We start from the raw sequence: 70,709 nt of genomic DNA on the forward strand, positions 1-70,709 counted from the left end.
GGCTCGTCACACTTGGCAGCAAGCCTGCGTCTCTACCTGCTGAGCCATTCCCGCTAAGCCAGTGTCTGACCTTGTCACAGCTCAGTTTGTACCTACATGCTCATGGCCTCCCTGCACTGAGGTCAGAGCTACAGTGGGGAAAGCAAATGGTAGGATTTGGCTCCGAATAAACCCACTAGAACATTGTGCTTCCATTTCCTTCCATCCCTTTGTCTTTTCAAGTGGCTAAGAACAACCTGGAAATAATCACCTCCCACACCAAGCACCAGGCAGCGTGGGTGCGGTAATTGGTGTCAGATGACAGGAGGTGACAGTTTTAAACAGTCACCTTAAAGTCATCACCTGATTCATCTTTAATCCTGTAGGTATCTTTAGGTATCACTTTAGACGTTTTATGAGATGGTCTTGTGTAGCCCAGGCTGGCCTCAAACTCACGATGTAGTTAAACATGACCTTGAACTTCTGACCCTCCTGTCTGTACCTCCCCTGCCATTGAGAGCTGGGATTATAGGCCTGTGTTACCACACTCAGTCCATGAGGTGCTGGGGGATCCAGCTGTGAACCCCACCCCCCGGCTTTTACCAATAGTGCTGCATGCCCAGCTTGCAAAGTCTAGATTTTAATCTAGAGTAGTAAATATGAACATGGAAGATGGCCCAACAGTCTCTCTCTCTCTCTCTCTCTCTCTCTCTCTCTCTCTCTCTCTCTCTCTCAATCTCTGTGTGTGTGTGTGTGTGTGTGTGTGTGTGTGTGTGTGTGTGTAAAATGGAGAGTCATTTATACAGTGGAGATCCAAAAAGTGGTCTGTGTAATTATCAAAGTAACATCCCCGGGCTGGGGAGATGCTCTGTGGTTAGATGCTTGCTGCGTAATCAAGAGGACCTGAGCTCAGATCCCCAGAAGCCATCGAAATAGAGTGGGTGTGTCTACCCACATGGAGTTTCAGTCTCAGAAGACACAGGCAGCTGTCTGAACAGAAGCCAGACTGGCAAGCTGTGGGTTTCATTAGAGACCCTGGCTCAGTGATAAGAAAAATGCATCAACCCTGCTTCTCCACACACACGCACACACAAAGCACACAGGCACACACACACGCACACACAAAGCACACAGGCACACAGAAAGGGGGGAAACTTCCTGAACAATGTGGGTGAAATTCTGAGGATGTAGAGTTCTGAGGATGGATCTAAATGAAGATGAATAGTTCTTCCCTTTATGCAGAAGTGCACCATCCATCATTCAAGGCACCTTGGAAACGTGACAACGTACATGACAAGGAATGAATTCCAGCCACTCACATACTGCTTCTTATGAAGTTCATCATTCTGAAAGACCCCAAGGCATTTGTTTGGTTTAATCTCGTACATGAAGCCCTTATACATGTCAGCTTTGGCTACAGTGTCATAAAAAGTGTGAAGCTGGCTGTTTCTGTCTGTTCCTTAACCCGACACAACCCAAAACTGAGGGTCTCAAGCCAGAGGAAATATCAGCCTTGCTCCTGTGGTGTGGTGTGGTGTGGTGTGGTGTGGTGTGGTGTGGTGTGGTGTGGTGTGGTGTGGTGTGGTGTGGCAGCTGTTAGGGGCAGGTGTGGCATGGAGGGACAGCTGTAGGGGGTGTGTGGAGGGACAGCTGTGGGGCAGCTGTGTTGTGTGGAAGGGCAGCTGTAGAGGGCAGCTGCGGTGTGAAGGGACAGCTGTGGGGGCAGCTGCAGTGTGGAGGGGCAGCTATAGGGGCAGCTGTAGGGGGTGTGGAAGGGCAGCTGTAGGGACAGCTGTGGTGTGGAGGGGCAGCTGTGGGGGCAGCTGTGGCATGGAGGGGCAGCTGTAGGGCCCACCTCTGTTTTCATATGTTGTTGTTTTGGGACATTTGTTTGCTTTCTGAGACAAGGCCTCAAGAGGCCAGGCTGGCCTTGAACTTGCTATATCAATAAGGATGACCTGGTACTTATAATCCTGCCTTTGCCTCCCCAGTGCTGAGATTACAAACATGGAGCACTACATTGAGTTTATGCAGTGCTGAGGATCAACTCATGGCTTACGTGTGCTAGGCAAGCACCCTAGCAAATGAACTGCCTCCCCATCCTGCTTGTTTCCTGTCTGAGCTGTGCTTTATAACTCTCCAAGATATAAACAGCGCTATTTCAGGCACTTGCACCTGTAGACTGAGCTTCAACACCCACCAGGTATTTCTATCTGTGACAGATTATGTCCCTTGAAACCGTGAGCCAAGACAAATCTCTGTCTTAAGTTATCTTAAGGCCATTTTGTGAGCGTCGGGGAAGTATGTAATCTTCAGAGCCGACCTGGCTGCACCTCCGTGCAATAGGAAAGACGGCAAAGTGAGTACACCACGATGGTCCTTGTGAGGAGAGTTTTATTCCTGAGGATAAATGAAGGTCAACACAAAAGCAAAGGCACACACTGAGACAAAATCAGTGCCTGAGGCTGAAGAGATGGCTCAGTGGAAACACATGCCGTCAAGTGTTCTCTCACATGTTCTCGCAGAGCACCCGAGTTCAGTTCCCTGCACACATGCTGGACAACTCACACTGCCTGTAGTTACAGTGCCAGGAGTTCAGAGACCCACACCCTCCACATACATATTCACACAAATAAAACTAAAATCATGTCAGTAAAAGTTGTCTCATAGCAACTGTGTTCTTGGATAGCTGAAAAGAAGGTGCTCTACATCACATCAGTTTTGGTTGGGAGCAGCAGCCGCATCCTGCTGCTCTCCCTCTATCTCTTCCTACACATAGCCTGACAGCAACCTGATGTCAACACTCCACACTGATGCTGTACCTCAGATAACCTGCTTGTACTTTCCAGAGCTCATCGCTACCAGGGTGACCTTGCTCAGGCTCTGGAATGAACCACCCTCAGTGGATCTTTTCCCAGATGGAGCTTCAGAGTGACTAGATGAGGTGATGCCAAGACATCTCACATGGGTGCCACTCCTGTGCAGGAAAGAGAGTGCTTTCCTGTCTTTGCATTTGAGGGTGGATGCCAATGCTTGTTAAGGGTCTGGAAGCTGTCATCGTCACCTTCTTTCGTAGCTCTGGATTTTCAGTTACACAGACAACACGTATGTGCAGTAATCTGCAGATGACACACAGCCCAAAGGGAGGCGGGGATGACTTACTTAAATGGAGTGTTAAAAGGAAAACATTTTCCTCCTTGAGAGTCGCAGGAAACTCACATTATGAGATAGCAATGAAATAAATTTGGAATCAAAGACTTGAAAGGGAGAAAGAAGAGGGAAGGGAAGAAGAAGAGGGGGAAAGAGGAGGAGGAGGGAAGACAGAGAAAGGAGAAGGAGAATGAGGAGGAGGGAGAGGAGGAGGGGAGAAAAACTAGGCATGGTGGTTATAAACCCCTTCACTGAGGAACTGGAGGCAGGAGAATCAAGAGTCCATAGCAAGCTTGAGACCATCCTGTGCTATGTAAGAGCTAGCTCCAAAAGCGAAGAAGAAAATAGGAAGGCAGTATGTGAGGAGGAAGCCCTGAGTGGTGAGTTCTGAGTGAATGTGCTAACATGAGCCAGAATGTGACCCTCAGACCCATGAGAAAATGACAAAGCCCCTCCTCTGCATGGGGTTGAGGTCTCAGAGAGATGTCAAAGCCTTCCTCTGGTCCATGAGCTGCTGTTGAGACTGTGTGCAGAGTGTCCACCATGGAGTTCCACCACTGGGTACTTACAGCCCTAAGACTGCTCCCCTACAGATCAGACCCTACTGACATTAGGTAAACATGCTCCCTGATCAGCTGTGTATCATACACCATGCCTCCTTGTTTATCTGTATGTAATAGCTGTGCCCCTCCTGTTTGCAATAACCCTGCCTCTCTGTTCAATTCTAGATAACAAACATGCTAAGCTTCCTGTGCAGGGTTGGGGGTGATTGTTAAGCCATTGACTTCCCCCAGTTCAAGGATCCAAGAAAACTCCAGCCAAAAACGCCAACAGGCATTGTGTAGACCCACCTGGGCTGAATCTAAAACTTATATGGAAAGGCAAGAGGCAATAGCAGTTAAAAAGAGCCAAGTCAGTGGGTCCTAACAAGTTCTATTCTCTTGTGAAGACAGAACGAGCTGCGTTGGAGCAGCCTGAGAAGGCCATATAACAGCTAAAACAGACACCCAGATACGGGGAATGGGACTTTAACTAAGCAGTCCCTTTCCTGTGATGTAATTCCTGAGCCCGAGGGAGCTAACAGAGGGAAGCCACTCCTTTGGCTCCCAGCTTCAGAGGCTCCTGCCCACAGTCCCTTGCTACGAGTAGGTGTGAGTCCAGGGGAAGGCTGAGGCAAAGCCGCTCTTCACAAGGGAGGCAGTATTCTAAGCACAAGGTTTGCCCTTCAAAGGCATTCCTCTGGCGACCCTCTTCTCCACTTAGGCCAGCTAAAGCTTCCACCACCTCCTAGGAATGCTGCCCAGTTATAAATCTGTCAGGAGGTCAACCCACTGATCAGGTCAAAGTCCTTATCCCACCAGTTCCCCAAAAGCCCTGCCCATGGTTAGGGATCACAACTAGAACACAAAAGCCTTTGGAGAAGACCCTGCACCTCCTGATACAACCATAGCAAGACTGTTTGACCCAGGGACAGCAGGGGGTGGGGGGGGGCACAGGCACGGTCATTCTATAAAACAGGAATGGAACTAAATTTGCATTTGAGGACAAGGAAGACCAGGCCGGACCTCACCACACACAAAAATGAGCAACACTTGACCTCAGCCAAAGGCTAAAAAACAACTCAAAGTTAACCCACACTATGTCAGAAAGGCTAAGGGAGTAAGCTGCTTGCTAGCCAAGCAGGAAGACTTGATTGAGTTGTCTATGTATGTAAAAGTCAGCCATGGGGCTGGAGAAATGTCTCAGCAGTTAAGAGTGCTTGTTGTGCCTGCAGGGGACAGAGTTTGGTATCCAGCTCTAACATCAGGTGGCCCATAACTGTCGCTCCACGTGTTCTAACACCCTTCTGGTCTTTAGAGGCCTACATGTGTGGCACACACTCACTCATAGACACATAAACATAAATAAAAATAAATCTTCAAGCCCCTAAAAAGTATAAAAACTGTTTGTAATAACCATTCGGGGTCACCTTCTTTGTCACTCACCTAGAGGGTCTGATTGAGGATTGACCCCAATGTGCCAGAAAATAAACCTCTTGCTTTTGCATGGAAAAATAAAAAAATAAATCTTCCAAAGTCAGGCATGGCTGTGTACATCTGTTCCTCCAGCACCGAGGGTAGAGAAAGATCTCAGAGAGCCAAAATCCTGACTTCTGGGAAAGAAAGAAAAGAGGGTAGACAAACCACTGGGATGTCACCATGTGTAACAGAACTTGCTGCAGAAGCCAGTAAGCCCGATGTACAGTCCCCTGAACCACCCAAAGGCAGGAGAGAACCAAATCCACGGACTTGTCCTCTGACCTCTGCACAAGTGCTGTGCTGCACACACACACACATCGTACATACACACTAGGAAGTAAAGTCACATTTTAATGTGTACGGTGGAGACGTGGTTGAAGATGTCTGATATTTACCTGTTGCTTTCATGGGTAAGTACAGCTCCACACACAAACACACACACATATCAAAGACCTAAAGATAAAGCTAGAATGATAACAAAATACAGGATAATAGGAAAATACAGGAGAAATTTTGTAACATGTTTTTTTTATCTTATCTGGTGGATTTAGAGTTGTGGTTGGATCTCATGCATGTTAAAATGGCATCCTTCTTCTGAGCTACTCACTCCAGCCCAGGTGTTTCTGCATGAGGACACAAAAAGAAGGAAACACCAAGGAAGAACAGCTTTCAACTAGACTTCCTCAAAAGGCACCACTAAGCAAGTGAAAAAGTAGTGGACAGAGATAGCTCAGGGGGTAAATTGCTTACTGGGCATGCCAAAGGTCAAGTATGGATCCTAGCACACAAGCATACACACACATACATGCACATACACATGCATACACACATGTGCACACACACATCACACACACATGAATACACATACATTCATACACAAAATGCAAGATCTGGAAAAATATTCATAATACATATACCTTACAAAACCTGCACCCACAATATACAAAGAACATGTATGATTCAATATGATGACAAGTCATGAATATGGGCAAAAATATGAATATGGCTCAGTGGTTAAGAGCACCGACTGCTCTTCCAAAGGTCCTGAGTTCAATTCCCAGCAACCACATCACAACCATCTGTAATGGAATCTGATGCCCTCTTCTGGTGTGTCTGAAGACAGCGACAGTGTACTCATATACATAAAATAAATAAATAAATCTAAAAAAAAGATATATACATGACTAACAAACACAGGAAAGAGCATTTAACTCAATTTCACTGATCTTCAGGATAATAAAAATTAAAAGAATACAATATACTACCACCTGACCACTAGGCTAGCTAGCTAATTGTGAAGACAGGTTGGGGCACCTTATCTACTGGAACTATAAAACAGCAAACATCACTTGATCCATGTCCCTTACTCTTGACTCCCTGAACCCGACAATTCATAAGTACCTTTGAGATGCCTAGCCTCAGAAAAACACCAAGAAGGGAGCTGCTCTCCACCCACTTGGGTCTGGAATCTAAGCTGTCCATTACTCTCAATGCTGACCACGAGTCCAGGAGCAGCACAAAGCGATGTAGGTACTTAGGGTAATGGGGAAAGCCCATTGCCATCAAGTGGCCTAAACTTGGAGGCCTGCAGTTTCCCCCACTCCACACGCAAGCAAACAGATTTTTCCAAGAATCCTATAAGCCACTTGGAGCGGCTCTCCAAGCAAGGTGCTGAGCCAGCAGCAAGAGAGTCTCCTAGGAGGGTATCAGTGTAGATCCCAGAGAAGCCACAAGTCGGTCGGTCAAGCCTTTAGCAAGGTTTAAGGGAGGGACTGCGCAGTATCAAGCAAGGCTTAGCCCAGCCACTGTAGTGAGCATCCCCACAGCCTTTGACAGACCCTTGGTGCCATCCTAGTTCAATGGGGCTAAGGATGGAGGTTCAAAGAACCCGGTTGAAGGAGCAGACTGAAAAATGTGTCCTCCGCAGAGACATTATAAACATGGAGTCGTGGTAAGTCTTCATGGTAGACAGCGCATCTAGCACCTACACATAGCACCCATGCTCACCACCATAAGCCACAGAAGAAGGGAGACTCCCTGCACTGCCAGGGTATATTCTGCAGCCTCATCGGGCAGGGCACGGTCCATGGCAGAGCTTTTGTCTAGAATAGCCACAGCCACGCCTCCACTTTTTTTTTTAACTTTTTTTTTTTTTTTAGGGTTTCTCTGTGTAGCCCTGGCTGTCCTGGAACTCACTCTGTAGACCAGGCTGGCCTCGAACTCAGAAATCTGCCTGACTCTGCCTCCCAAGTGCTGGGATTAAAGTGCACCACCACGCCCGGCCACAGCTCCACTTTTAACACTGTAAAATAAAGTAACACATTTCCAGAACTGTGTCTGTGTGTGTGCCACTCTCACACACACCCCACTCCACACACAGACACACAGACACACACACACACAGACTCGTCTGTAAGTAGACGACCACAGAGGCCAAAAGAGGCATTGGGCTCCTTGGAGCTGGATTTAGGTGATTAGAAGTGTCCAACATAGGTGCTGGGATCATGACCCAGCATCAAGCAACTGTGACCACTGAGACATCTCTTCAGCCCCATAAGTAAAGACAAACAAAAAAGAAAAAACAAAACGAAACAAACAAAAACCTACTTTGGAGATAGGCACTGGGACAGAAGTACAGGAAGAAAACAAAATCATGTATAGTGAAATGTAGAAGCTTAAAAATTGTTCAGACTTTAGCAACTCAACCACACAGATGAAACAAGACATTCTCTGGTGCCACATGGCTAGAGAGAGAGAAAGAGAAAGGGAGGTGGAGGGAGGGAGGGAGGGAGGGAGGGAGGGAGGGAGGGAGGGAGGGAGGGAGGGAGAGACAGACAGAAAAGAGAGAAAAGAGAAGAGAGGGGGAGGGAAGGAGAGAGAAAAAGGAGAGAGGGAGAAGAGAGGGGAGGGAGAGAGAGAAAGAGAAGAAAGAGAAGAGTGAAGAGAGAGGGGAGGAAGTGAGAAAGAGAGGAGAGAGGGAGGAGGGAGAGACAGAGAGGAGAGAGGAGAGAAAGAAAAGATGGGGAGGAAGAAAGAGAGGAGGGGAGGGGAGGGGAGGGGAGGGGAGGGGAGGGGAGGGGAGGGGAGGAGAGGAGAGGAGAGGAGAGGGGAGGGGAGAGGAGGAGACCTTGTCTCACAACAGCAGGAAACAAAGGCAGCAGAGGAGGTTTTCCAAGAGCATTTGGGAAGCCTTCTTTTCCTCCTGCCCTCAGACTCCTCTAAACCAGAGACAAAAAAAAAAAAAAAAAAAAAAAAAAAAAAAAAAAAATCAGATGAGTTCTTTCAGTAGACTAGAACAGTAGACTGAGAAGGGGCATGCTCTGAGTGGCCACCAGAGGGGTTGCTGGCAGCTCAGCATTGGTGAACTTACCTGGAACTCAGAAGGTGGCTAGGACCTCGTACTGTGCTAACTGAGGACCTACTCTGCAGGCTGTTCTCTAAACTGTAAGGTAGGACAGACTTGCCACTACACAGGTGTCCACTTTTCTGGCGCTGGCAGTACAGGCTTATGAATATTCTAACATTTTCATTTTAATTTTTAAATGTTGGGTATTTTCCCATGCCTTCCTACGCCCTTGCCCAAATGCTTTCCTCAGAACAATGTGATAAATTTTGGTCTTGGTGTTTGTTTTCTTGTGACAAGGTCTCAATTTTGTAGCCCAGGCCTGGAACTCACTATGTATCTTAGACTGGATTCCAACTCAGGCATTCCTCCTGCCTCAACCTCTCAAGGGCTGGGATGACAGACATAAACCATCCTGACTTCTTAAATTAAGGTTCTGGTACTTGCCTCTGCTACACAGGCTGGGCTGTGGATACTCCTAACATATGGCCCTACTATCTGACTGCATAATACTGGCTCGAGCTGCTGTAGAGACACATGTAGCAGGTCCTACTGGCAGAAAAAAATAAAAATAAAAATAAAAAGGCACAGGCCCCCTAATAGCTAACTCCCAGTCACAGATTCAGTCAACCGCGTGAAAACAGAAAACATTCAGTGGGGAAAGGCAGCTTTTAATAAGACATATGAAAAAGCCCATCCGTGCACAACAATGTTGTGGTACTTGTTTAACACACACGATTCACTCAGTAGTAATGTGCAGTATGCTAATGAGCGGTAGACATTTGTATTTTCCAAACCATAGGCTAGCAATAATTGCGGTAATTATAGTCTCATCTATTACAAGACACCGAATAAGGCAAAGTGCAGTGCAACTTACAGAAAAATAAAGACCTTTGAATACATTAACAGTCTAAACCTCTGTAGTTCAGACACGGGCATATAAGAGTCCTTTGTAGGCGATGTAAACTCAAACGGAGCAACCGCAGCACAAATCGCATTTCTAGCAAATATTTCTGATATTGATACTGATATCCAAGATAGTCCCTACGCCAGACAGAAGCAGTCTAAGAGCTAGTTGGGTCTTATTTAGCAAAATCGACACACCAATTCACAACACTGAGCCAGGCAGTCGAGGTCGCACTAATGAACTAGCCACCATATCTCTGTTTCCTTTGGGGAGGGAGAAAAAGCACTCCTCCAAAGGGGAAACTGAGGCTAAGAGAACGACTGCGCAAGTGAACGAGCCCACTGACGGAGCTGGGATTCGAACTACGGAAACAGAGACGCCAGGCAAGCTCCGCTCGGGATCTGCGGACCCGCCTCCGCGCCTGCCCACGGGAACTCCAAGCGGCGCCGGCAACTGGCGCTCGAGCTACGAGGAGCCGGGCGGTTGCACTCGGCTCAGGCGCGCACTCGCGCCCGTCAGGCGAGCTCATGGGAGTGGCGCCAGCATAGAAGCTCGCGCGGCCGCCACCTCAACGCAGGCGCGGTGGCCAAGTGGTAAGGCGTCGGTCTCGTAAACCGAAGATCACGGGTTCGAACCCCGTCCGTGCCTGCCCTCTTTCCGTGTGGATTTAAGAATTTTTTAGGTGAGACCCTTTTCAAGAGTGACCATGAAAGGTCCCTCGTCTTGAGCTTTGAGTTGCAATTTTTTCCCAGCACAGCTGTCTGGATAGATTGTTTTCTTTCAGCTTGATTCAAACGAACTCCTTTTCCGCTCCTCTCTCGCTCAAGGTGACGGTGGGTGGTGTAGCCACTGCACCCCGTCGGTCATGGGAGCTTCCACTTCAGGGAGAAGTTTGTGGAATGCACGGGTTGGACAGAGGTCGCAATCTGGAAGGATCACCTGCACATTTGCGGTAAGAGCTTCGCAGCTAAATGGAACCTGGCTGGCTTCAGGGCACTTCACGTTTTTCTGATTGTTAAAATCCAAGGTTACCCGCCGTAAAGAAAGAACCGCTGTTGCCCCACACCGACTCCACACCCGGAGTCAGCTGGAGTCCTTCTAGTTTGCGATTTTTAAAAGGAAATCCGTAGAAGTGGGCATCGCCTTCGAGAAGAGAGGAAACCCTGCCCGGACCTGGAACGATTCTGGTTTGAAAATGTAAGCCTCTGGCGCGGAGCCTCCTTTCGCCCCTAGCTAAAATGGGTCACGTGGTCCAGAGGCAGCGTTGGCGAGAATGCAGCCAGATACTGGCTGCAGAGGTGGCCTCTCCATATGGAGAGGCATGACATGCCTGTCACATTACATCACAGAAGTTTGGTTTGCATTCTCAAAAGAATGCACCAGATGGTGCTCAAAGTGCCTTTGCAGAGGTCACTGTCTGACTCCAACTCCAAGACCAGCGTCTTGTGGAATATGACAAACACCTCGCTCTCGTTTGTGGAAACCTGTCTGAGACTGAAGCAAACCCCGGTGGAGTAACACTCCTGAGAGAACTCGACTCTGCGGGGGTCGGGGTGGGGGACCAATCAAACCAAAGCAGACTCTCCTAACTGGAAGGGAGGAGGGAAGAAAAGAGTTGTGGGCTGGGATGATTGGTCAGATTCCTGGCTGGACAGCAGTGAGTCTCAGGAGTGTGACTTTGGAGGGGTTACAGCACAGCTACTGCACCCCCATCCTCTGGGACAAGGCCTTGTCATTTGGGTTTCTAACAAGCTTCAGGAATAAGGTGTTTCAAGTTCCCAGGCCACATTCTGAAAATCGCTGCCCTGCTGAAAGTCATAGCACAAAGTCATATTGCCAACCCGGGAAGAGAATATGCTATACAAACATGGAAGGTAGTCCTTCTTGCAAAGTAATGACTGGAGGTGCTGGGAACCTGCCTCAGCCAGAAAGTTCTTGCTGGGCAAGTATGAAGACCTGAGTTCAGACTCCCAGCACCTACATTTTCAAGGGAGGGGTTACAGGAGAGGGGGGGCATGATAGTGCAGGTCTGCAATCCTAAAGATAGACTGAGAGAAGGGAGACAAGAGGATCCTTCATCTACCAGTCTAGCTGAATTAAGGAGCTTGTCTCAAACAATAGGCTGTAAGACTGGTAGTGTTGGCCCCAGCATTCAGGAGGCAGAGACAAGTAGATCCCTGAGTTCAAGGCCAGCCTAGTCTACAAATCGAGTTCCAGGACAGCCAGAACTACACAGAAACCCTGTCTCAAAAATAAGTAAGTAAATAAATAAATAAATAACGTTATTAAGGAGACAGGCACCCATGGGGAAGCTGTCGGAAGGGCTGTTTCCATTCGTATCCTGCACACTGTTTGTATTTTCTATAAGATGATGGTGTTGACATGTGAAGTTTATTTTCACGGAATCATACCCACAAAAGGAAGAAGCAGGGTGAGAGAGGAAAGAGAGAAAGGCTGCAAAGATGGCTTCTTAGAACACAGGCAGATGACAGCAGCAGGGTGTAGATTGTCTGAGCATGGAGTTCTCCAGCAGTGTGTGCACTCCTTTTGTTGTATTTGATGCTGTTCTGCTATTCATTTCTTTCTGAAGAGCTACAAAAGAGCAAGTCTCCCATCTTAAAAAAAAAAATGTTTCCACGGCAGGTGTGGTGGTATTTGCCTGTAAAACCAGCACTTTGGGGAGGCTGAGGCAGGAGGATGGGAGTTCAGAGTAAGCCTGGGCTACATGTAAGACCCTATTTTTAAAAAACAATACCATCACAACAAAAACAAACCAGGCCTTCACAAAGCCCCCAAGGTTTCATCACCAACACATACGCACACACATGCACATACACACACAAACACACACACAGAGCGAGAGGAGGAGGAGAATATAAGAGTACAGATTCACTTATGAGGTGTTTTCTGTTTTTAAAACCCTCTTGTGTCTGTGTCTGTACATATGTGTGTGCGCACAAGGGTGAGTGTCAGGTGGCCACCTCTCCTGCTTTCCACTTTATCTGAGGCATGTCTCTCAGTGAACCCGGAGCTCCCTGGCTGTGCTCCACTCTCTTGCCAGCAGTCTTTTGGGACTCACCTGTCCCCCCCACACCGATGCAAGGGTTACCGCCATGCAGTGCATCTCCTCGTACAGAATTTCCCCTGATGCTGGGGATCTGACCTCAGGCCCCTGTCAGCGCAAGCCCTTTACCAACTGAGCCATCTCCCAGAGCTGCTTGTTTGCTTGTTTGCTTGCTTGCTTGTTTGCTTGTTTGTTTGTTTGTTTGTTTGTTTGTTTAGAAGCTTTAAGATTACACAGGAATCAGGTTGAGACTAGTGTGTGGGAGGAGAGTATCATGGAACTGTGAAACCAGTGTGCTATGTGCTATCGGATTGGAAACTAGCGACCCAAAGCCTGAATTCAGTTTGTTTACACTTTGGTGAGTAAAGCTGGCCATGCCGGTGATAACCCAGGCACTTTCTGTTGGTTTATTCCACTTGTGTTCATGCACATATGAAGCCATGTTTGGAGCTAGAGCTCTTACATGGATTTCACGTCGGCAGGTCCCCCTGGAAGCTGCTGCCTTTGTGAAGAATCGCACACAGTTCTTCTTCGGATATGGGGAGGGGAGGGAAGAAGGTGGCTGATACTGGGGCTGGGGGAAGGGTTTGAACTGGACCCCAACATGGGAAATGACCACCAGGGAGAAGATAATTTACATGGCGAGTCTGTGACTTTCTGATAAGAAGAAACTAAATGCTTCTCATAAGCCTCTCTGTTCTTGAATAAACAGTGGTAGCAAAGGGCTTAAAAGGCTTCCTCGAGAAGAAGAAAATGCCTAAGTTCTGGGACAGGAACTAGCAATCTCCTAAGATCAAAGGAAGAACTGTTTGTCAACAGAGACTGCACAGGCACAGCTGCAACAGTGCCACCTCATGGCCGCATAAAGCTAAAGCAATCATGCATTCGACCCTGCCCCATTGGAAAGAGCCTGGATGGACCTGGCCATTTAACTCACTGTGCCTTGGTCTCCTCCTCTGCTGTAAAATCAGAAGGACACACAGTAACTTACTTCCCTCCAGTCTTGGGGGCGGGGATGATTGCAGGGCCTTCGGGGTGCTACGGAAAAATTCTACCATGGAATTACAGACCCCCCTTTTTTATTTATTTTGAGACAGGATCTCAGTAAGTTACCCAGGCCAGATTCTTGATTCTCCTGCCTCAGTGATGGCAGGTTTGCTCCATCACATTTGTCTCTGTCATGGACGACAGTTCTACAAAAGATACTTCATGCCATCACAACTGGTCACAGAAGAAACTACTCAATATCTGGAGAGGTGACAATAGCCACGGTTGGCTCAGGGAAAGTTTTGTTCTGGATTGCTTTAAGATATAGTCTGATGCTATTGTTATAGGGCCTTGGAGATGTGAGTGCCCACTTATTTTTGCTAAACAAGTCCCCCTGAGGTCCAGTGGAGACAGAATTCCACCAAGTTTCACTCTGGGGAACCAACGAGTTTATTGGGTTCCCTTACAGAGCACAGGAGAAGGGTGTGGGTGATCTTCCTTCAAAGTGCTGCACTGCAAAGTCTTTACTCAGCAGAGATAATGGCTTCCCTTAGCCACACAGATGGAGAACCCAGTTATAGGACACTCTTGTATACAACAAGTGGTAGAAAGCAGCTGGAAACTCAGATGAAGTCACTGGGCCTCGCGTTCCTCTGTAAGGGGCTGTACCAGCCAATAAGACCAGGTGATGCGTGTGCCCCAGTACATGGGTGCCCCAGTACTCATACCTACTGGCACACTTGTTTTCACAAGAACAGATCAACTAAAGTTCTAGTATAGTTCCAATTATTCAAGAGCAACTAATGTTAGAGGTTAGCGGGTATAAGTGAACACTCCAAGATGGCTGTTGTTTTGGAAGACACTCTCACAAACAAATACAAATCTCTCTCTCTTTCTCTCTCTCTCTCTCTCTCTCTCTCTCTCTCTCTCTCTCTCTCTCACAGACACACACACACACACACACACACACACACATTAATGCACTGGGGTGTAGCCTCATGCTAGAGTGCTGCTTAGCATAAAGCCCTGGGTTCCACTCCCAGCACCATGTACACATATACACAAACTAACTACACAAATTTAATTAACAATTTGATAACATGGGAATGAAGGAGCGTGCATATACACATTGCCCCCAAACGCTCCCTTGTGCCTCTTTGACATCTACTTACTTGTTTGAGTGTGGCAAGTACTTACCGCATGAAACCCTCCCCCTGGAAGCTCACGGCACACACTGGCTGCTAGGCGTTATGTTGATAGCAGAGCCCCGGCATTAGTTGCTCTTGCTGGAACTTTAGTTGATGCTCTTTCATGTGCGTGTGAAGAACTGTGTCAGTAGGCATGAGTATCAGTGCACACACGGGATTGGGTCTATGGACATCATCGAGTTTGTTTTTGTCTCTGCGACTGTGGAACTGAGGCTGTTTGGGACTCATGTTCCTGCTGCCTGAGCTCCCCAAGGGCTAGGATTACAGAGGTCCATCACCACAGCCAGCATTGGCTCCTCACAAGGTAAAGAAGTCCTTTCTCCACACAAGACACTCTCGTGAATCTGGCTTGTTGATAAGGATAGACCTCCAGGTTGGCGTGAGTGGTGAAGAGAAGCCAACAAAGAGAGGCTGCCGGTCAGGCTCACAGTTTCCTCAAAAAAACCATGTAAAGGGAAAGCACAAAGAGCAAACAGGCGAGGACCCTGGAGAGCAGGTCGCACTCAACCTGCACTCCCATGGACGAGATGCCAATGAAGAAGCTGTGTCCCTGACTCTGACCTTCTAAAAAGGGCAGGCCTGGCCGGTCCCCACCTCCCCACACCCTACCTGGGCTAACATCGATGCTTAGAAAGTGACATTAAAGAATAAAAAAGAAATATGGACGCTTTCATAAGAAAGTGAACAGTCGTACACATTCCTCCCTTCAAGCCAGGAGAGTGTTTCGGCATGAGCAACACTTAAAAGAAGTGTGACAGAGCTTGGAGTGTGCACTAGGGGGCCTTCTGCTGAGTTCACTGCGCTGTGGCTCTTGTGTTTCCCTGACCAGGAGCCCCCTCAGTCAGGGGAGTGTAGATGGGTGACTCAGTGTGGGCAAAACTGAACCAATGAGTCTGGAAGCCTCACTACATGCAAGATCTGCAAGAGACCTCTTTTCTCCTTTCTTTTCCCCTCTTTCTCCTCTGTTTTCCCTCTTCCTCCTCTTCCTCCTCCTGTTCTTCCTCCTCCTCCACCTTCTTTTTATTTTGGTGCAGGATAGTCTCATGTAGCCCAGGCTGGCCTAGAATTCTCTATGTAGAACAGCCACAAACGTCTGGTCGCCCTGCCTCCATCTCTCATGCTGAGGCACTTACAATCATGTATCACCATGCTGGTTTATGTGGCGCTGGGGATGGATCCCAGGGCTTTATACATGCTTGGCAAGCACTCTACCCACAGCCTCAACATGCTCTGCTCCAAATGCCTCTTGCCCAGTGAGGCTGTGGCCCTTTAACTATCAAACCCTTTAGCCAGCTATTAAAAAAAAGAAAGAAAGAAAGAAAGAAAGAAAGAAAGAAAGAAAGAAAGAAAGAAAGAAAGAAAGAGAATAGAAAAGAAATAAAAACAAAAAACCACAAAACTGGACTTTGAAGAAAATATGAAATTTCCTGATTTAAAAATGTTGGCCTCTGAACCAAATGTATTGCTATTATTTTAGATGCTATTTGGGCCAAATGAATACATCCAGGTCATGTGGACCTGTGGGCAAGCTCTAGGCGAAGAAAAACAACAACAAAAACTTCTGAATCTAGCAGGCATTTATTTTTAAGTTGCTGTCTGTGTAAGAGTCAGGCGATGGCTCCAGTGGATTTCAAAGAAGAGTTCTGTTCCCATGGCAAAGTAGACCTTTCATTTCCATTTAGTCCAGACCTTCTTGTATCTTGCTTCCTTGCTCCTCTCCCTGCTCTTCCACTTCTTCCTCTTCCTCTTCCTCAGCTCCTCCTCCTCCTGTTCCTCCCCCTCCTCCACCACCTCCTCCTCCTTTGACTCCTGCTCCTTCTCCTGCTCTTCCACCTCCTCCTTCTCCTCTTCCTCCTCCTCCTGCTCCTGCTCCTTTAGCTCCTCCTACTGCTCCTCCTGCCCCTCCTTGTCCTCCTCCTCCTCCTGTTTTATCTTTTAGACAGGGTCTCACTATCTACCCTGACTAGCCTGGAGCTGGCATGTAGACTAGGCTTGCCTCAAGCTCATAGAGGTCCACCATGCTAAGTCAAACAGCTGGAGCTGCCACAACCACTCCCAGCTCAGTTTCTCGTCTTCCTTCCTTGTTTATTTTTTGTTGTTGTATGTGATGTTCTTTGTGGGTGTGTGGTGGTCTCTGTGTGTGTTCATGTGGGTGCACATGTGTTCATGTAGAGGCTACAGATCACTGCCAGTGTCTTCCTCAATGGCTTCTCACCTTGTATTGAGCCACATCTCTCACTGAAACTGGAGCATGCCCATTAAGTTAGTCTGAAAGGCAAGCCCCAAGGATTCTCTCACCTCTGCCTCCAGAGGTGTTACCTGCCACGCCCTGCTTTCCATGTAGGTGCTGAGGCAAACTAAGGCCTCCATATTGCATAGCAAACACTTTACCAACTGAACCACCTCTTCAGCCCTTGTATGTTTTTGATAGACACGGCATCCTTTGAGAAGAGGTCCTCACAGTGTAGCCAAGGTTAGTCTTGACTCTCCATGCTTCTGTTTCTGCTCCTCACACATTGGGATTACAGGTATATACCAACAAGCCTAGCTTCCTCTAGTGTGTTGACAGACGTTGGCACCGTGTCTAAAACTGTTAAGCATTCAATCTTCTTCCTCCTGGTGTCTCGGGGCAGGTCAGTCAGGTCACTCTTGTTCACCCACCCACATGCAAATGCTGCCTCTGCTTTGGCTCCAGTGGGTTTGGAAGTTGTCTTCATTAGGGTTCTACTGCTGTGAACAGACATCTTGACCAAGGCAACTCCTATAAGGGCCAACATTTATTTGGGGCTGGCTTACAGGTTCAGTCAATTAATATCAGGGCAGGAACATGGCAGCTTCCAGGCAGATGTGGGGCTGGAGGAGCTGAGAATTCCACATCTTGTTCCAAAGGTAAGTAGAAGACTGGCTTCCAGGAGGCTAGGATGAGGGTCTTAAAGCCCAAGCCCACAGTGATACACCTACTCCAACAAGGTCACACTTCCTAATAGTGCCACTCTCTGGGCCATGCATATTCAAACCACCACAGAAGTGGAATGCTGTGGATGCCAGGGACAGCTAACCACCCCTTACTTACTTAGGAAGGGAGCCTCCGTCACACTTTACAGCATACACTGGCATACCTGTTCCATATCACATGTGGCTGCTCACGACAATTGCTATAATTTATTGAGCACTTACTTTGTGCTTGATCTCTGCAAGGCTCCATGGAGATCATGCAATTTGATCCTTTCACAGCCCCAACATTGCCACTATGGGAACTGAAACTCAAGAGGACCAGAGCTCTGTACTCAGTTGTAGCTGGATCTCTGGTTTCTTTTATTGTAAAGCCATGCTCTCTGCCAGTTCTCTTAGCTTGCAGCATCACCCCCTAACAGGTGTCAATCATTGCCTCAGCCACCGGAAGCCTCAGGCCTCAGGCCAGAATCTCACCTGTCTGTCTGTCTGTCTGTCTGTCTGTCTGTCTGTCTACATGGGACCTCGAGTTCTAACCTCCTGGAAACTTTGACATTGCCACAAATGAAAGATCACCTTGATCTCACCCAGTCAGTCTCTCTCTCTTCCAGTGCCTTCCTCCCTTCTGCTCATTTTCCTAAACAAAGATAGCTGGAGCTCCATTGTGTGCCAGTGGGGCCTGGTGCCAGGGCTCCAGAGCTGGAGAGAATGGATGGCTGCCCCGAGGCTCACAGATGAATGGGGCGGGGGTGCTGATACAAGGATACAATGTAATGAGAGAAGAACACGAGCTCAAGGCTGAAGCAGAGAGAGAAGGCTGGACTTGGAAGCAAAGAGTATGTACCCGGTCAGAAGCTAGGGAAGGTGGTCCAGTGGACTGAGCATCCCCAACCTGGAGGAGTTGGTGCTAAACCTCATCCCCCACCCCCAGATCACACACACAGATCGTTTACTTGCATTCATAGGTCTCCTTGTCTCTACATACAGCCTGTGAACTACATATTGAACTCCCCAGAGGCTCTCTGGGCCTCAGTCTCCCCATCTGTAAAGTGGGAGTTAAGCCAATGGCGGTGATGCATGCATAGAAGAAAGAAGCCACTTTGTAGACCTTTGGGGGGCAGATTTAAAAGAGGCTTTCTATTAGGAGTACTTAACAAAACCACTACCTAGGAGTACTACTAGGAGTACTTAACAAAACCACTACTCATTACTTGTCCTAGGTTGCATTGCCTGGAGAAGACTGAGCTGAAATCAGGAAGAGAGAAGGTACCAGGTCAGTAGGAAAGAGAAATCGGGCAATGTGTGTGTGGCATGGGGGAGGCCCCAGTCTGCTCTGTAGCTGAGCGACTCTCCTGCCATGCAGTGCCAGCTCAGGGTCTTGTTAAGGATGACCATGTTCTCTGTCTGTGGATGATGCTCAATATTCAACTCCAATTCAGGCTCTGCCGGAAACCAAGGGGTTAGCTGGTTAGATTGGTTAGATGCAGGAGGCAAAATAGACTCTGGTGGGGCAAGCAGGCTTCACCACTGAACGGGAAGGCCTGGCTTTTCTCAATCAGGCTTACAGTCTAAATGGCAGAGCGGTACCACTAAAGCAAAGGGAGAGGGGGCTACACGCGCGCGCGCGCACACACACACACACACACCTTGCACTCTCCCACTTCCCGTGGAATCAAGACTCTGGATTGGTGGATGTGCTCTTCTGAATGTGACAACAGTTGGCCAACAGAGGACAGCAGATACATTTTTTATGATCCCGGGAAGCTCAGTCCGGTCACGTTTTCACGCATAGAGCATAGGCTCTGGAGAGGAACAAGGCATGTCTTAGTTATTCGGATCCTCTTTGGCCAAGAAGAGTGATGGCATCTCTGACGATTCTGGGGGTCCTTGGAGAGGAGTGTGGAATGGTGATTTCAGGAGCCAGTTGAGTTAGGGAAAGCTCCCTTATGTTGAAACCAAAAGTACATTTTGGGGGACAGGGTGACAGAACCAGAGGCCATGACCTTCCTTTCCAGTGGAAAGTGTCCCCTTCCTGCCCCAGCCCTATTTCCAGAGCCTGGGGCTGCAAGAGTACCGGTGGACTCGGAAGGAGAAAGCTCAACCTTATGTTTAGGTGTGAAGGCGGGTGGGTTTGGGAGTAACTCTCCGGAACTGAGTGGAGCGGGTCCCTGACATTTAGATTGGGGGTCTTCCAAGGGACTTCGGTCGCCCCATGAAGAGATTTAAGACAGACAAGGAATGGGCGGAAGAGCTGGGGGCGCGGCTAGCTGCCTCTCCTGCTTGTGTGTGTGCGTGTGTGTGTGTGTGTGTGTGTGTGTGTGTGTGTGTGTGTGTGTTGGAGGAAAGTTGGGGGAAGGGCCCAAGGCGATCCCTGCGGCAGGCACCGGGAGTTCCCAAAAGAAGGGGGCAGACCGGAAGACGAGTCTGAATCTTAAGTGGATGCTCCCCCATTTCGGGCACCCCGGCTGCTTCCACCTCCAGCTCACCGATCCCTGGAATCCTGCCTGCTCCCTACTTCACCACCCCCAATCTCCCAGAGGGAGGCACAGTGGCAGTTTCGTCTCTTGGCACATTAAAAGTGGAGAGTCTTCTCCCTCCCCTAGTATGGGGAACCCTAGGATCTGTTGTGTCCCTCTCCGCAGCCCCTCGCAACGGTCGCAAGTGACATGGCCGGGCCGCATTTCTAGGAATGCGAGTGACCGCAACTGTATCTGGAGAGGGTTTCTAGGAAGGTATTCCCCACCCACCCACCCAGCCACCCCCACCCACCCAGTCACTGGGGCGGGCGAGCTCCGCTGGAAAGCTCTAGCCTTCTCCACGGCCGGCCTGAGGAGCCGCCTCCCTAGCACGGCCAACCCTCGGCCGTCCCTGCCCCCGCCCCCGGCCGGCCACTGGACTGGGGGGAGGGGGCAGGGGCCAGGCCCCGTGGGGGGGCGGGGGCCGCCCGGGTGGGGGCGCGGCTTTGTGGCGGGTGCGGAGGCGGGGTGCAGCCCCGTGGGCACCGTGCGCTGCTCGAGCTTGCAGGAAAGCCTGTCTCTCCGAGTGTGGCTGGGGAGGGGGCTGGGTTTCTTTTTGTTTCTAGAAGTCCCCTTCACCCTCGTTTGCCCCCGCGTACCGCCGAGAGGATCGCGTGGAATGGCTGCAGGGCTCCAGGGCGCACCCCACCCCACGCACGCCCTCTGGGGCGCCAGAAGGCGCGGCCCCGGGGGGATCCCTGTTCCCAGGAGGAAGCGCGGTGAGTGTCCCAGCTCTTCCTGCACAGCTCCCTGCCTCGGGCTGGGGCAGGAAGCCGGGCAGGTGGGTGTCCAGGCCCTGGGGCGTGGGGTGCGGGGCGGCTGTCTGCCGGGCTGGGTGGGTGGGGGCCCGAGAGGGGAGGTAGCGGTGGGGGCTCGGGCTCGACTCTTCCCGGGACCCAGCTTGTCTGGGCTGCTACCACCCTGACGGCTGCAGACATGATCCCCACCCGAGCCCCTTTCCCAATGGGGCGTGTGTGAGACCAGGAGGTGGGACAGGGACAAGGCGGCTCCGACTTCCCTAGTGCTAGCTAGGGCTTGGAGATGAACCAGGAGGTAGAAAAATCAACCACCCCGCCCCCACTCCGGAAAACCCATTCGAGAAACTGACTCGCTGCGTGACCCCGATATCAATGCCGCGCAGAGCAAAAGCTGCTGGCTCGCTGCCGCGCCCGACACTCCACGTGCGTCCCGAGGCCCGGCTGGCAGGGCGCGCTAGGGGCCGGTCCCCGAGAGTCTGAAGCAGCTTACTACCTTCCCCTAAATAAAGTTAGGGGACCCCCTCCCTCTAGGAGCAGTTGGCTTTGGCTCTTTGGCTGTAGCCTAGCCGGACTAGTGTAAAATAAATAGATTAAAACTAGGTTTTAGGGTGAGGATCCGGATGTCTGGGACTGAGACGACACCAAGTTGGGGGTGATTAGGAAAAAGATATTTGATTCAGGTCGGGAGGGTGACGGTTCTGGTTTTTCTTGCTTCCAGTCCCACTAAGGGGAGCGGAGGAATGTGCCATTCACGTCTTCTGAGGACACATCCATATTTATAATTTATTTTTAGGAGAAGTTGTGAAAAAGGGAGGGGGCTAAAATGGGGAGAAAAGGTGTGCTTGCAGCGGTGTCCTCTTGGGAACCCAAAGCCTAATTAAGCTATTAAAGATGGAAATAATTTCTCCCAATCTGGATTGAACAGCAAATTTGACTTTAATGAGACAATTAAGAGTATAAACGGAACTTTATTTAGCTGGAGGTGGATGGGGTGGGGTGTTTGAGATTTATGCTTGGTAAAAGGACTTTTCGAGAACCCTGGTATTTGCTGGAATGTTTTCAGACTTGATCATGTGGGATGAATGGCAGAGTTAGACACAGTATCTCCCTCCACAGTGACTCCCTGGCTTTGGGGGGGGGGTGCAGATGAACCTCCCTACAGCAGGAAGAGGTAGGCATTTTTAGTTACTCTGCCTTCTTCCAAACCCTGTCTCTAGGGCAAGGCTGCCCGGAGCTGGGAACTGCGAACCCCAGAGGGGCTCACTTCAGAGAAGAGGCTCTGGAGGCGGTGGGCCCAGAATCGGGGTTTTGAGGGCGAGATGAGTTTGTGTTTTATCCAACTGGCCCACAAAGTCCCGCTTTTGGGGTCATCCTAACAGCAAAGGATTCAGGCCTTGGCAGCGCTGGAGGGAGAACAGTGACCCAACACACCCCAGGCTACCGATCTGAAACTAAAACCTTTAGAGGCAAAGGAAAGCTGTCTCATTCCGTCAAAGGGAAGGGGGTTTTGGAGCGGGAGGAGTTGGGAGGGTATTCTTATCTAGCTCCGTGCCAAATTCTCGGAACAAACCTACCGCGGCCCCTCTTCTTGAGAGGCAAAAAGATAGCAGAAGGGGGCAGCTCAGGTTCTACACACATACATCCCCGAAAGGCTTCCTGAGGCCTTTCAGCGAATGAGACCAGAAGGAAACTGTCAACTATGTGTTTCCCAAGGTGGAACCCTTAAACATCACCGAGATCATAAACTGTAATGCTATGCATAGGACTCCAGCTTCCATCTGTCAAAGGAGCAAGCAGCCGGCTCTTTGTTTCCACCTAGACTTAAGGATTTGTAATTCTTTCCTCAGTGTTGTACAAAGCATTGTATAAGAAAGTCTGGACAATGAGTTCAAGAGGCATGCAAGCAAATGCCCCTCTCAGGACATTCAGTCACCTGAATGACAACAGACACACACATTCCATATATGCACCCACACACTCTGGGCCAGCCATTTGCAAACTTGAATTTGAATTTAAGTGTTCACAGCAGGGGATAGAATGCCTCAGGTGACTTTGAACTGAATCCTTGGTACCAGATTGAGTGATTTGCTCTAGGTGGCACATGGACACACAGGTGACATTTGTCCTGCTTTGGCACACAAGAAAAGTTCTTTACTTTCACAGTTCCCTGTTTTCCTTACGCGACACAATGAGCCCACACTAATTCCAGGAGCCCACAGTGGTGCTGCGGCTCACCTGTGGGCGATGGCCACAGGGTGAGCTGTGTTTGTGCTTTGGGGACTCACCACCTTGAACTGGCTGCCAGATCCCTCTACTCTGCTAGATAATGTCACCAAATCAGTCTTTAATGATACTTGGACAAATAGAGTGCTTTCTGTGAATTAACGAGCCCAGAGCACCCGATGACATGCTCAGATCATGAGCTGTCATGGAGCAGAGGAAGCTGAAGGTGAAAATTACGGAACTGTTAAAGTGCAGAAAGTCAAGCTGAATTCAGTGTTAAATGTGAACCAATCCCTGCTTTCAAGGTGAGCATGCCCAAAACACAGGGCAGTGTTTACATTCAGCCCTCTGGGTCCACACATGTAATTATGAATATATTTAGCAAACTCCCCCCCCCCATGCCCTCCCCCCAGCCAGAGTTTACAAGCAGGTAAAGTAGCATGGTGAGATTATAAATCAGTGAGAGGTCACAGTCATGACGTCAGCAAAGCAGCGAGAGTCTTTTCACGTCCTCAGCTGCCACCCGCTTCCCTCCCCTGCCAATAAGAGAAAGAAAAAAAAAATCGACAAGGAACTGTTGAATACTCTGAATACATTTAGGCTTTTCTCCCCTGGCCTGTGTGTGTGAAATCTCATTAAGCAGTTGCTACTTCCCGCCACTCATGTGGGAGTGTGGATTTAGAAAGGGGACAGGGGGAGTAACTTTGAATTCAGTCCTTTGCAATATGTGGTCCGGGGGACATTTTCAATAGAAAATATGTCAATAACTTATAGCTAGGGGTGAGACAGAAGGGACGGGCCCTTCAAAACAAAGTGTAAATGCACACCTCAAGCCAGCAGAAGCTGGACGAGCCCTGCTTCCCAGTCCCCTCGTCTACCCAGAGAAGGACTGGGGTATAATTCTGTGGTGGAGTCTTACCTAGGAAAGGCCCTGGGTTCATCCCTAGCTGTGGAAATCAATAAACAAACAACAACAAGATTTGAGCTAAGTAAACTTAGAGCTCCCGAGGTAATAAATGGCTATTTTAGATATGAAAAAGAAAATTAGGTACAGGAGTCCCCACTTCAGAGCTACTTGTTAGAAAGCACACAGAGAGAAGGCTGTTCAGTAGACTGACTGCTGCTCCTTACCCACGAGTCTAACCTAAAGTCCTTCTTGCTTCTTAGATCTGGCACAAGAAAACAACCCCAGGCAACCCTGCCCCACGGAAGCATGGTTTAAATAAGTGCAGACTTTTCAGGGTCGATGCTGAAGAGAGAGGGATCGGAGGGCAGAGTAGACTCTGGGGTTCCTCAGTTCATTCACTCCGTGCCAGTCCAGACCCCGGGCGCTTTGTGGTCCCTTCCCAAAGCTGCCAGCGTTCTGCTGTGGCCTTCACAGAACCCATAGTTGTAGGGACATGGGCAGGTATTGATACAGTTTCTGCTCTTCCATCATTTTCCTCACAAAGGACCCACAAAGTGCACATTACTGGGTTTCATGTATTGTGGCAGGAAAGGACACCCTGGAAACACAAAGGTCCAGGGAGAGCCACTCTGAGGCCACAGGCACATGCAAGCTCCTTCTGAGGACGGAGCCCAGGCAGGGAGAAAAAGGCACGCTGGTTCAGGGCTGAGAGAGCTGCTGAGTTCTAGTGTGCTGTCAGAGTTTTGAGACATCAGCAAATGGGGCTCTTTTGCTAGAATAATCCATGAGAGCTGTGCCTGGGGCCTGTTGGCATCAGTGCTCAAGACAGCCTGGACCGCTGCCCACTGAGGCCCAGACATGGCCTGATTGCTATGACTAGAGCCCAAATAAGCTCCAAATAGTGGCCTGGGGTCTGCATAGAAGCAGTTTAGTGAGGTGATGTTTGATCCCTCAGGGCGGCCTTCCCAGAGATCCTGCCTGGTGAGCACACATAGGGTTCTAGAAAATCCCAGAGAAGTACTTTTGTAGCCAAGTAGTCCACATAGGGCTAGGATCCTTCAATTTTGGGTGGCTGAGAGGGTGGGGTGCCCTATATCTCATCTCAGCTACCATGGACTTCTTTGCAGATCTCTCCAAAAGCTAGGCAGCCTGCTGCACTCTCAGGAGCTGAGCCTCCTCTACCTAGGCCTGAAGGGGCCAAGCCATGGGCCTAGAAGCAGGGAGACGGTTGCAGGGTATTTGAGGACCTGGAGGGAGGGCCAAGTGAACCAAGAAAAGGAGCAACATCTAAGATGCCTGGATATCATCTGAGTGTGAGGCCTTAGTGTGCATTCTCGCCTAAAGCCTGCAGGGAAGAGGAGTCTGCGGCCTGCTGAGCCTTGGCAGAGACACTGGACCCAGTCCTGACTCAGCCAAACCCCTGGGACTCTCACTGGCCCTGGTAATTGAACTCTAGACCTCCTGATGGCCTTGTGGACTCCTCATTGCATCTCAGCACAGCATCAAAGGATCCAACCAGGGGCTCGTGGGTCAAGCCATATTTAGCCTCAGGTTCGCTCGGAGAATATTTTAGGTGCTGCCTGGAAGGAGAGCTGTGGGCTGAGTTGCTGGCTGTCACATGATAATAATGAAATGGCAGCCTCACTGGCCCAACCCAGACGCCTGGAGGCTGCACCAGAGTTCTAGGGCCACCCGGTCAGTGCCAAGGAACTACTTGTGTGCTGGGGATGTGGTGGGAAGGCTTCTACCCCAGGCTGTAGTGATTAGGGTACTTCCATTCAGCTCAGAGGCTGCCTTAGGCCGGGTCTTCTCTGAGATGGCCTAGTGTGATGTATCACATTACTAAAGACACCCCAGGGCGCCAGCTGACCTGGTGGGCACCTTCATGGAGAAACTGCCAAGGTTGTATGTCTTGGGGACAGCATTGCCTTAAATTCTTTCTTACCCAGACCCCAAGTGAGTATGTGACCCTTCACAGTGACTTTGCCCATCAGCTTTAGACACTCAGTTATCCTTCCCTGAGGCTTCACCCCGTCCTTCGGTCAACCATGGAACTAGCCACTCATCTCAAAGGCAGCTTCTCACTCCCCCACAATGCAGGAGGGAAGGCCCTGATGGATCACTTGTTCTCCCTACTGATCAGTGAGGACCAGGAATGGATAGTTGGTGCTTGGGGAAAGGGGGCCCGGCCCCTGTGCGTGCCTGGCTTTAGGACATTGTTGGCATGATCGAGGCATGATCAAGTCTGGAGCCTGCTGTGGTTCGCTACACTTGGGCTCAGGTATCTGTATGGAAGCTTCCGCCTAGGGACACATGCAGCCAGTTGCTGTACAGATGCTGAGGTTCCTCGGAGACTGTGCCTGGCACCCCCCCCCAAAGGTTCACGTGTCTTGGAGTTTGCTTTAACTTTCTGCATTTGTTTTTTCCTTTTTAGTTTTGGCTCTCTGTGAGCCTTCGGCTCCCGCCAGCTGATTGGTTACCGCAGGGAAAATGAGGGACTTTTGGGGGCAGATGTGTTTCCATTCCGCTATCATAATGCCCCTAAAAATCCTTATTGCTCTTGCAGTATTCCTCGGGGGTCCCCGGGCCAGGAGCTGCCTGCAACTCTGTAAGATAGAGTCCCCTGAACCCTCCGCCCCAGCTGCTCAGGCTCTGGGGTCCATCTCCCTTGCTGTGCTCAAAGCCAGTGGTGAATAAAAAGATGGCACATGAGGCTTCTTGCTAAATGTGCTTTTTGCCCTCCAGAGGTAAAAAGATGGCACTCAAGCCTGGGAAAAAGGCTGGCTACAGCTGCCATCCACCATTGCTGCTTTTGCTGCTGCAGATATAGGGAGGCAAAGAAAGTGAGGGAGAAACAAGAGTTACCAGTTTGACGGCCTCGTCCCTCCAGGGCCTCTAGGATCTTCACTCTGGCAGAGAGTCCTGGGCGGTCCTCCCCTGCCAACTCCCAGAAAAAAAGACACTTTTCCCACTCTCTGCCTCAGTCTCTCATCCTGCCAAGGGGGCGGGGGGAGGGGGGCCTGTGCTCCCTGAACTAGCCTAAGGGTTTCTTGGACGTAGCCAAGGGTGTAATTGGATTAAGGTTGCAAACTTTGACGGTGCTTGAAGGAGCGGGGAGGTCAGTGCCTACAATATTAATTAGCATTAGCACTGATGTTTTCTAATACATGCAAATTCCTCCGAGCCGAGGGTTTAGAAGCCACAACTCAGCTGCAAGCATGAGTTTCTGGAAGCAGCGTGCCTGCTTAACCATACCCTGACTAAGCATTGTCACTACTGGAAGTAACTCCATCTCTCTGAGCCTCACTACCTCTCTACTGGAACCCACGGCTTAGAATAGAAGCATCTCCAAGTCTCCTACGTATCTACCAGGTGATTTTAAATAAATTGTGAATAAAGTTATTAATCATGCTAGTAGGCATTTCTTTGCATGGTAAAGTTTTAGTTATGGCAGCTGACTTGTTTCCATTTAAGGTGGGAATATTTCACATGAATTTAAATTTCTTAAAAGTGAGAGGCTTTCGCTTTTTTCTTTTTCTCACTTTCAACCCCTTTTCTCTTTCTCTCCTTCTCTTTCTCTTTCTTTCTTTCTTTCTTTCTTTCGTCCTTCCTTCCTTCCTTCCTTCCTTCTTTCCTTCCTCCCTCCCTCCCCTTCCTTCCTCCCTCTCCCTTTCATTCCTCCCTCCCTCCCTCCCTTTCTTTCCTTCCTTCCTTCCTTCCTTCCTTCCTTCCTTCCTTCCTTTGAGAGGGTCTCACTTTGTAGCTTTGGTTGGCCTGGACTTTGCTATACAGACCCACAGAGATCAAGATCACCTCTGCCTCCCAAGTGCTGCCACCACACCTGGCTAAAGAGTAGGTTTCTTGAAAGAAAACTATAAAACACCATGCAGAGGCAGAGAGACAGAAACTAACAGGATGGTTTCTAAAGTGCCCTAGGTCAACTTTTAAAATTCCTGGTTCCCACCTGGGAAGGTTGGTGGGGGAAGCTGGAGGGCACAGCTGACATTCATACTCACAGAAACGCCGACTGTGAACCTCCCAGTAAGGTAGAACCACTTCAGGCTCACCATCCCCAGAGGCTGCCCCTTCCTGTCCTTGGTGGACATAACCCAATGACTCCTTCTTGGCTAGGTTCCTTTCCTCAGTTTTCTCTGGGGAATGGAGAGGTTCAAACCTCTAGGACAGGCCACCATAAGTACCCCTGGTTAAGGAGCCATCACACAAGGTCTCATGGACAGGGCACCAGGATAGGCAGGGGCACCATACTTCTCTTGGCCTTGAAGGGCAGCAGTTCAAAAGGCCACAGTGTGTTAGGTTGAGTACCAGCTCCTAGCCAATCCCCCCAGGGCAGTGTAGAGGGAACCAGCAGGCTCCAGTAAGGGGCTGGCTCTAGTTGCACTTTATGCTGTGTCATGGGCTGAGGGTGCCAGAGGGGCTGGCTGGCCAGCTAGGGCAGGTACAGAGGCCAGCAGACAGCTGCCAGCCCTACTGCCAGAGCATAGCCTGCCCCCACTCTACAAGTGTGCCAGGATAGAGCTGGGCCCTAGGGGCATCCCTTAGCATCTCTTTCCACCCACACACTGGGGAGAACTTTTAGGACTTTTTTTTGCTGTAGCCTAAATTGGCCTTGAACTTGCAGAAACTTCTGTTTTTGACTCTGAATTAGTAGCCTACAGCACCATGCCTTGCTACTAAAACTAGTTTTTGTGGCACTTTATCCCTCTGTGTATCTGTCTGTATCTGTGTGCACCTGTCTCTGTGTGTCTCTGCCTCTCTCCCTGACCCCCCCACCTCTACACTGTTTGTTTGTTTGTTTGTTTGTTTGTTTTTAAAGGCAGGGTCTCTAACTGAACCTGGATATCACTCATCATCTGGATTTACTGGCTAGCAGGCTCTAAGGCTTCTCCAGTCTTCACCTCCACAGTACAGGGGTTACAACGATATACCCCGACACCAGACTGCTTTTTTATGGGTTCTGGAGGTGAGCACTTCATCAACTAAGCTATCTCTCCAGCCCTAAGACACACTTTTAAGCCACATGGACTTGAATTTTAGAGGTTGAAACTGGTTCTGAACAGCCCCTCCTTCCCCCACTCCTAACCTCCCTCCTTCTGTCTCTCCCTCTCTTTCCTTGGGCAAATGTCTGCTGAGAGCCCAGTGCTAAGTGTGGAAGTCAATACTGTGTGAGTCACAGACCCTGCTAAAGGTTTCTTGCTTTAAGGGGACAAGATGGACAGAAAGCAGAGGCATGGAGAGCCGGTGTGTGGGCAAACACTCTGTGCTGAGTGCACAGTGTCCCGGTGTCTCAGTAACATGGAAACATGGGCAGCAGCAGGTGTGGTTGACACTCCTGTAATCCCAGAACTCAGAAGGCAGAAACAGGAGGATGGCCTTTGAGTTCAAGGCCAGTCTCCTCTAGGTAGCAAGTTCCAGGCCAGCTGGGACATGGGACACAGCAAGATCCTGTCTCAAACAGAACACACCCAGTAACAACAAAAAAGGAAACAGACACATATTTGATTGTTCTATATATGAATTTGGACTCTTCCAGGGACAAGTTTTATAATCTCTAGCATGTGATAATGCTTTTTGATCCTCAGTTTCCTTATTTGTAAGTACTAGAAAGACAACCATGGGGTGGCAGTGAGAATGGGGTAAGAATGGGCAGTAAGGTGTCCCATGGGAGCCCTGGTTTACAGCATAGTAATGTACGCGGATAAGCACTGGAAGTCAGAATCTTGCTACCCATCAGGCCGATGGCACTAGGGATATTACTAAAGTCTCTCTCTGTGATGGAAGCCTCAGTAGTGGGCCTCAGCAACAGGAGGGTGAGGTGTGGGTGTCACTCCTCTGAGGGTTCCTGGCAGACAAGCTGTTGAAGCCTAGATTTGGGCTGCTTCCAAAGGGCCTGGGTCCACACTTGGGTTGGTCCTGTAGTGTTGCAGTCTTGAACTTAATGATTTTGGAACCAGGGGCTCCACATTTTTATTTTGCAAGTTCTTCTGTCCTGCCGTATTCTGACAGACTTCACTCTTCTGCTATTGGTAGTTTTTCACTTCATCAATCCAGCATTTGGTGGGTTTTGTTGGTTTACTTTTTGAAACTGTCTTTAGACCAGGTTGTCCTAGAACTTATCAAGGCTGGACTTGAACTTCTGGTCCTCTTGCCTGGATCCCCTAACAGGGTACTGGGAGTATAGGCCATAGTGTGGTGGGCCTTAAACTAGGGCATCTCCATTCAAGCTAGGCAAGCATTCTACCAACTAAGTTGTATCCCCAGCTCCCAATCTAGTGTTCTGTAATGGGGTTAAATCTCCCAGGAGAAAAATCCCTTTAGGATTGGCTGCTCACATATATGCCTGTCTGCCTCTCTATCACAGGCAGGGTGGCTGCTGAGGACAGGACAGATTCCTTCTCCACTGAAGCTTGAGACACTAGCATGGAGTAATTAGGATCTCAGTGAGTCATAGGTCATTCTTTTTCCTGACCTGAACCTACCTAAGCACCTGACCCTGTCTAGGGAGGCAGTGTCAGTTCTGGCAGCCTTGCTTGGCTCCTGGAAAGCTCTGTGAGGGTGGAGGCTCAGAGCTCCTGAGATCCTCCTTGCTGTGCCCCGAACTTGCCTCAATACCATCACTGTTCAGGCTCTGTAGCATTCAAAGACAACACAGATTTAAAGGTCTATAGAGTTCTGGGTCTGTGAAGCCTCTCCCAAGGGAAGAACTAAGTATGACTTTAAAACACTTCAATTTCCATTCTGAGTGGATCTGAGACCCAGTGGGAGGCCAGGGTTTCTGGACTGTTAAATATGATGGTGTAAAGAATGAGTCAGTAAAGAATAACTCAGCGTTCCAGAGGCTGAGGCAGGAGGATTGTGGGATCTAGACTAGCCTTGACTATGTAACTCAGTGTATGCCTGTAACCCTAGCACCCTGGAGAAGGATAAAGTGAGATTTTAATAGTTTTATTGAGTGATCCACTTGAAATGGTAACATTCATGTTGAAAGTGTGGCAGTTGGCCTTGGGTATATTCAGTGTCATGTCATGCAGCCATTATCAAAATGAACAACTGAGCCTCCCCATCACCTGTCATTCTGCCCCCACCCTGAGAGGCACAGCTCTACTTCCATGTAGTCTGTAGTCCTTTTATGTGGCACAGTGGTCTGAAAGTACAGCCATGTTGTAGTACCAGGGTGGATTGACTGTCTTCCTTCTCTCCCCTTCCTCCCCATCTTCCATCTTTTCCTTGTTTTTTGTTTGTTTTATTTTGGTTTGGGGGTTTTTCTTTTTTTAAGATAGGCATTCCTGTAGCCAAGGCTAGCTTTGAACACCTCATCCTCCTGCCTGCACTTTCTGAGTTGCCAATGCTATCAGCTTGTACCACACACACACACACCCATCCCCAGCTCAAGACTTCATTCCCTCCTATGCCTGAGTACTGTTCTGTTACAGGGATGGCTGCCTGTTGTGTGTCCATTTGTCAGTTGCTTAGACATGGGGGGTTGTCTCCATTTGTTGCTATCATGAACAATGCAGTTGTGAATGTTCCTGTATGCTTCTGTGTCATTGTACATCTTTGTTCCTCTTGGGAATACTGGTAGGAGTGGAGCTGCTGGATCCTAAGACAATGCCACACTTTCCGTTTTGAAGAACTTCCAAAGGTAGGTCCTATATTGCCTTTTCTGGTTCTGTTTTCTATTAGAGAAAATTCTGTTTTGAGCACCAGGTACCCATGGCCCAGGTGCACCAGTGGCAGGTAGCCTTTAGCTTGTTTCCTCTGTCTCTCTCTCCTCCTTCTGAGGGTGATGCCTCTTTGCCAGTATTTTCTTACTCTTCTTTTTTAATTTGCTATGTGTGTGTGTGTGTATGTATGTATGTATGTATGAATGTATGTATGTATGTATGTATGTATGTATGTATGTATGTATATGATGTGCCAATGGATGCCAGGATACAGAATTTCCCCAGAGCTAGAGTAACAGGCATTTGTAAGCTGCTCAATGTGGGTGCTGGGATCTGAACTCCGCTCGTGATAGGGCAGTGAACACACAATCACTGAGTGATCTCTCCAGCCTCTCTTTCATGTTTGTGAATGTGTGCACAGTGTATAAGTGCAGCCCGAGGAGAGCGTTACATGTGGGTCATCCTGTGCCTTTCACATCTCCTTTAAGAGACTTCACTGGCCTGGAACTTGACCACACCAGGGCAGGCTAACTGGTCTGAGAGTTTTCGGAGACCCACCCACCTGTCTGTGCCTCCCATCTTAGCATTGTGGGATTACAGGTGCACTGCCATGCTCAGCTTTTTACAAAGATCATAGTATTTGAATTCAGGACATCATGCTTGTAAGGCATAATCTTTACTGACAGCCACCTCTCCATCTCTAACATCTTAACATTTTCTTTTGTCTCAGACTTTCAGTAGGTGGAATGTGGAGAGAGTCAGAAGAGCTGAACAGAATCTGGAGCCTGCTCCAATGCAGCCTTGGTGAGGAGAGAGCCCTGGGTGAAGCTAAACCAGCTGTGTAGCTCACAGGATTCGGGATGAGACCAGACTTTTTCAACCAGGCAGTGGTGGCGCACGCCTTTAATCCCAACACTAGGGAGGCAGAGGCAGATAGATCTCTGAGTTTGAGGCCAGCCTGGTGCACAGAGTGGATTCCAGGACAACCAGGGCTACATAGAGAAACCCTGTCTTAAAAAAACAAAACAAAACAAAACAGCCCAACAATAACAAAAAAGAGCCCCTTTTCCAAAGGTGGCATCTGAGTTGCAATAACAGAGCCAGCAAGAGCCCCGTGTGTCTGCACAGCATGTCAGCAGAACAAAAAGATGCAGCAGATGCAAGAATTTAAAACCATGGATACCCAGGAGACACATAAGCAAGCCTTGCTCCACCCCTGGAGTGGTTCCAAGGACAGTTGGGTGTCTCCTGGCCTGGAGGTCAAGATCCAAACCCATATCATTTGAATCTCCTAAAATAAGATGACCCCATCCAACCTGGAGACTATAAGCACTTAAAAAATAATCATTTGTCTGAGGCCTCTCCTAAGAACCACAGTTGTTTTATCTGGCCACAACATTTAGTTCTAGCTTCTGAGTGGGTGGCAGGGCTGCAGTCTTAGGAACAGAGGTGCACAGGGAGCAGACTACGGCAGGTCTGGGGTGCCCAATAGAAGCAGGTGACTGTGGTGGACATGGGCAGCCAAGTACAATCTAGCTCAGAACAAAAGATCGCATGATCTTTCTCAAGGGCCAGCCACTGCCACCCCACACTCCTCACTTTTCTCACGTACATGGAAATGGGCACATTGCTTGGCACAGGTATTGTAGGGTAGACCCAAGAAGTGGAATTTCTTTGTCAGAGGATCTATGCGTTTTTAAGTTCTGCCCTTCAGAAAGGGTGTGTGACTCACATGCCCCTCCATGATGGACATATAAAGGTCCCTGTTTCTGGCAGCCTTTCCCTCCTGCATAGATGTAATATTCTTAGGAGGTAAGTAGACTCTAAGAGTGGGCCTGGGTGGCTGGGTGGTCATGGCTGCTAAGGGGATCCATGTGGCTTTCTGAGGAGACCAGCCACTCAGCAGTCTTAGGAGTTTAGGTTATGTAAACAAAGGCAGAGTTGGAGGAGAGCCAGAAAATTATTCCAGTGAGTGGCATTGTGCCAGCCAGTATTTATTTCTTTAGCGTGGTTACGACTTAAATATGGTCAAAACATATTCTTCTTTTTAATTTTACACAAACAAATATGTTACCAGGCTGACACCTCTGATGCCAAGTTTCTAAGGGAAACAAAATTCTACTACAAACCAGTTAAGCAGCAAAGAGCCAGTGAGGATGGAGCACTACAGAGAGGAGGGTGGAGCATCACAGAGAGGAAGGTGGCCCCACCTAGCCTGTGCTGCCCAGCACTGGCTCCCTGTACACAAGACAGTGGGATATATCAAAGCTAAGGATGGAAAAGGTTTGGTTTTGCTCAAAGGAGTCCTCTAAGCTTGATACCCTCCCCTCTGCTTATCAAGAGATGGCAAAGACGCTTCTAGAGCGAGGCTGAAGGGAACAGGGGCTCCAGTCAATTTTCTTCCTCTCAGGGTCATGTTCATATGACAATCAGACAGCTTCAGATGCTTCCAAACAGAAGATTAAGCAACAAATTATTTGGAGTGATTGCTTAATTGATTGAGTGGCCACCAGACCTGCAATGAAGTAAAGGTCTTGTAGCCCGCTGCCGTCACTACTCTGTAATGAAGGATATTTTCTACAAGTTTCTCTGGAATGGCTTGGAATTTCAACTTTTGTATGTGTGTCAAACTGATGTTGGTTTTATGGAGGGCTTGTGTGCCGCCGGCCTTTTATATACATGATCTAATCCACCCAATTTTCTACTAAAATAATTTCTCCTTAGTCTCTGTTTTACAGATGTGAAGGCAGACATAATAAGTGAGGGATTTTCTAGAAAGGGGCTGTCCACAGTGGTAGTTGCTAGCCACATGTGGTGATTCATGTCGAAATTAGGTACAATTAACTACATTTAGCCAAGTGTGGTGCTGCATGCCGTATCCAAACATCTGGGAAGCTGAGGCAAGAGGAATGAGAATTTAAACCAGCCTGGACTACAGAGTGGGGGTCTCCTGGCACTGGTCCAGATGCTCAGGGCTCCTGAGTGGTCCGGGGGCTTCCACAGTGGGCCTCACAAATCTTGACCCCTGTGATAGGCAGAGAACATTCTGGAGTACAGGCCCAGAGACTCATGGCTGGTAATGAACATGGCCTGCACATAGGTCAGATGGCTGAGCTGGCCCAGTCTCTCCCTCCTCTGCTGTAAGACCACAGCAGAGTCTCATGTAGACCAGACTGGCCACAAACACACTCTGTAAAGTAGATTGACTTTGATTGACCTTCTCTCTGTATGTGTGTCGACACATATGTGTGTGTGCATGTACACTGGTATGTGCATGCAGAGGCCTAAGGATGATGTCTGCTGTCCATCTTATTATGTACAGAGAGGAATCTCTCTCTCTCCTGGTCTGGCTGCCTGGCTTGTCCTGGGGAATCCCCTGACTGTGCCTCCCAAGTGCAGGGATTACAGGTGCCCTGCCTGGCTTTTCCATGGGTTCTGAGAACCAACACTTAGACCTTTGTGCTTTGCAGCAAACATTTTACAGACTGGGCCTTCCGTCTCACCAGTCCCAACTTTGAGCTTCCGCACCCCCACTTCCTAAGTGGGATCTTAGGTATGTACCCTCACAGTTCTGCTGTGTGCCTCTGGGGGTCAGATCCAGGCTTCACACATGCTACGCTCTCCACTAACTGACGCACACCCCAGCCCTACATTGAATGGTCTCCTTTGCAAACACATGCTCCGTGTGCTCTGCTTTGCCATCTAATGAACCAGGGCGTTGAGACATGGACCAGCAGCTGCTGGGATTCTGGGGCGTGTGAAACCACCCTTGGAAAGTAGTCCTACTAAAATAAAAATGACCCAAATCCAAATCTGAGTGCCACCTTTATGGGGTCAAAATAAACAAAGCCCAGACTCCAGTTAACCATAAGATGGCCCAAATTCTTCAAAAGTATAAATGGGAGCAGACTTGTATGTAGTTTGTGAGAGAAGGAGGCAGCATGACTTGTAACGGTTAAGGCTTCTCTGATCCTGATTTCATCCAGCTGGGAAGAAAGCACCCATGAGGCCCCAGGAACCTTGAAGGGGAGCCATGGATTCTCTAACATTAAAGCATCACTGTTCATTTTAAAGGGTAATGGGGGCAAAGCTTTTTTTTTCCCTGTTGGAGTCTGGTGTTTGTTTATACTTGCCTCTGTAATTCGCCTCAGGGTAGGCTGGAGGGTGTGTCTGCACAGAACGAGACTATCAAATTCATCCTGTTACCCCACTCGCGTGCTTGCTTGAAGCTTTAACAACAGGAAGAGAAAGGGCTCAGTTGGTAAAGTGCTTGCTTGTTGCACAAGCATCGTTTGGATCCTCCACACTCGTGGGAAAAGCATGTGCCTGTGACGCACTGCTTAGGCTGAGGCGGCAGGAGGCTCTCTGGGGCTCACTGGCCATCCAGTCTAGCTGAATCAGCAAACCCATGTAAACTAAGGTAGTGATTAAGGAAGAGACCCAACAGGTAACTCTGGCCTCCAGAAGCATCTGCATACCACACACAAGAAAATGGAAATTGTTCTTTTCCTGACCTCTCAAAGATATCAGATTTGTTCCTGCATTAGTCAGGGGTCTTTAGAGGAACGGGACTTATAGAATGAATATATATTCCATATATGTATGAAATTTATTCGAGTGGCTTACAGGCTGTGGTCCGGCTAGTCCAACAGTAGCTGCCTATCAAGAAGTCCCAATGGTTGTTCAGTCCACAAGTCTGGGTGCCTCAGTTGGTCTTCAGTATACTCTGGAATCCTGAGGAGCTATGCCAGTGAAGGGATGAACGTGCCCTCGAGAGCAAACAGACAAAAAGAGCAATAAAGCTTCCTTCTTCCATGTGTTTTATATAGGCGTGAAGCAGAAGATGTGGCCCAGATTAAAGGTGGATCTTCACCCTCAAAGATCCAGATTAGAAGTGAGTCCTCCCACTTCAAATGATTTATTTAAGAAAAAATTCCCTCACAGGCGTGCCCAACCTTTTGCGTTTTAGTTCATTCCTGATGTAGTCAAGTTGACAACTAAGGATAGCCATCACAATTCCCCCACACCACTGCTACATCTGCAGGATGAGCCTGGGGAGCAGGCTTAGGCTACATCTTCAAGCGTCCAGTCCCATCTCCATGGCAACTAGTAAGGACTAGCATTCAGAAGCCTACTTCCTACACGAGGGTCAGGCCAGGCTGCCAGCATCATGTTGGAATGTGATGTTGTTCCCTTTGGAGTCTCCCCTAGATGAATATTTCCAGCACCACCTACTTGCCACACCCTTCTCTCTCTGGACCTTCCTGCAGAGTCACCAAGGAAAGAGTGTGAGTGGTCAGTTGGGAGGGAGGCAGCCCTGGTATTATGTGAGTTCCAATTCTGACCCCACTACTTAATGGCAGGGCCTTTCACCTCTCTGAGCCTCTTCTGTAAAGTGAGTTTAAAGAGACCTGCTCACAGACTTGGAAGATGGCTCAGTGGATAAAGCACTTGCTCCACAAGCGTGAAGACCTAAGTTTGACTCTCCAGAGCTCACATAAAGGTAAAAACAGTAGAGCATGCAGCTGCAATCCTAGCATTCCGCTAGGGAAAATGGGAGGCAGAGAGCTAGCTAGCCTGGCGCACCCCGAAGAAAACAAAAGAGCCCTTTTCTCAAACAAGGTGAAAGGTAAGGACTGACACACAAGGTTGTCTTATCTCCACTTATAAGAGATGGCATTTGTGCACTTGTAAACACACACACACACACACACACACACACACACACACACACACACAGAATCTCAATAACAGTATATCTGTACCAAGAGAACAGTGTCCATCAGGACCTCCTCTCCACCTGGTGGCGCTAGATTCAGGAATGAAGGTGATCCTGATGGACTTGGAAACGCCTGTGAAATCTCCAAGGCCAAGTTGTTCTCTCCCACCTATTTAGACAGACAAACCTGGCTCCTTTGGAGTCCGCAGTGTGACTGAGCTTGCCTTTCATTAGCTCCGCTCTCCCTGCCACACCAGCACACGGAACACCTACACTTGATGTTCTCATCTGAGAAGTAAGACCCAGGCTGGGGGAGATGCACCCGCTCAGAGTCACCCTGTTCCTCCCCTCTGTGCCTGGTCACCTGTGTACCCTTCAAGCAGGAAATTAGTGCTATCAAGAGGCCAACAGTCCTCCCTAGAGTCCAACTGCTTGCCTGATACCACAGAGCAGCTCAGCAACAACATACAGCCCCGTTTCCTTAAGAAGTTGGTCCTTGAAACAAGGGAAACTGACTTTTTTTTTTTTAAGACATGGTCTCATATACCCTAGGTTAGCTTCAGACTTGTTTTGTAGCTGAGGATGACTTGAATTTCTGATCCTCCAAATTACATTTTCAGAGTGCTGTTGGGATTTAAGATACATGCCAGCATCCCTAGGTTATGTGGTGCTGGAGAAATAATCCAGGCTTCACATGTTAGCCAAGTGTGTCCTAACTTCTACATTTCCAGTCCTGAAATGGTCTCACTCTAGTGTTTGTTAGTTTTGTTTTAGGTGGATCTGTTGTTGTTGTTGCTGTTGTTTGTGGGTGTGTTGCTAGAATTCATGTAGCCCAGTCTGGCCTTGACATTGCTTTGTAGCCAAAGCTGGCTGGCTTTGATCATGTGTCTACCTCCCAAGTGCTGGATTATAAGCATGAGCCTACACCTGGGTAGAAGGTAGCAGCTCCCTTGCATCCCCAGAAGGCATGCACATGCCCTCTCATCTTGGACTGCAAGGTGCTTTAGTCCTGGGAAATTCAGATACTAAACCAGAAAGGCCCAATTTAGCTATCAGCTGCTCTGCTTACATTTAATCCCACAGACGGGGACATGGCTAAAGGGTGTTTCTAAGAGACAAACTCCGGGGATGATCAATTGAGAACAATTTACAAGATCCTTTCAAATTTGAAGCTCCATATTTGTGACACCCATGAACCACCTGTGTGTCCCCTCCACTGCCTAGGGCCCTTCCTCATAGCCATTCTATCTGTTACTGTCCAATAGCTGAAGTCATTTCTCTAGTCTAAAAATAGCAGCACCCTAACTCAGTGGATGAACCACAAAAGCTCTTGTTTTCCCATTACTTTAGGATAAACCAGAGACTTTGCATGTCCACGGCTTGGGCCAGGCTCCCTTAAGACTGTTTGGCTGGGATCTTATCCTTGTAACCATTTCCTCCCTCCCTCCCTCCCTCCCTCAAATCCTTGATTCCTAGCCTTACCCATTCCTTCTAGTATCAGCACAGTTCTAGTCAAAGATCTAGTGGTCTACTCACCTAGTTATCTACATCTTGGAGCTAGGGAGATAGATGGCCCAGCTGGTAAAGTGCTTACTGCTCAGACATGAGGACCTAAATTCAACCCCTAGTAGTGCATAAAGAGCTGGGCACCACCATGCCCCAGTGCTAGGGATGCAGAGACATGCAAATGGGGTTTCCTGGCCAGCCAGCAAAGGCTTTTCAGTAAGCCCCAAGTTCCAAATGAAAAACCCTGTCTCAAAAGTGAGGTGGAGAGCCAAATGTGGTGGAGCTCTCCTTTAATCCCAGCACTCAGGAGGCAGATCTCTGTGAGTTCAAGGCTAGCCTGATCTACACAGTGAATTCCAGGACATCCAGGGATGGTACATAGAGAAACCCTGTCTTGAAAAACAAAATAATAACAACAATAAACTGCATTGTCATTGGCTAGCCTGCCAGTCCATGGGCCAGCACTTCAGTAGCTAACGTGTCAGGCCAAGGGGTCATTGTTAATGGCTAGCTTGTCAGTCCAAGCCCACGTCTTTGAAACTCATTTCTACTTTACAGCTCCTGGCTGGTGACATGTGGATGACACTCTATAACTATCAGATGGTCCCACAAATACCAACATTGCTGCTCCATCTGAATCAAATCCTCCATACCCACAAGGGTTGTTTGTCCTCTTTTCTGCCTGATGTCACAGCTGGGATACCTTGATGTCACAAAGTGGAAGATGAAGAGGCATAGTCTAACATGTGGAAGAAAATGTGATGCTGGGGTCCAGTTTTTCTTGAGTGGTTGTGCATTTCTATCTGCTTTTCTTAGCTCTGTTCATTTCCCTGCTCCAGTATTCACTTGCTGTTGCCAGGGACCCATGAGCCTCGGAGTTGAAGTCAAGATAGCTCCCTGGCTCTGGATTTTGCAGTAATGAATGCACCCACCAAGGTAATAATAAACTCGCAGTCTCATTACTTGCCTGCTCACTAATTCCCTTCGTGTTTCTCTGCCCCTTTCCTCAAATGGATTCCTGAGTTCTTCCAGATTGCTGGTTGCTAAGCTATCAAGTTCCAGGTTCTGAAACCTGGCTGCTCATTGGTGGAGAGTTCCTGGGCTGTTCCAATCAGGAGGCGGCAGAGAAAGGCATTCATTCACTCCAGGAGTTGGGATTTTCTAGCAGTTGATGTCAAGCGAAGGTCTTTGACTAGCACTACAGGATTTGCTGTACTCTTAAGCTGACTGAGGAGGGTCACAGGTTCTAGAATGTTCCCCCAGGAAGATGAGGGGCCATAGATGGACAATGTGACTTCCCACCCCGGGGCAGCAGAGATACCCTCAAGAGATCCCAGGATTAAACTGCAATGTCCACCTCACAGCTTGGTTAGTGATGACAGCAGGAAGTTCAGGAAACTGAATGACACTAAGCTTGGGGTGCTTGCAATGAGGGCCTTATTTGCAAAGGAGCTTGAACTCCTAAGCATCCCCTAGTCCTTGAGCAGCTGGGACAATATAGGCTGCCACAGGTGGCTATAAAGGACTATAAAATATATGAGTGGAAGAGCACTTACCTCAGCTCAGCTTCACCAGGAACGTCGTCTCCTCCCATTCAGAAGGTGCCCTGGACTTGTGGAGACCAGGAGGGATGGCTGTAGACTGTAGCTTCCTTCCTTCAGAAAGAAGGAAGCCATGTGACCCAGACCTGGTTCTGAGACAGTCACATGGCTAAGATGAACCGATTAGAATTTTCTCTGCTACTTTTCTGCCAGAACTATAGGAAAAGACCTCATACACTGCACTGCTTGTGAACACATGTGGAAGATGTTTGAAAAAATAGAAATTCTCAAAAGATACAGAGCCCCCGAGCTCCAGCTTAGGTTAAACCAGATCCATGTCCCACATCTAATAGAAAACACCAAGCTTGGTGTGTGCATATGCATGTGTGTGTGTGTGTCTAAGAAGCAGGAACATATATAGATTCACTGCATGGTACCCACCTATATGTCAGGTGATTTGCATACAGTCCCATATAGGGCCATTAAGATCAATCTAGTACTCTAGTATGTTACAGTATTGCAGGCTGGGAACTGAGACTCCAAGGGGTACAGGTGCCTTGCCCAGAGGACATTGTCTCGGTATGCTCAAGGATTCCAGTCTGTGCTATCTAAAGCTTAACCAATTCAACTCGTCCGAAATGGTCTCTTCCAAACTGATAGCCCTCAAGCCTGCCATCTTTCCGTCTAGCAGACTCACTAGAAGCCAGGTCCCGTCAGATCTCTTCTTGCCCCTCTGTACCCCCATATCTAAGCCTCACTGAGCTGGTCCATCACCATCCCTCTGTCCACCATTTCTGTGCAGTTCTGTGGAAGAGTGCTTTCTCCTGCCCTCTCCCCATGATGCCTTGGCTGCTGTAATTTCTCTCTTGGCCTTCTAGAACTATCTCCCTCTTGTTTGCCCATCCCTCATGTCTATACCTTCCTCCTCTCCAGGCTATCTCTCCACGGCACCCACAAGGATTGTCTCAAATGCCAACCTGGGTGGTGGTGATGTCATAATGTAATGTCATACGAGGCATTCCCACCTTTGGGAACCTCCTGAGGATTGGTCAGTCCCGGCTAGGGACACAGCTCTTAGACTTTGAGCTAGACAACCAGGAGGACAGGAGGACCTAGTATCCTGCCTCCATCAGCCCATCATTTATGCAAATGCTACTTAGTTGCCGTCTAGATGCAGGATGCTGTCTGCCCTGTTAAATGCTGTGTGAACCCAGATGGAAGCTGAGCAGACATCACACTCGTGAGCAGCTCCCCTTCCTGTGAGCATCTCCCCTTCCTGTGAGCATCTCCCCTTCCTGTGAGCATCTCACCTTCCAGAGTTAGGAGCTAAATGAAAATTTCTTTTTGAGTTACCTGACCTTGAGTACTTTGTTATAACAGAAACCAGACAGAGGCAGGATAATGGTGTGAGTGTTGGCAGGCAGGGTACTCACCTGCAGATGGAGGGAAGACATGGAGGACAAGGCCTGGAGAAACTGTTATACGTGGTCCAGGGTCCTAGATAAGCTGGTGTGCTCTAAAAGCAGAGTTTATGGGAACCAAGCCAGTGCATCCCTGGGGATCCACAGTTCTGTGCACTGTGTGAATCCTGTACGTCTGCCCACCTTCAAATCCTATGGCCTGCTTTCCAGATCCTGAGAGAGCATTGTTCACTCCTGGGATAAACCCCCATAGCTTTGCATTCGTAGCTGTGATTTTCTCCCATTAGCATCTGCTTTTGCTTTGCCTTCCATGCTGGGTTAAACTGTGTTCTATAAGCTTAACATGAAACCAAAGGTCAGCCTATGACCTCATTAGAAATAGCATCTTTTTAAAAAAAAATAGAAAATATCGTACTTATTGTGTATGGGTATTTTGCCTGGATGGACAGATGTGCACCATGCCTGGTATTCTCGGAGGCCAGCAGAGGACATCAGATGCACTAGCACTGTAGTTACAGATGGTTGTGAGCCACCATGCGGATGCTGGGAATTCAATCTGGATGATCAGGGTGTAGCCAGTGCCTAACCACGGAGCCGTCCCTCCAGTCCCCAGAAGTAGCATCTTTGTAGATGTAATCATGTAGCCAAACACGGTCACCTGGGACTATGTGGGTTCTAACTTCATTGAGTACAGACCTTATAAGAAGAGAGGAGTCAGGAACAGTAGCTTACACTTTTAAACCAAGCACTTGGGGTACAGACACGGGTGGATCTCTGTGAATTCAAGGCCAGCTTGGTCTACATAGCAAGCTCTGGCCAGCCAAAGCTAGTGAGATCCTGTGTAATAACAAGGAGGGAGGGAGCAAGGGAGAAAGGGAAGGAGAGAGGAGGGAGGGGCATAGAGACTCCAAGGCTAAGGCTGGAGGGACGCAGCTACCGGCTGAGGGAGGCCAGGAACTGTCTAGCCTACCCTCTTCCCAGACAAATACACATGGTTGAGCATAAGGAATAGATCAGGGCTCTTTACAAATCAAGGTGTTTGAGCTCAAGAGCTGCTGTTTATTGTAAACCCCATGGAATAATGTGACTTACTATTAATCTTATAAGCTCATTCTCTATGCAGTCACCAAATTCCCAGTTGCTTTGGTAAAAACAGTATTTCCTTTCCAGTGACTGCTTTTTTTTTATTTGTTTGTTTGTTTTGTGTTGTGTTGTTGTTTTTTCAAGACAGGTTTCAGGCTGGCCTTGAACTTACAGGGATTCACCTGCCTCTGCCTCCCAGATGCTGAGATTAAAGGCATGTGCCATCACCACCTGAACAACAGCAGCTTTCTAAGGAACCAGTAAGGCACTACAGACTTTTCATATAACATCACCTTCATTCTCTCACAACTAATTCTACAAAACAGATGTTATACGACCTCGTTCGCTGAAGTCAAAGATGCAGAGGGGCCAAGGTGTGGGCTCCGGACCTCACACCAGTGTGGCAGATTCAACAAGCCCAGAATAAGCCTCTTCCTTTGCTCACAATAAGGTGAAGTCTATTTTTCTACTCCTCTGAATCTAGGCTGTTCTCTTAGTGTTTCTACTAATAGAGTGTTCTAGAAGCTTCTGCGCTGATGACTTAAATGCTGGGTAAGGATGCTAGTCTTACCTATTAAAAAATGCAAAGCCTTGTGAAGAACTGAGATAATTTAGTCAATAACTGATGTCAACTGTCCCTCCACACTGCTAAAGAAGGTCACTCCCAACAACCATAGTCATTAACAACAGGTGCATTGAGCTGAGGAACCACCCAGTTGGTGCATAAAACCATTCACTCTAGGCTGCTTTAAAGTGTAGTCTGGGAACTGTCTCTTATGCAGCAAACCCCAACAAATATATTAAAGGCTAAGCCAGATTTCTAACCCAGGTCTTCTACTATTAGAATCGGAATCCCTCAAGAACAGAGTCTGTGTCTTCAGAGCTCAGTAGGGAACCTCCAGGAAACTATACCAACAAATGCCACAAAACTGGGTGGGCTGTCTGTGTGAAGAGAGGGGCTGTCCTAGCCTAGATCTCTAGGGCACTGACCTACATTTATTTTAGATTTATTATAGAAGCAACAACTTCTGCATACCAGAGGTGAGAGATGCAGCAATCCTCTCCGTGCTCATGAAGCTTAAAATTTGGGGGAGAAAGTAGAGAAAAGTAAGCCACTAGCTTGGCTCCGCCTGCTGTCCACCCCATTCCTCTGCTCTAGTATCCCCACCGTCATCTAAGCTGCCACCTTTTCTCTTTCAGATTAAGCCAACTGCCTCTTCATTCCTCAGTCACACTCCTCCTCTGACCCTGCTCCAGGAGGCTCATCTTGTCAGACTTCACACTGAATGAGCGCTGAGGATGCTGTAGAGTATGAGCTGTGTGCAGGTAAGAGGGGTAAATGGCTTTCCTGTGCTTGCCAGGACACGGTCGCTCTAGACTGGGGTCACCTTGAGAGGTGAGCATGTGGAGGAGAAAACGCTAATTCCAATCCAGGATTTCGACCCTGCTTTGACCATTTAGTTCCTGGATAAAAAACACACACAACCTTTTTTTTTTTTTTTTTTTAAAGATTTATATATTCATTATATATATATGAGTACACTGCAGCTGAACAGATGGTTGTGAGCCTTCATGTGGTTGTTGGGAATTGAATTTTAGAACCTCTGCTCGCTCTGGTTGGCCCCACTCGCTCCGGTTAACCCCGCTCATTCCCTCCTCGCTTAGGCCCAAAGATTTATTTATTATTATACATAAGTACACTGTAGCTGTCTTCAGATGTGCCAGAAGAGGGCGTCAGATCTCATTACAGGTGGTTGTGAGCCACCATGTGGTTGCTGGGATTTGAACTCAAGATCTTCGGAAGAGCAGTCAGTGCTCTTACCTGCTGAGACATCTCACCAGCCCCTCACACAACCTTTATATTTACAATAAGCCTTAAACAGCACAAGAGCCAGGCAGATATCTACCCTCTATGCTATTAGAACCTACTTTTCTATCGATAACCCTGAGTTATTACTATGTTTTGTCTGGGCTGCTCTTAATTCCAATTGGCTAGCCCTTAGGGCAATGCTTTTTGACTCCTAACTCATGGTGTCTTCATCTTCCTCCTCCTCCTCTTCCTCTTCTTCCTCCTCCCCTTCCTCCTCCCCTTCTTCTTCCTCCTCTCCCTCCTCCTCCTCCTCATTCTCCTCTGACCCCTAGGCCCAGGAATCTTAAACCCCACCTGTCTCTTCTACTCAGCTATTGGCTGTTGGCATCTTTATTACCAATCAGAAATAACTTGTGGGAAGAGTCATTTGGGTCTATGTTCAGACTCCAGGTTTTGGGAGCCCACACTCAGGTCTTGAGGGCCCACACTTAGCATTACAATAGAGAGTAAGACCAAACCTTCACAAGCATGAACACAGCCTCCTGCCACGGGTTGAAGAAGCAGGAAACTCTCTTCTGGGCCTTACAAATCATGGGCCAATTTAAACTCTTTTTCTCTTTCCATACTTAATCTTAGGTGATAGCAGTGGAAAGAAGACTAAGACAGACTCCATCTAGAAACCAGAATGACCTCTTTTATGGAAAAAGAGACTGTATCACTCGTGTTTCTACCCACAAAAACCTCCACTGTGAGCTCTCTCTCACCTAGGCAGGAGTCTGCATGGCCCCGCTCTTGCCACATCGCCAACCCCAGCCTTTGTCACTCTCTCATAACCACTCTGTCCCTGTACAGATACATGATCTGTTCCTCCCACACATCAGCTCTTCCTGACGCTGGGCCTTTGCATATGTTCTTCTGCCTCATGCCTTTCCTCCTCTTCCTGCAGGATTGCTATCTTCTGGTCCTGTACTCCTCAAGCTCAAAGGCCAACGTCCTGGCATTTGTGTGACGGCTTTTGCCCTACCCTGCAGAATTTGCAATAGGCAGTCTCTACATGTACTCAGGGCCCAGTGGGCATTCAACATGTTCATTGAATGACAACTTTGGTGACAAGTTCCTTATTTGCACATATGCTTTTGAGATGTTTGCAACCATTCTCCACCCCAGCCGGGTTCCCATGTGGCCATCTGGAAGTGAGCACACCAAACAGTCTTCAAATATCATTCCAACCCCCTTCCTGTCTAAATGTCCAATACCATTTGCTGAGACTGAAAAGAACGGAACCCACAGCTGTCCCCAGAGCTCAGTCACTTTGTGGTCTTGCTGGGAGCCACCACCAATTGGCAGGACTCTTCCTGATCAAACCCTAGATGCTCTACCTTCCAGATCTGAAGACTTTTTGACCCAGATCCAAGTCTGAAAGCTCCTATCTGCACATAATGTGAGCAACTCCTCTATGAGATCCCTTCTATGAGTGCCAGTGAACACTGATGCATGCTGGGAAATGCAAACCTCAATCAAATGTGAACTTTTAGCCTGTCCCTTTTCTCCACAGATGGGGTGGCCCAGCAGTCACTCAACGATATGGCAGGTGTAGGTGAAGCATATCACCCCCCACTCCTTGTCGCCCCCGCATCCCATGACAATCTTCAGCACTGATGGGCTCCTTGCACTGACTCTGCCGTGGGCTGTTCTCCCTTGGGCAAATCAGTCAACCTCTGGCCCTCAGTTTTCTCCGAAAAATAGATTAGAGAGGGCTGGCCTTTAATCCCAGCACTTGGGAGGCAGAGAGGCAGGAGGATATCTCTGAGTCCTAGACCAGCCTCATCTACATAGTGAGTTCTGGGACAGTCAGGACTATATGAAGAAACCTACTCTCGGCAAAGAGAGAGAGAGAGAGACTTCAAAAGGCACAGCTGCTTCAGCGGTGTGCACAGAGCCTACCTCAGTGAATGTCTAAAATATCTAAAAATATTTTTATTGCATTTTCCTTTAAGGTTTCAAAAGCAATTTGTGCCCCTGAAACAAGCCAACCAGCAGAGAAGGAACAAAAGAAACATGGTGTCTTCTACCTCCAGCCTTGAAGCTTCCAGACCTCCCTACACGAACCCCCCCCCCACACCCACTCCCCGAAATGATGTCCCAGTGAAGAGCCAGGCTCTTATCCTTCCATCCATGCCTCTCAGGCGTCTGCTTCATTTAGCATGTATGTGCATTTTACCAGGTTAATGCAACACAGACTATTTCCTAGTAGCTGTGAAGCCCAGTGTAGCCTCTGCTGCCGGACACATGGTTTGTCTCCAGTCTTTCCCTTCCCAGCAAAGCAGCCTTGACTCATCTCCTTTCTCTATGACAGAGCCCTTTAGAATGTACTCACTGGGCCAACGATGCAGTTTCAATTTGGGTTTTTAATGGAAGTGGGTGGCTAGGTAAGTGGGTTGAATGACTGACTGATTCTGAATAGCTCTGAATTTATTGAGCTGCTTCCAGGAAGGTCCAGGTGACCTGGGTAGCAGAAAGGACACCCATTCCTGTTTGATGGTGTTTTTTTTCTATCTATCATCCTTCCTGTCTTTCCTTCTTTATTTCTTTCTGGGTGAGACAGGGTCTTATAATACAGTTTCAGCCAGCCTGGAACTCATTATGTAAACCAGGCTGGTCTCCAGCTCATGGAGATGAGCCTGCCTTTGCTTCCCATGTACTGAAATTAAAGCCCAGCTTGTTTTTTTCTCTTTACCACACTGGGGATTCAACCCAAGGCTAGTAAGCACCCTGGCACTGAGTATATTCTGGACCTCTTCTTATTTTAATGTTGATGTAGGGTCCTGCTAAGTTTCCCAGACTGACCTTCAACTCACTATGCAAGTCCAGGCAGGCCTTGAACTCACGATCCTCCTGGTTCAGCTTCCTGAGCTGATGAGTGGCAGGCACCATTAGTCTCATTCGGAAGGATGTGCTTCATCCTTGGTGAAAGCGCTCATCTCTTGTCTTGGCTGGCTAGAATTTCCAGGGTGAAGAAAGGAGGATTAGAAAAGTTCAAGGTCACCCTCCCCTACATAGAGAGTTCAAGGCCAGGCTGGGCCACATGAGAAAAACCAAAAGAACAGATGGTGTTAGCAGGAGGTAGGGAAGGAGTAGGGAGGTCCAGCCCTGGGTGGGGCAGAGCCCCTGCTAAAGACAAGGGACATTCCTTAGTGTCAACTTTCCCTTAGGATGGAGAGGAGGGGTTGCTAGCTCGTCACACCCCACAGCCCTGGAGGACAGGAGCTTACTGTTGAGTTAGTGGGGCAGAGTCGGGGAGAGGCTGTCATTTCGGCAGCCCTGGTACATGGAGCCACTAGCAGGCTTCTTCGTCTCATGTCTTCATCCGCACCACCTCCTAGCAGCCTGCCCTCCCCAACTTGTCCACTTAAAGCCTGGGCCAGTGAGATGACTCTGCAGATAAAGGTATTGTCACCCAGCCTGAGGACCTGAGTTCAATTTCTGGGTTCCATATGATGGAAGGAGAGAACTGAGTCCCTTAACTTGATCTCTAACCTGCACATGTGGATTGTGAATGGGCTTATGTGCCCACACACCCTCTCTCTCACACAATAAACATAAGTAATAAATGTATACATGCATATACACATACATAATACACACATACATACATGCTTGAATGCATACATACGTTCGTATGTATGTCCTTGCCACTCTCTTGGAACCTGACTCCTACAGAATGTAACCTTGATTTGTGCTCCAGGCTCACTTGACACCTGGCTTCTGTGGCTTGTTCGAGTCCTCTGTCTCCCAGACAATGAGCTAGGATTCTGGTCATTCAGGTTCAGCCTGGGTGCAGAGAGTTTTGAGTGGGCCTGTCCACTGGAGACCACTCCTCTCGTCACCCATGAAGCATCTAAAGTTAAGTATGATGGTGCAGACCTGGAATCCCAGAATTCAGGAGGTGGGGGCAGGGATTTCTAAACTCAGAAGTCAGCCTGAGCTATCTAGAGAGATGCTGTTTCAAAAATTTAAAACAGCCGGGTGTGGTGGCACACGCCTTTAATCCCAGCACTCGGGAGGCAGAGGTAGGCGGATTTCTGAGTTCGAGGCCAGCCTGGTCTACAAAGTGAGTTCCAGGACAGCCAGGGATATACAGAGAAACCCTGTCTCGAAAAACCAAAAATAAAAAATAAATAAAACAAAACCGAACAACCACCATCCAGGTTTTTCTCTCAGCACCTCACTATTTCTGAGGTGACCTTGGACTTGCTGACTTCTAATTCCCAGGCTCTAAGCATCCCCCAGGCAACATGATGCAGACTTTAGAAGGCCTTCTCTGTTTCCATTAAAAACATTATATACAATATATTTTAATCATATTTTTCCTTCCTCCCTACCCCTCCCAGATGGTCCCCACCTCCTTGCCACCTTCCCCACAGTTTCAGGATCTCATGTAGACCGAGCTTGTCTCACACTGCTGTGAAGCCAAAAGTGGCCTGAACACTGGAATGGCAGGTGTACATCACCACCTGGTTATCCTAGCTGGGGGACTGAGCCCAGAGCTTCCATACTAGACAAACACACTGCTGCCTATTGAACCTTTTCCCCAACCCCTGCCCTATTCCTACACTTGGCAGGAGCCTGGAATACAGCTGTCACTCAGCATTTACCATAAGCAAAGAGAAAACAGCCCACGCTGCCTTGAGAACAGCCCAGGGTGAGCGTATGACCTCCAGCGTCTGTGTCTCCACAGCATTGTCACAGTCCCCCTTGCAACATCTGGGTTGCTTCACTAAGCTAGCCTGTCACTTCAAAGCAAGTGACCTTGGGGAAGAGAAGGTGACATGGCTTTAGGAGAGGAAAGTACACTTGCCTGTCCACTAAGCAACCAAGGGCAGACCAAACCAATGGGGTGGGCCTTGTCAGACTGAGTCCACAAGGGGGCTGGCCACCTTCCTGAGTCCCATCAAATCAGATCTGCTTCTCAGTGATCATCAACAGCCCCCATAAGCATAGCACCAGCACCTAAAGTGATTCCCCTTGATCCTGCCTGAGCCAGTTTCTTGACCACCCCCTCCCCACCTCCACACTGGGTACTCCGTCATGTTATCTATCCATACATTCATTCAGCAATTACTTACTGAGTGTATGCCAGGCAAGATGGAGTTCAGGAGGATGCAGTGGGGATCAGAGAACACCCTGACTCCAGGTCTCACAACACCTAGACATGTCCACATGATATTCCAGGAACCTGTGTGTCAGCTTTATGGCAAAGGGAGTTTACAAAGGTGGTTAAGTTAGAAATTTTGAGATTGTGTTTAATCATCTAAGTGGACTAATGTATCCACAAGGGCTCAAGAGATTCAACACCCTCTTTTGACCTTCTAAGGCATGCATATGGGTAACATAATCACACAGGTGAAACACCATACATACGAAATAAAAAAATCTAAAAACTTTAATAATGTATTTATTTATGTACACTGGGTGAGGGGGCCAATCTCCTGGAACTGGAGTTACAGATAGTTATAAGCTGCTATGTGGATGCCAGCACTTGAACCAGTGACTTCTGGAATAGCAACCAGGGCTCTTAGCCACTGAGCAATCTCCCCAGTCCCTAAATCTAAAATTTTTAAAAACAATTTCAAACCATCCACAGTAGGCACGGATGGTGGATGCGTGGGCCCATCTAGGTGCACAGCCAAGTACAGCTGCACAGGTTAAAATTTCATAATCTGGCTTTCCACCTCCCTTCCCTGAAGGGCGATGGCACCATCTGGATGTTTCTCAGGCTTCCCCATTTTCCCATAAAGCCCTTGCTCTGTTCCAAGACTCAAGCCATCAGTCCACCCTTCCTGAACACCTGGGTTCTGCAGTGCACTGGGCCCTGACCCAGCATCTGACCCCTAACCACTGGCCCTCACGTTCACCTCATGTCCCATCTTGCAGGTTTGGAGTCTGGGGCTCGGTCATTAAGTAACTACAATCATGAAACACTGTTCTACCTCAAAGCTCTACCGTGCCCATTCTCTCTCCAGACTTCCAGCCCCACCACCTCTCAGAGTCTCATGACTGGAGCCTGTATGACTTTTCCTCCTGTATGCTTTCTCTGCTTTGGATTTTCCCAATGGACTTAAACCAAAGCCATCGTAATAATAATTATTGTTGCTTGTGCTGCTTTGGATGAAGTCTTGCTGTTCTTGAACTCTCTCTCATGCTCCTGGCCTGGCCTTCTCAGTGCAGGGATGGCAAGCACAGGACCCTATGTCCAGACCAGCAAACCTTCTGGACAGACCACTTATAGAAGCCTGCTCTGTAGCCATAGAGGAAAGTTATTGCAGGGACCACAAAGATGAAATGATATGACCAAGTCCCACAGTGGTGCCTAATGTCAATCTAGCACTTAACAAACTGAGGCAGAAGAATTATGTAATCAAGTACAGCCCGGGTCACACAGTGGGTTCCAGGCTATATAGTGAAACCCTGTTTCAAAAATGACTCCCCCCACAAAGCTGGATGTAGTAGTATACACACAGAATTCCAGCATTTGAGAGGTGGAGACCAGTGTATGAAGAGGTCAGGGCCAGCCTTCGCTGTGTAATGAGTTTGAGGCCAGCTTAGGTTTTATTTGACTATGACATAACCCAAAAAATTAAAAATGGAACAGAGAGAGAAAAAGGAGGCTGGGTGGGGAGCTGTCTTGTTGAGCTCGCCAGACCCAGGTGAAACACCCAACAAATATCAGCTGCTCTGAGCCTGCCTGCTTGCAAACTGGGCAGCGCAGAGGGCACTGGAGTCTGGTCCAAGGTTACACAGGCTGAGGGAGGTTGCCATGCCAGTCAAGTCCCCAACCAGAGGGATTAGCACTGTGGAGAACAGAAACTGAGGCCACTGTGGAGTCTGTGGCCCCAGGCACCGTGAGTAAGTGGCTATAGGCAAACCAGCACAGGGAAATGTGTCTTCCCTCAGAGGTAAATTAGGGATGGCATTTGCCTTTCAAAATCGTTCAGGCCAGTCTGGGCAGAGGGCGACTGCCTAAGTTTCTCCTGGATGTGCTGGCTCTCCCCTCCTCTTCCTAAGCAGAGTGTGCAGCCAGGCATGCGGTCGCACACGGCAGCAGCTCTAGGCCTCCAGTACTTGGGGAGGTGAGGACTATCATGAGTTCCAGGCCAGCCTGGGCTACATAAAGCCAGGCACGGTATGCTCCACACCCGTAATCCCAGAACTGAGGACATAGAGGCAGGAGGATCGGGAGTTCGAGGTCATCCTCAGTACATAATTCAGTGACTTAGAGGCCAGCATGTAATACGTGAAACCTAGTCTTAAAAAATAAAATAAACAAGAGAGGAGGGCTTGCTGGACCATAGATGATTCTGATTTGGATGAGCTACTGCTGCGTCTGTTAGGGCTGCTATGCCAACAATCGTTATAGCTGTTTATATTTGCACAGGGCATTTTCTTGCCAGTCTTTGACTTGTTTTTGATAACAGCCATTTGGGCAAATATCAGTGAAATCCCACTATGGTTTGATTTCAGATTTCCCTGATAAGTGGCACGGGGCAGCTTTTCATGAACCTGGTCACGTGTGGGTTTTTTGGAGAAATGTTTATTCAGATTCTTTGCTGCCATTGTTACTGTTGTTAGCTATTGTACTGTAGGAGTTTTTCATATGTGTGTAATATTACCCTTTGTGGTAGTTACCTTTAACCTCCAACTTAACCCAGCCTAGAGGCATCCAATGAGGGAGGCTCAGCTGAGGGACTGCTCAGGTTAGATTGACCTATAGCACGACTTGGGATCGTGTTCACTGTCAGTTGGTATAGGAGAGTCCATCCCACTATGGCTAGCAGGACTCCCATTCCAGGTGGTCCTAGGCTGTATAAGAAAGCTAACCAACCATGATTGACCAAGCAAGGCAGCAAGCAGTATTCTTCCATGGGTTTTGCCTCAAGTTCCTGCTCTGACTGCCTTCAGTGACACACTGTGACCTGAAGTATAAGCCCAATAAAGCCTTTCCTTCCCAGGTTGCTTTGGTTCGAGCCCTTTATCACAGCAACAGAGAGGAAACGGAAACAGCCTCGTATTAGACATGTTGTTCAGGATCATTTCCTCCCACTCTGGAGGATATATTTTTTTTCAATGTTCATAATTTCCTTTATTGTGCTGTCTTTGTAAATAAAGTTTTATTGGGACACGCCTGTTTACCTCTGCATGCCCAAAGTTGCTTCTGACCTACATCAGCCACTTTACTGGCACACACATGGCACAAACCGTCCATCTCTGTGCTACACAGAAGCTTGCCAGCTCTTGCCATCAATCACCCTCAGGGGCAGCAGGGAATGAAGGTCAGGCAGCACAGTTGGCCAAAGCAACAGAATAAAGATGATGCTAAGCCAGATGCAGAGGCTCATATGTAGGATCCTGATGCTCGGCAGGTTCAAGATCAAGAGTTTCAGGCCAGCCTGGCTAGGGAGTGGGAGCTCTATTTCAGGACACTGTGAGCTGGGGTACAGCTCAGTGGTAGAACACTTCCCAAACATGTGAGGCTTTGGGTTCATCCCCAGTACCACAAAACAAAAATTACAGTGGGTAGAGGAGGGAGAAGAAGAGGGAGAGTAAGGGTGGGGATCTGTCCAAGAATTAAGGGGACCTCCATAGCACCAGGCCCTTAACATGGCACACAGCTGACTGGGTCAGGACAGGAGGGCCAGTGTCAGCGCTGGGCTTTCTACACATCTGAACCTGGGCTGCATTCACTTCTAGTCATGAACTTTCTATAAAAGCATGCACACCACAGCAGCTGGGGCAGACACAGACACACAACTGATACTACAAGTCTGTCCCCCAGTCCTGCTTCCTTTCACAGTGACTGTAAGCTACATCTTGCCCACAGGAAGAGGAGGCAACAGAGTTACTGCACCCATGAGAAGATGCAAAGTAACTCCCAAAGCCACAATGCATGGAAGCTTCTAGAAAAGGCCTCCCTGGTCAAGAAACAGGGCAGCCACTAAGCCAAAAGCCATGGTCCAGCATCCTCTTCATTTGCTGCCAGTCCTTAGACATGGTGCTCTCTCAGCTGGAGTCTAAAGGTTGGGTGTAGACAGGAGCTAAGACTGGCTCAAAGACAGACTTGCCATTGTGTTTCCATCCTCGGGTATCACTCTTTCATATGATGTCTATATGCTTAACACCCACTGTCACAAAGAATGTTCAGGACTATTGAGTCTTAGGCTAGAGATGGCTCAGTGGTTAAGAGCACTGGCTGCACTTCTAGACGTCCTGTGTTTAATTCTTTTTTAAAAGATTTATTTATTTTATTTATTTGAGTACACTGAAGCTATCTTCAGTCACATTGGAAAAGGGAATTGGATCCCATTACAGATGGTTGTGAGCCACCATGTGATTGCTGGGAATTGAACTCAGTACTTCTGGAAGAGCAGTCAGTGTTCTTAACCAGTGAGCCCTTAGTTCAGTCTTAGCACCCATCTTACACGCGTTCTCGCGACCGGCCAGGAAGAACGCAACAAACCGGAATCTTCTGCGGCAAAGCTTTATTGCTTACATCTTCAGGAGCCAGAGAGCAAGAGAGCAAGAGCAAGAGCTCTATTGCTTACATCTTTAGGAGCCAGAGCGCAAGAGAGCAAGAGCTCTATTGCTTACATCTTTAGGAGCCAGAGCGCAAGAGTGCAAGAGTGCAAGAGAGCAAGAGCCAGAGCAAGAGAGAGAAAGGCGAAACCCCGTCCCTTTTTCAGGAGAATTATCCTCCGCCTAGGACGTGTCACTCCCTGATTGGCTGCAGCCCATCGGCCGAATTGTCGTCACGGGGAAGGCAGAGCACATGGGGTGGAGAACTACCCTTGGCACATGCGCAGATTATTTGTTTACCACTTAGAACACAGGATGTCAGCTCCATCTTGTAATGGTGAATGTGAGGGCGGCTTCCCACATATCCCCCTTTTCTTTTAATAAGAGCAATAGGCCACCCATATTAATGAGAGTGGAGATAGAGGTCAAATCCCCAGTGTGCAGGTAAAGGAGCCGTACACATAACCTCCTCCCAGGCTCATCACCCAGAGGGGTCCTGGTCTGGTCCCGTGTCGTTTTACCTGGGGAGAAGGACACTTGGACACTCAACCTTGAAAGATGACATGTCTCCCTAGAATAGGCTCATATGTGCCGCAGAGCCCTTCTACTGCAGTGCTTAGCCGTGCAACTCTCTCGGGCTGCTGAAGCGCACTCACTCTATCCCGTGCAATGAGACTAGCCTCGTGGGGTGCAAGAGCTGAGTGGCCAGCGACCTATTGCTTAAGCATAGATATATCAGGGGAAGCACCATGTTCTAGTACTGCAAGTGCCTGGGCAATAACCACCTTGTCTCTCCTAGTTTAGGCCTTAAGCTTACAGACCAACCAGAGAAGCAACACTAATCCACAGCAAAGTGTATCTCCAAATAATATCAATCCCACCCATTCTTTAAAGAAGGAAAATGCTGAGGAGATCCAATTGGGTAATCCTTTGGTCAGGGACAGGTCCAAGCGCGTGGAGTTGACCTGAATGATGGCAATTCTCAATTCCCGAAGGGTCTGTTCAAATTCAGCAGTCCAATTCTGTAACATATACTGAGAAAGACTTTTTGACAAATTAGCTGCCCTAGTAAAATTTCTCATACTGAATGGAAGTAACGTACAATCCCGGAAACTTTTGTTCACATCCCAGCTGAGCTATTTGCCATAATACATCTAGTTGTTCCTGGACAAGATCTATGCATTGATTAATTTCTGCCCATGGAGCATTTTTGGGATTGGAGGATGGCAGCCACTAAGCCTGCATTGGTGAGAGGTCCCCTGAGCTCCCAACAAACCCTGAGCCAGTCTTGTAAACCTTTGTTCTTTCTTGGGGCTATGGCCGCTCGGCACTCCTGTGTGGCTTGCTCATAAATGAGCTGTTCTACCAGAGGTGCGGCTTGCTCTGAATCTCCAAAAATACGCCCTGCTGCCTCTGTCATTCTGGCCACAAAATCTGAGAATGACTCCTGAGGTCTCTGGACGATCTTTGTTAGTTGTCCAGTGGCCTCACCTGCTCGGGAGAGCGCCTTCCAGGCCCTAATAGCCTTTTCATCTGATTCAGAACTACTAAGAACTGGCTCCTTGAGCTCATCTAGTGATGAGTATAGGCTCCTTCTCCTAGAGACCTCCGCTAATTGATCTTTTTTCTTTTCCTTCCTTCTAATCTCTCCCCAGGTATTCTTACCTGACCTAAACTTTTCCTCGGGTTCAAGACCCGTGGAAAGGCCTGTATATTTATTTTGTGTACCATATTTCCTCTTTGCTCCTACTCTCTCTCCCCGCTTTACTTCTGATAGATTGCCCTGAATTTCATCCAGAATTTTCAGCCCTGCCTTAATCGCTTGATAACATGTGAAAAGGAACAAAAAGGCTCCTAACACTAGAGAAAGTTCAAGGCCAAACATACCTTGTAAAGCTATTTCCCACTTTACTTCTGATAGACTGTCTTGAATTTCGTTAGAAAGTTCAAGGCCAGACGTACCTTGTAAAGCTATACTTACGGGTACCCTGTTCCCCAGCTGAAGAGTTCTGAATTCACGCAGTTGAATCCTTCTCAACAGTCTGTGTTGCGGGAACACTTCATTACCACCATTCCCCAGCTGAAGAGTTCTGAATTCACGCAGTTGAATCCTTCTCAACAGTCTGTTTTACGGGAACACTTCATTACCATGACCCGCAGTTCTGGTTCCGGAATGAGGGATCTTCCTTGCACCGGTGATGGTAACCGTCCCAGGTTTTCTCATCCCAGGATTTCTCGTCCCGGGTTTTCTCGTTCCGGGTTTCGGCACCAACTCTTACACGTGTTCTCGTGACCGGCCAGGAAGAACGCAACAAACCGGAATCTTCTGCGGCAAAGCTTTATTGCTTACATCTTCAGGAGCCAGAGAGCAAGAGAGCAAGAGCAAGAGCTCTATTGCTTACATCTTTAGGAGCCAGAGCGCAAGAGAGCAAGAGCAAGAGCTCTATTGCTTACATCTTTAGGAGCCAGAGCGCAAGAGAGCAAGAGCTCTATTGCTTACATCTTTAGGAGCCAGAGCGCAAGAGTGCAAGAGTGCAAGAGAGCAAGAGCCAGAGCAAGAGAGAGAAAGGCGAAACCCCGTCCCTTTTTCAGGAGAATTATCCTCCGCCTAGGACGTGTCACTCCCTGATTGGCTGCAGCCCATCGGCCGAGTTGTCGTCACGGGGAAGGCAGAGCACATGGGGTGGAGAACTACCCTTGGCACATGCGCAGATTATTTGTTTACCACTTAGAACACAGGATGTCAGCTCCATCTTGTAACGGCGAATGTGAGGGCGGCTTCCCACACACCCACATAGCAGGTCAAATTTATCTATAACTGCAATCCCATAGGACCTGATGCTCTCTTCTGGTGTTCAGGCACACATGCTGAAAATACCTATATTCATAAAATACATAAAATCTTAAAGGAAAGAAAAAGACTACTGAGTCACATTGTCTGCATGGAATCAGGGGAACTCCCCGTCTTAATCCCCCTCATTACCCACCTCCTGCACACCAGGTTATGATCTCACTGAAGAATATGTGCAGGCCAAATAGATGTGAAGTATATGTTCTTACCTACATTTCTTCTGTGGAGGAACTGAAATAAGAGAAGTCAAATGACCCGCCTACTTGCTTGAGCAAGACGCTGTATGACACTCTTTAAAACAGGCTTTCCAAAAACAAACAAACAAACAAACAAACAAACAAACAAGTACTGTTTTTTTTCCTTTATTGAAAATAGATTATTTCCTCACATAATGCATCCTGATTATGGTTTCCCATGCCTCTACTCCTTTCAATCCTCCCCACCTTCCGGCCCATCCGGAAGTACTCCTTTCTGTCTCTCATTAGAAAAGAACAGGCTGCTAAGAGATAATAATAAAATATAACAAAGTAAAATATAATAAGGTAAAACAAACACTATCACATTGAAGGTGGACAGGACAAACCAACAGAAGGGAAAGAACCCAAGAGAAGACACAAGAATCAGACACACTTGCTTGCACTCAGAAGTCCCATAAAAACATTAAACTGGAAGCCATAACACATACAGGGAGGACCTGGTGCAGACCCTGTGTGTGCTTCCTCCGTGTGTGAGTTTGTATGAGCTTTGCTCACTAGCATGACCTTCTAAATTAGCATTTAGAGGGTCTCGTTCTGGTGTCCTCTGTCCCCTCTGTCTCCCCCAATCCTTCTGCCTCCTCTTCTGTAGGGTTCCCTGAGCTCCAAAGCAGGAGATTTGATGGAGACATCCCATTTAGAGCTGAGTGTTCCAAGGTCTCTCTATGTGTCTAGTGTCTGGCTGCGGATCTCTGTATTTGTTCTGCTGCAGCAGGAAGCTTCTCTGATGATGGCTGAACAAGGCACTGATCTATGAGCACACCAGGATGTCGTTAGGAGTCATTGCATCACTACTTGTTGCTTGTTTGTTTTAAGACCTGTAGTAATTGATTTTACCCTAGGTCCCTAAAGTATCTGGTTCTTGGTCACCCAAGCAGGTATGGGTTCCATCTTGTGGAGTCGGCCTTAAGTCAAATCAGATATTGGTTGGTTACTCTCACGAGCTTTGTGCCACCACTGTCCTATCATATCCTACAGGCAGGACACCACTGTAGGTCAAAGGGTTTGTGGCTGGCCTGCTCTTTACATTTCTCCTTTGGTAGCATTCAGAATACTTTCCTGTACCAAGGCACTAGAATGTAGGGATGAAGGCTCTATGTAGACACCAGCTTGACATCTCCATGTTCCATGGGTTGTGTGGGCATTTACTTCAGCCATGGGGCCTTGTTGTCAGTTAGTGGAGAGCAACCTATTTTCTTGGCAGCAGCCTGAGTTGTTTTGGGGTTCCCATAATATCCTCTGGCCAATAACTCAATTAGATGTAACCCAATCTCAATACTGAAAGCTTCATTTGGTGACAAGAGATGGCCAGTTGGGGCTCCGTCTCCCCATTATTTGGCAATTTCATTTAGATCACCTTCATATATGTACATATATTTTAGGAAGTTCCTATTGCAGTGGGTTTCCATACTATCCCTCAGATGGCCCTTAATTTTAGCTCTCTCTCCCCATATTCCCTCTGTCAAGTTCCTCTCCACAAACCCCCACTTGATCCTCACATTCCAGCCTCTCTGTAGTCCATTCATAATTATTTGCTTTATTTCCCTTTAAAAGCATATGCTTTTTGAAAAGCTGAAAAGTAAAAACTTTGCATGCCTCTCTAAAGGCTAGGACTGTATGCAGTGAGAGCATCTATTCACACTCCCCTGTTCTTTCAGGGAGAGCTACATGCAATGTGGTGCTCTGAACCTTTCTTTTCTCACTCAGTGAAGCTTAGCGATCAGTCCTTGCTGCCTTTGCACTGCTGTATAGAATTCCATGCTATAAACAGCATGCTGCTTATTGAAGGGGCCCTCTCCTGAGGACAGCTGCGCTACCCTCAGTCTTGTAGTGGCTCAGAGAAGAATGCTTGCCTTGACCCCGTAAGGGCCTCAGCTTTACTCCAAGCCCCTCACAGTGTTGCACAGAAAAACACAGAATAAGGACTCACAAACTCCATTTGGTTGGCAGAAAGTTGGGACTGGGCAGCAGACCAAGTGGAATACAGTTTCTGCATTTGTCATTTGGGCAGATACTGGCAAAAGAGACTGGGTGCTCAGTTCAGCCCAGATCCCAAAGTCCTACTTTCAGAGAAGGCTGGATCCAGTGGGTGGCCACCTCTAAGTCCAGGCAGGAGAAAGAGACTCCTCTTTCTCTGGCTGTCTCTGACCCCTAGCTAAGTTATTGTGACAGTTATTGCTTTGGATGGCTCAAAGGTTAAGAGCATGAACTGCTCTTATGAAGGACCTAAATTAAGTTCCCATCACTCAGGTGGTTCATAACCTCTTGCATCTCCACCTCCAGGAGATACCCTCTTATGGTCTCTATGTGGGTACCTGCCTGTACATACCCACATAGGAACACACACATACACATAAATAAAGATTTAAAAACTTAAGAACACACATCCCGTGGAATAATTTGTAGCCCAGGAAGGCAAGAAAAGATCATGATTTTGTTAAGAGGAGGCAAAATGGAAAAGCATGCCTGAGAGGGGAAGCCCTCAGCCACAGTCAGCCTCCAGAGATGATGGTCAAGCTAGGGAGGAAATGATTTCTAGGACACCAAACTCCCAAGCTGAGCCACTGAAAGAAGATACAAGAGCCCACATGACTCTTTCCAGGGCTATTATCTCATGATGAGGGTATCCGTGGCAGCCATTTCCTCCCTGACACCGAATTACACATGAGTAGTCCCAGTAAATGTTTCCAGCAGCCTGTAAGATCAGCGTTATTCTTAACCATGTTGTCTGGGGGAGATCACAGGTGTGCTAACTGCCCAGCTAAGTCACAGAGTCATAGATCACCCATGGGACATTTAAAAGGGACAGGTAATGGTTCTAAAAATATCTGGAAAGAATTTTCAGGACAGCCAAGTTCCCGTGGGATCTGCACATCCTCTAGGGGACAGAGAGGGACTGGATGGCTTCCTTCCTTCATTTATCATCTGTGCAAGTCTGTCATTCAGTTGACTTAATGCCCCTGACTGCACACAAGCCGAAACATATGGGGAAGAAATCAATCCATAAACCCAGGGCCTAGGATGGCTCTGTGATGAGTATAGCAGCTGGCAGACTACTCCCAGCACAGGGGTCTCCTCTTTCTAACGTATCCCTTGAGCTAGAATATGGACACAGTGTGTGTACTGCAAGCTCACAGCTCGGAGGATGTACAGAGCCAGGCTCCATGTGATGAGAATGCATGCATTTCAGACTCTTGTTTCTATTTCTGTCAGCCACATGAGCACAGGTGCCCATAGAAGCCAGAAGAGGGCATTGGATCCTGGAGATTTACAGGGGTATAAGCAGCCCAGAATGGGTGCGGGGTTCCTTCCCAAGATCAATGTGCACTCTTAACCAGTGAGCCATCTCTCTAGCGCTGATACTCATGCATTTTAGGCCCAGCGGTGCTCCGTGGATACTTGGTGGAAAGAGAACTAGCAGAAAGAGGGGTATTCAAGGAGGAGACTGAGATGGCTCCTTACAGGGAGAGTCTTTGGGCAAAGGAAGGGGACAGCTCTGCTGTGTTTGAAGAGGAGGGGTTGTACAGATTTAAACAGAGTCTCACGTTGTCCAGGATGTCCCTGAACTTCTGGTCCTCCCTGCCTCTACTTCCCAAGTTCTGAGAATACAGGCATGTGCCATTGTGCATGGCTTATGTAGTGCTGGGGATCAAATCCTGAGCCATTTGTCAAATACTTCACCACTGAGCTACATCACTAGCCAGGACTAAAAAAAAAAAAAAGGCAGACTAATCTAAGCTGGCTTTAGCTTACTGAGAGCTAGGATTACAGGCCCATGTCACCATGCCCAATTACGTCATGATTTAATTTTAATTTCTTATTTTTAAAATTACGTATGGGGGTGTCTGTTGTTGTGCACAAACCAGGAAGGATGTTGCATCCCCTGAAACTGAAATTGTAAGCTGCCTAAAGTGGGTAGTGGAAAAGGAACTCGGGTCTTCCAGAGGAGGATTCAGGCTCTTACCCCTCTCTAGAGCCATCTCTCTAGCCTCTTGTCAGTCCTTTTAAGTGATGGCCCCATCTTGGTGAAGCGGGAAGAGTCACATGCTGCCCACTTTGGAAACAGCAGCATCGTCCCACGCTCATCTGGCTTCAGCTTTGTCCGCTGCCAGACTGCACAAGGACCCCAGGCCTCTGAAACCCTTTCATACACTTTCTACATGTCAATGCCATCAGTAGGATGAAAACATCCTGTCCGAGGTAACGCTTATACTTGCAGAGGGTTAGCGTTGACAGCCATCATGGCAGGGAGCATGATGGCAGCAGTCAGTAGCAGAGAGCTTACATCAGATCCACAAGCATGAGGCAGGGAGCTAACTGGGAATGGTATGAGCTTTTGAAACCCAAAGCCCACTCACAATGACATATGTCCTCCAACAAGGCCACAGCGATTAATCTTTCCCAAACAATTCTACCTATTAGAGACCGAGTATCCAAACGGATGAGCCTATGGGAGCCATTTTCATTCCAACCACCACTTGCCTCAGGTGGTTTGAATATGATTGGTCCGTGGGAAGTGGCACAATTAAAAGGTATCCCCTTGTTAGTGGAAGTGTGTCACTGTGTAGGTGGGCTTGAGAGCTCCTGGTGCTCAAGCTCCGCCCACCACAGACGAATCTTCCCCTGGCTGCCTTCACATCAAGAGGTAGAACTCTAGGCTCCTCCAGCACCAAGCCAGCTTGCATACTGCTATGCTTTCTACCATGACACTAATGAACTGAACCTCTGAAACTGTAAACCAGAAGCAATTAAATGAAGCCAGCCTTTATAAGAGTTACAAGGCTAGCTTCAAACCACCTGCCTCTGCCTCCCAGTGCCTGATTTATTATTTTTATTATTTTAAAATTTAACTTAAATTAATCAATTTAACAAATAAATACATAAATAAAATTTAATTAACTTAAATTAATTTAAAATTTAAAGCAAGTTCATAATATGAGCACTTGCTGGGTTTGAAATACAGGGTTGAAATGTCCCACTAGTCATAGTTGTTCTCTGTTTGGCCACACCAGCACCTGGTTGATCCTCAGCCCACACCGGAGACAGCCACCCTCACTAGAAAGGGACAATCAGACCCTTAGGTCAAGCTGGGGCCAGGGAACAGGGATGGAGTCACATCTGAGCCAAGCCTGGAGCTCCTTTACAAGTGGCCAAAGAACCTGACCTACAACCCTCAAGTTCTCCAGGAGCCCCAGTGTAAGAGACCTCGGAGGCCTTCAGGCAGAGGGGCAGACTTCTGTAGCCAGCCTCGGCAGCAGAGTCCAGCCACTCACCAACATATGCCAAGCCTTAGTTTGCCCACTCTGTACGAAGCGGTTGGCCATGTCACCACCCAGTGGTCTATGAGGATTGGCCCTCCCTGAAGTCCCCTCGTCCCTGAAGCACTTTCCTCACAAAGAGGAAAGGGGTACACCTGCTAGGATGAAGGGGAAAGGGCTGGGGTAGAGGAGCAGCTGTAAGTAGTATCTCCTGCCAGCCTGAAGGCTCAGGAAGGTCTGTGCCTGGAGTAGTCCCAGATACATTGTTGTGGGCCCCAACTTATTCAGCTCCTCCATGTGCCTGCTCCATCCAGGGCTGAGCACATTCTGAGGGGGACATTGTAGCTCGGCCTTCCACTGTCCACAGGGAGTACCACTGAGAACCTTGGTGGATGGGTCATGACTAAAGGAATCAGGACCAAGAAGGCATGGACAGTCAAAAAGATTAGTGCCCCAGAATGTTCCCCCAATACCTTACTCATCTGTGAAGGAAGGTGCAGAGCAGGGGTGCCCCAGGGTGAGGTAGGAGGCCTATAGTTACCATGGGTGACAACCTAGGCTGCTTTTGAGGTTCAGGAAGAGGTTCTGTGCAGGGCAAAACATCAGTGCAGATGGCAAAGGCTGAAGATGCTCAGGAAAAGCAGCTCACCTATATGAACTCAGTAAGAAAACGCCAGCAATCTGGTGAGCATAGAAGCTAGTACGTCCTTCCTTAATCTGTAGCCACTGTGAGGGGTCAAGATGTTGACGCTCCAGACTCTGGTACACCTTGACCCTTCCAAGTCCTCATCTCAGCCTCAAGTGTCATCCTAATGCTGCAAACCTATGTCCCCATAGGCTTGGCTCCTATCACTCCAGCAGGAAATGCAGACTGTGCATGTTAATGCCTGCCAGGTAAGTAAGTACTCTACCAACCAGAGCCTGGGCTTTCAAAGCAGGTTCATCACCATCTAGCCAACCCTTCCAGGCTGGGTCATGTGCTATTTCCCTCATAGCTGTTTCTACCTTGTCTCAAGACCACTCTCTATGCTATGTCTTCTCTCTATATTGCAGAAACCCAAACATTTTGTCACTGTGGACCCACAGGAATCCCCCTCAGAAGTCAACTGCTCAGAGAGGACTCCCCACAAACATCTCAGGACTCACCCCTTGCCATTTATGCTTTATTCTGTTTTCTCCTAGAACTCATGTCTGGCTCCCCCAAAGTTATCTTTTGTTCTTTAAAAACTTATATTTCCTTTACTCGGGTATGATGGGGAGGGTGGGGTGGGATGCGCAGACCACAATGGGTATATAGATGTCAGAGGACACCCTGCAGGACTGTTCCCTCCTTCCACTCTATGAGTTCTCAGGACTGAACTCCAGTCATTAGGCTTGGCAGCATGCACTATAAGCTGTTTCACCAGCCCAATGTACCATATGTACACACACACACATGTATATGTATATATACATACATATAGATAGATAGATGGGGGGGATTGCTAGATAGCCCAGGCTGGCCCTTCCCTCCTGCTAAGGTTCTAGGATTACAGGGATGTACCACCATACTGACTACTTGAATTCATCTTAATCTATTCTTAACTCTTTACTTTCACCCACAGTCTATGAGCTCCCAGAGGTGGGCCTTCATCACCTTCCACCCTGCCTTATGTCACTGCTATTAGGAGGGTGAACTTTTTGGAAGACCTTAAGGTTTTCTGGAAATGCACACAAGAAGAAAGCATTTTCTAAGAAAAGTCTGCCTCCATTGCGGCCCATGTACCCTCAATGTCAGGCCTGGCTAACTTCAAGTGTCCTTTATCTGCTGCCAGACTTGGCTGAATCCAGTCCTCAGTGGCAAAGGAGCCTTCTGTGTCATTCCCACCATCCCTGGGCCAGGCCTCTCTGCAGAGGCTCAGGCCTAGAGCCCAGAGCTGCCACGCTCAGCAGGCCCTGCACATGCTGCTTTGGAAGACATTTGCAGCACCGTCCCTACACTTTTCAGAGGAGGGGGTGGGAGGCTATGCAGCCCTGCTGCCTTGGCTCTGATTCAAAGCTCTGCCCTCCAATACTCCAGATACTCCAAGGTATTGGCCAGGGGGTGCAGGAGAAGAGGGGGAAAGAGGGGGGAGGGGAAGAGAGAGAGAGAGAGAGAGAGAGAGAGAGAGAGAGAGAGAGAGAGAGAGAAGCGAAGCACCCTGGCTGCTGAAAACCAGACATATGTTGGAACATTTCCCACTCAGCCCTGCTGGGTAACCTGTGGAATGCTCTGGTAATGAGAAGCACATAGATAGGGTCTTGATAGATGCTTGATCTAGAATCTATATAGCTATATCCTAGAGCCAACATCCAGGGAACAGGACTTTCCTTCCTGGACTTAGGGAAGAAGTTACTGTCCTGTTGGGTTCCAAACATGGGAAGTACAGAGAAACGTGGTCCTGTCCTCTTTAGACCCCAAATGGTGATGCTACTCAGAGATAAAGAAAAGCATGGGAAAGCAGTATTGTTCAGCTGTTTTAGAAAGAAAGGAAGAAAAAAAGGAAGAAAGAAAGAGAGAGGGGGAGGAAAGGAGGGAGAAAGAAAGAAAGAAAGAAAGAAAGAAAGAAAGAAAGAAAGAAAGAAAGAAAGAAAGAAAGAAAGAAAGGAAAGAAAGAAAAAGAAAGGAAGGAAGGAAGGAAGGAAGGAAGGAAGGAAGGAAGGAAGGAAGGAAGGAAGGAAGGAAGGAAGGAAGGAAGGAAAGGAGTTTACTGATCTTGCAGAAGACTGTAGAGTTCTCAGCACCCTGATCAGATGGCTCACAACTGATTGTAAATCCAACTCTAGAGGACCCAACACCCTCTCCTGTGAGATGGAGCAAGAATACCTGTAAACCCCAGTGCTGTGGAGAACAGAGATAGGAAGATCACTGGGTTTTTGTCTGATGTCCTCTTCCGGCTCCACAAGGGCACTCACACACATGCATGTGTGCTGCACACATGTGCACACACTAACACACACACACGAAAATATAAAGAAATGAGGAGGCGTGGTTCTAAGGATGCTGAGACATCTGGGGAAGCTCACAGTGACAAAGGGTAGGCAGCACACTAGGTGCTAGCAGACCCCAGCCTGAAGCAACTCGCTGATGGCATCTAGCCACCCAAACTGGCTGCAGCCCAGACTCACCCCTCCCCAGGGCCCTCCACAGGTTCCCTTCTCCTACAACACATCCCTTGCTTCATTGCTGAGTCAATTCTCTGTGGATGTTTCTTTCCCCAAACATTCCAATTCTGGAACACTCCATAACACCCCTCCCTTCTCCATGGCCAAATGAGCCCATGCACCCAGAGGCAATTTTGTTAGTGCCAGAAACTGTTTAGCAGTGCATGTCTCTGTACCTTCTGACCATGCTTCTGTTAAAGGTGTCAAGGGTGTGTGTTACCAAGAAATGACAGAAGGATGACAGTTGTATCCAGTGACCTGCCAGCAAGCCACCTTTCATGAACACCGACCTCATGAGACAGGTTGCAGGAGCCTTTCCCTTGTGCCCTATCCCTTCCTGCTTGTAAGTCCCCTACAAGTGTTACCTTTGCCCCTCCAGAGGGAAAGGCTGAGGGTGACCTCTTACTAGAGCCAAGGATCCTTTAGGACACACTTGATCCAGAGCCATGACCCTATTTTTTAGATCTTAGATACCTCACTCTTGATACAAGCCAGAGTGAGGTAGGAGCAGAGGGCACAAGGATGCTTCCTCTTGGCACGTATTTGTGTCCTCTGTGGACAGCGCTTGCCTGCTTTCACCCATCTGAAGCACAATAACTAAAAAAAGCTGCCCCTGGAAAACAAGGAAGAGTGGCTAAAGAACACACCTGTGGTGACAGGCAGGGCACACCTTTGTGTGGCTCACACATAAGAAATGACAAAGCTGGGATCCCCATTCCTGGCCACCTGAGCCAGGCTGAGGCGGTTCAAGGAGGGCTGGGGACAGAGCTCAGAAGAGAGTTGGTAAAACCTTCCTGAAAGTCTTGTGTGGACAGAAGGAGCTGGCTCCATAGGGTGCTGGCCTAAAGCCAGGGAGCTCAAAGGGCAGGAATGGGTAGCCTTGACCCTTGTGAAGGTCCCACCCACCCTGGAGACCATGGGAGCTGCTGGGTGCATTATGGCTCAGGGTAAGCATTGGGCTTGGCCAGCTGGAGGTCACTCTGACCTCTGAAACAGGCTGGCAAGAGTCATTGTTTCCAACTCCCACAGCAGAGTTTGGCTGACATCTCTGCCAGGAGAATCACACTGGAAGGGACTGTGTGGGGCTGCTTCCAGTGGCTGGCTTCGTTACTGGCGTCTGGGTCCAGTTTGGTGTGTTCCCATGGTCTCCACCCAGGCTTATACCAGAGCATTTACTTCAAATGAGAGAGAGAGAGAGAGAGAGAGAGAGAGAGAGAGAGAGAGAGAGAGAGAGAGAGAGATTGTGTGTATGTGTGTGTTATTGAAGGTTGTTGCCAACATCTCGCTTGTGTTAGGAAAGTGCTCTACATTGAGCTACATCTCCAGCCCATTTCCCATTTGGAAGCAGAGTCTCAATTACCAAGCTCTCCTTGAACTACATCAGTAGCCCAGTCAAGCCTCAACCTTGAAATCTGGTCTCAGCCTCATTAATAGCTGGATTACAAGCCTGTGCTACCATGTTCAGTGATATCATTATTGATCATTATTGGAGGACTTCTGCTAGTACTTCCTTTGTGGCTTTATTGTGAGTAATTACCTAAGAAAAGAATGGCTCATCTAAACTACATGCACTTCACAAGTCACAAGTGAACAGGCTGGCAGAGGGTCCCGGCTCTGTCCTTTCTATCACAGTGTCTTCTGTCTGAACCCCAAGATCCAGAAGACACTCTATACAAGCTTGAAAAGGGAGGGTGAGGCTGAGGATGTAGCTCCGTGGGTAGAGTGCTTGCCTAACATACACAGAGCTGAGTTCAATCCACAACACCACATGGTGTTACGCACCTCTAACCTCAGGGGGAGTCACAAGTTCAAGGTCATTCTTAGCTACATAGCAAGTTTGAGGCCATCCTGGGCTCTATGAGAGCCTGTCTTTTCAAGAAGTCGGTGGGTGCCCAGCAAGATGGCTCAGTAGGTAAAGCAGCTTGATAACCCAAGCTCAATCTCCAAATTCTACATTGTGGAAGAAAAGAACTGACTCCCACAGGCTGTCCTCTGACCCTGATTCAAGTACCATGGCATGTGCATATGTGCTCATACAAATTAATATAAGAAAAAAATTACTTTAGACAGGGTTTCACTGTGTAACCCTGGCTGTTCTGGAACTTTCTCTGTAGACCAGGCTGGCCTCAAACTCACAGAGATCTGCCTGCCTTTGCCCCCCCTGAGTGCTGGGATTAAAGGTATGTGTTACCACCACTGCACAAGAAAGAACTTAAAGAAGAATGTCACTATACATTCCTTTCACCTTGATCCTGACTGGGTCCCAAAAGCCCTGTGAAGAGACCTCAGCTGGCAGGAGAGAAGGGGGGAGAAATTCTTGCTTGGATGAGAAAGAAGCCAGAAGTCGTAGGCTGGACCGAAAGCAAGCCTAGGCTGAACCAAAAGCAAGCCTAGGCTGGACCGAAAGCAAGCCTAGGCTGAACCAAAAGCAAGCCTAGGCTGGACCGAAAGCAAGCCTAGGCTGAACCAAAAGCAAGCCTAGGCTGAACCAAAAGCAAGCCTAGGCTGGACCGAAAGCAAGCCTAGGCTAAACCAAAAGCAAGCCTAGGCTGGACCGAAAGCAAGCCTTGTTGCTAAGTTGCCCAGCAGCCATGAGCTGGTTATTTCCCCAGTATGACCTAGCGTCAACACTCACCAGGACAGTAAAGGACAATATCTAAATAGGATGGATGGGTGTGTAACTTGACAGGATTTCCACTCACTTAGCTGACAAACGTCTGAGGACTGAGTTAACTGAAGTGGGAAGACCCACCCTGCATGTGAGCAGCACCACTCCATAGGCCAGGTCCCAGACTGAATAAGGAAGAAAAGGAAGCTGAGCACAAGCCCCCATCTCTGCCCCATCAGCACCCATCTCACTGTGGACCCAGTGTGACCCGGCACCTCATGCTCCTGGAACCATGGAAGACTATTCCCTCAATCCGAGCTAAAATAAATCTTTTCTTTTCAATTGCTTTTATTATCAGGCATTTTGTTGCAGCAATATTACTGTGTGTGTGTGCGCGCGCGTGTGCGTGTGTGTGAGCACAGGCACGCGCGCGCGCACACGCATGTGTATACCACCTATGCTGGTACCTGTTGAGGCTAGAAGAGGGTATCAAGTCCCCCTGGAGCTGAAGTAACCTGCAGTTATGAGCTGCTGCTCTTTGTAGGTACTGGAATCTTAACTGGGTACTCTGGAAGAGCAAGTATCCTTAACTCCTGAGCTATCTCTCCAATCCCAACAAATATGCTTTTTAATCTTTATTTAAAGTATTCTAAGCCAGGTATGGTGACACACATCTTTAATCCCAGTAGTTGAGAGGCGGAGGCAGTTGGATCTCTGAGTTTTGAGGACAGGCTGGTCTACAGAGTGAGTTCCAGGACAGCCAGGGCTACATAGAGTAACCTTGTTTAGAAAAATGAAAAAAAAATCTATCTTTGTATATGTGTGAAAGAGATGTGGACATACATGTATGTGTGTGAGAGAAGTGTGGGCAAGCAAGTGTGTGTGAGAGGGAGATGTGGGCATGTATGTGTGACACTGTGCATGTGGGGGTCAGAGGACAGCATTCAGATGTAAGTCTTTACCTTCCATCTTGTTTGTGTCTCTTCAACACTTTGTTAGCCAGGCGGTCTGAAGATGCTCCTACCACACACATTCACATCCTGCAGGCAGATTGGGATTACAGACACATGCTACTGTGCCTGACTTCCACATGGACTCTGGGGATCCTCACTCAGGTTTGTCAGGCTTGTACAGTAAGTGCTGCCCACTGAACTATCTCCCCAGCCTTACCCTGCTCTGGTTGAGTGTGGAGGTGCAGTTACCATCTAACTGAGACTCAGACACCCATGGCATGGTGACACCATGACACCCATGCCACAGCACCATGACATCTTATTGAGTTAGATTGCTGAGAACAAGCCAGCCACCTGAGTCCCAATTAAAAACTTAAATAGATCCCGGCAGCAGCAGCACATTCCTCACTGCCCACGGGGTTAAAGATGAATTATAGTCTCATACTTGAACTTGTTTAGCATTAAAGAAGATGTTCTAGATTTGAACGGATGGCTTTCAGATGGTGATGCGAGTTAAAATCAAAACAAAATTCAGGTATAGAATTGTAAACTCTTTAAGTTAGGATGGATGATAGAGTAGTTTATCTAGACTGCCAAATATGATGCACTGGATGTTATAAATGCATATCATACCTTACAATTTACATAGTTGCTATAATGATGGTCAATGTATATCCGAGAGAAGAAAGCCTTTTAATTGGACAAAGAGGCGAAAATGTGTGCCTGCTTGTATTATGCTAATTTGGGTCCCCAAAATTATTTGTGTGGGAGTCGGCATGTCCACACTTAAGACACTGAAGGACCCTGCCCCTAACTGGCAAATAAAGATGGCGCCAACTCAATGGCTGGGCCACTTCCTAACCTCCACGTGGCTAATCCACCTCCCTCCGAGATTCCCAAGTTACCACTTACTAAAGCCTACATTCTATGTTGGCTGTTCCAGATCCAGACAGGCATGCAGCCCTTTTGGGCTGCTCTTTCCCAGCTCCTACATGGTGGCTGTGCTCTCTGTCCCTCATCTTCTTGTCTCCTCTTCTTCCCCCTGCATGGCAGATCTCTTTCTCTTCTCCCACAGTCCCAAGCCTGAGAAAATCCTAAGGTCCTGCCTCTGTCTATTCTGCCCAGTATCTTTATTTACCAATCAGAATCAATTGGGGGCAGCATCTCTCAGTGTCTTATGTGCAGAGTGCAGTACAAACAATTTGGGTACCCAAATTAACATAATACAATCAGCCATAGAGAGGGACCACATTCACAT

At 48.3% G+C, this 70,709-nt stretch overlaps 4 long non-coding RNA genes and 4 other non-coding genes across 50 annotated transcripts; 6 read left to right on the top strand and 2 right to left on the bottom strand.

Moving 5' to 3' along the window:
• Nucleotides 1-9,154: 9,154 nt before the first annotated feature.
• Gm41421 lies at nt 9,155-12,852 on the top strand. Its single transcript, XR_875921.2, has 2 exons — nt 9,155-10,079; nt 10,225-12,852. It is a non-coding gene; the product is annotated as a predicted gene, 41421 (long non-coding RNA).
• On the top strand, nt 9,974-10,045 carry n-TTcgt5. The gene has a single exon. It is a non-coding gene; the product is annotated as a tRNA-Thr (tRNA).
• A 7,750-nt stretch (nt 12,853-20,602) lies between the features above and the next one.
• On the top strand, nt 20,603-39,881 carry Gm53058 (predicted gene, 53058). 3 transcript variants are annotated; one of them, NR_169187.1, is made up of 5 exons: nt 20,603-20,843; nt 31,613-31,672; nt 32,425-32,498; nt 36,524-36,588; nt 39,478-39,881. It is a non-coding gene; the product is annotated as a predicted gene, 53058 (long non-coding RNA). The 3 variants fall into 3 exon arrangements; NR_169186.1 differs by lacking the exons at nt 31,613-31,672; nt 32,425-32,498 and adding an exon at nt 35,165-35,247; NR_169185.1 differs by lacking the exons at nt 31,613-31,672; nt 32,425-32,498.
• On the top strand, nt 20,603-48,968 carry Gm32817 (predicted gene, 32817). Of its 40 annotated transcripts, NR_168965.1 has the most exons (6): nt 41,512-41,738; nt 43,291-43,415; nt 43,970-44,071; nt 44,165-44,290; nt 45,411-45,522; nt 45,721-45,875. It is a non-coding gene; the product is annotated as a predicted gene, 32817 (long non-coding RNA). The 40 variants fall into 40 exon arrangements; NR_168968.1 differs by lacking the exons at nt 45,411-45,522; nt 45,721-45,875 and adding an exon at nt 46,772-48,968 and having other exon boundaries at nt 41,512-41,757; nt 43,164-43,415; NR_168992.1 differs by lacking the exons at nt 45,411-45,522; nt 45,721-45,875 and adding an exon at nt 46,772-48,968 and having other exon boundaries at nt 43,113-43,415.
• On the top strand, nt 22,174-22,252 carry Mir193b (microRNA 193b). The gene has a single exon (NR_030549.1). It is a non-coding gene; the product is annotated as a microRNA 193b (primary transcript).
• On the top strand, nt 26,491-26,577 carry Mir365-1 (microRNA 365-1). The gene has a single exon (NR_029855.1). It is a non-coding gene; the product is annotated as a microRNA 365-1 (primary transcript).
• Gm33155 (predicted gene, 33155) lies at nt 36,281-41,434 on the bottom strand. Of its 2 annotated transcripts, none has more exons than NR_168023.1 (3): nt 41,379-41,434; nt 40,476-40,574; nt 36,281-36,463 (listed from the first exon to the last, which is right to left on the bottom strand). It is a non-coding gene; the product is annotated as a predicted gene, 33155 (long non-coding RNA). The 2 variants fall into 2 exon arrangements; NR_168024.1 differs by having other exon boundaries at nt 40,476-40,612.
• On the bottom strand, nt 43,731-43,831 carry Mir6365 (microRNA 6365). The gene has a single exon (NR_105784.1). It is a non-coding gene; the product is annotated as a microRNA 6365 (primary transcript).
• Nucleotides 48,969-70,709: the final 21,741 nt, after the last annotated feature.

Source organism: Mus musculus, chromosome 16 (assembly GCF_000001635.26).
Source record: "Mus musculus strain C57BL/6J chromosome 16, GRCm38.p6 C57BL/6J".
Taxonomy (NCBI): Eukaryota; Metazoa; Chordata; class Mammalia; order Rodentia; family Muridae; genus Mus; species Mus musculus.